Source organism: Genypterus blacodes, unplaced genomic scaffold (assembly GCF_046128005.1).
Source record: "Genypterus blacodes isolate CSIRO-AG114 ecotype Tasmania unplaced genomic scaffold, CSIRO-AGI_Gbla_v1 ptg000067l_1, whole genome shotgun sequence".
Classification (NCBI taxonomy): Eukaryota; Metazoa; Chordata; class Actinopteri; order Ophidiiformes; family Ophidiidae; genus Genypterus; species Genypterus blacodes.
In genome coordinates, this window is record NW_027466879.1 from 14,464,743 (window position 1) to 14,536,831 (window position 72,089).

The following is a 72,089-nucleotide window of genomic DNA, read 5'->3' on the forward strand; positions in this document are numbered from 1 at the left end:
GATCTTGACTAACGCAGATTTAGGTTATGATTTGAGTTTGGGGACATGGTACTGATGGAGCACATGCATGATCTCCTTCCACTTCTGATGTCTGACACGGCTCTTGGTGACCGATCAGAACTGCCACAAGGCCTTGAATCAGACAGGATAGCGACCCTTCAATTCCAACAATAAAGTCATTACCTCTTAAAAGGGGGAACATTAAAAGGTTATTGTTAGGTTCAGTTAATAATGTCAATCCAATTCAACTAATGGCACATTATCTTGGCAGCAGAGTGGAAAATGGTGCATCCCTAAATCTGAGTCAAACCAGGGGAGAGATCTACAAATGGGTTGTTGTAATGTCTCCTCTATTTGTCCCACCAACATAATTAAGTCAATACCAACATGAACATGTGTGTATTTTGACTCCAAAAATTAGATATCCACAATCTGGAAAAACGACAAAACAAACTGACTGTATCCAAGTCCCTGGGTCACAAAATCTTACCATCTGGATAAAATGCCATTTTGGAACAGAACATTTATTGTGTTGCACTGAAATCTACATGTTAAGTGTTTTTTTTTTGTAATTTTCATTTTGATGTGTTTTGTATTTGTACTGAATAAAATCATCTTTATAAATATCCAGAGGTTATAAACGCACCTACAATAATGAGGCACCTGAGACCCCGCCCACAATCCAGCCAGGAACTGTTTATCCGTGAGTTAGTGTGAAAGCGTGTATGCATACATAAACCTGTCAGGTTGTGAGAGATACCATGGAATAAACACAGCTAGTGCACAAGCTTTTGAGTGTAGGTGTGTGTGTGTATCTCTGTGTGTGTGTGCATGTGTGTGCGTGTGTGTCTACCAGTGTATGTGTTGACCCTGAGACAGCAGGAGAGCAGGAGGCAGAAGAGCGACACAGGTGTTCTAAACTCTCTGTGCAGATGACCTTTAAGGATTATTTCTCAATTGCATCCAGACGGGAAAGCCCTGGGAGACCGAACTTCTGATAATCTCATCCTCGATGATAACCTGCTCCCTCGCTTGTTCCAGGCTCTTCTAGTTCCTGAGCAGAATAGAGCCGAGTGCGACACAGTGGGAATAGCCTCCTTCAATCCACTTCTATTTGCTTGGTTGAATCAAATCTTTCTTTTCTCTCCTATGGGCAGGAAAGAAACCCGAAGGTGGTTGCAATGCAAGACAATGCATACCCATATACTCTACCGCTAAAAATATATATGGATACTGTATATACACACATATGAAACAATGGATTCAAAGTATCTATAAAAACTTAACAAGGACGAGAAAAACGGAAATCCAATAATGAGGTACATAAAAAATAATCGGGCTAATCAGGCTTTTTCCTGGGTACAGAGAAGAAAGGATATCAGTCTGATATATACATGTAAGTGTGTGTGTGTGTGTGTGTGTGTGTGTGTGTGTGTAAGGGATGGTGCCCTACTATGGGCTACGGGCACAGATAACTATGTGCTGCTGAGGTAGAGTGGACAAACCCCGCGCTGACAAAGGGGGCAGGGGACAGGGGCAGCCCAGCAGACGTGGCCTTCCCTGGTGCCGCAGGGCAGTGTCTGGAATTGCCGTTCTCAAGGTGCTCGGACTTCAGCACGGACCGCAACGTCTCGGGGGAGTGGAAGCCATTGGTTAAGCCCGTGTCCTGGTGTATCCCTATGTCCGGATTCAGCTGGTATCCTGTGCCTTCCAGCGCCCCGTTGTGATTAGCTACCAACAAGGGGCTTTGGGCCAGTTTTTCAAAAGACTCCTCCTCAGCTGGCTGGCTCGTATGGCTGAGAGGAGAATATCTGTCCTCAGACAATGAGGGTCCCCTGGTGGTGTCGGAGTCCTTCTCTCCATCACTGTCCTCCTCTTTCTCCCTCTCCGGATCTGACAGCTCGGAGTGAACGATGACCTCAGCCTCAACCTGATTACTGCACAGTGAGGTGCACAGACGATCCTCCAAGTCCTGCAAGAGATTGGCACCAAAGTCAAAAAGACTCAGTATGTTTAGGTGGAAAGCTAAATAACTATAATAAGCTACATTCAATATAAGTGTTGTGCAGAATGTGTGTGTTGGTCGTATTTCCATTCTTAGAGCATGATGAGTTAAGTTTGCAAATCCATTAGCAAGCATTGAAAATGTAAGTTGACCAGCTTGTTATAAGCAGTTAACAGACAGGTGAGGTAAGTAACTGTATCAAATTATTTATTTTACCATGCTGTTGCCATTGTGTAGCATGTTGAGAGCACCATTGATGAGTGCTGGAGAGTCGTCTAACATGGTGTCTCTGTATCTGGTGATTCTGTTGGCCCAGTTATGACTCACAGAACCGTTCCAAGCAGCCTGCATGATGAACAACACAGTGGATGGGCAACAATTAGGAAAATGCTTTTAAAAATAACAGAATATCAAAGGCCCAACTGTAAAAAGCTCAACAAATGAATGGCTCCTTGCAGGTTTGACCTTGGGTTCAGCTGCAGGGATGTCCTCTCCCTCCCCTGAATTAACACTTGCCATCAGGCTCTGCTCCTCTGGGGCCTCTGCCAGAGGCTCACTGGGCTCTTGGCTGCCTGGGGGCATCAGTGTCTCCAGTTCGTGGCTATCGCTGCACTCGGGCACAGCGGACGGAGCGGGGCAGCCTCCTCTCCTGTACTGAGCGGCCACAGCTGTGGAGTCCAGCTCCCTAGATATTTCCCTGTTTGAAGGAGAGAAAGCATGAGGGAGACGCGAGACAAACTGGTTGCCTGGGTGTGATGAAAAGATATATGCAGATAAGGGGATCAGTGTGTATATAATAGGTAAATGTACAAAATCCAAAATGTCCAAGTATGGCACTCAAAGCTCTGTTGTTATCATACCTGGCTTTGCTGTTACGGAAGCTGAAGCACATGCAGAGGAGGATGCATAAGAGCACCATACATACACCAACTATAATGCCGGTCACCGCATGGATGTCCAGTTCTGTTCAAACATAAGGCGACATGGAAGAGGAGGTGAAAAGGTAGAAATCAGGGTAAAGAACTTTCAGTTTGGAACAGACTTCAGCGTCTAAAGTAAAGATGCTGCGTGAATGTGAAAGATTGCATTGTATCGTTTTTCCTGAAATAATTCAAATTTGTTTTAACCACTCACTGGGTTAGCATGGATAATACAAATGTTTAAAATCACTTTATGCGTTTCGTTTGAAACACTCACTTTACTGATGTAAAAAGATCAGAATGAGCAGAATGCATTGATTAGTGCATTTGAAACCACTTTCAGATCACTTGTATAGTTATAAGGCTGCTTTCAGGGAGGGAGGGCAGAGTGTCACTGATATTTATTCATGAGGGTGTCTTTGGCATTCCAGGCATGGAGAGGAGAGGAAACAGATGGCAAGAAGTCTCACCCACACTACAGCCTCCTCTGCCACATTCACGCTGCACTCTTACAGCCCATGTGATCAAAATAAACCCTCTACTCCTTATTTTTTGGAGCCAAAGTTCTGAGTGTATTTTAGTATCCAAACCTCACCCCCTGGGTTAGACTAACATTCCTCGCTGAATATCGCACCAGGAAATTGAAGCAGTAACTTTACCACAACCAAAAGTGTGCTCAAATGCTTCCCTGAAATTAAGTCATGATATAACCCTGAAAAGTAAAGACGGTGAGGCACTTGGAGACGACATATTGCTTCAAATGCCACAATATGACACTGAAGGCTAAATCACAAAGCAAGACGAGGAAAAAGAGACTGCTTTTCACTGGGATTCTGTTCTATACAGAAGGATCTCGCAGGGGGTCAGTGATGAGGCCACCGCTTTGATATCCATACTTAATATCATCCTCAAATGCACCGGCACAGGATGAGTGAAATCTCCTGCACAGCTGGCTCTCTGCTACTAGACACAAATTACTTACTTTCATGAGTGTGTGTGTGTGTTTACGTGTGTGTCTGTTGGTGTTTATGAGCGCAATTATGTTACTAAAAGCGTGAAAGATATGGAGTACATAAAAAAGGTTGAAAGCCAGGAACAACATGTGTTGTTTCAGCTGCTTTCCGTGTGAAGTCATTGTTAGGAAATATACTAATTGTGGTGTTGAAACGGTTAACGGCAACACATGGTGTAACATCGAAAAATATCCTTGTTAGTACATTCTGTCACATTCTGTAACATTTTTGTTACTTGTAAAGGTCTATTTTGATCCAGACTTTGACACATTTGTTGCCGATCCATCCACAGGGGCTCAGAATGTCACACTTACTGAACACATGGATGCCTGTGATTTCACAAAGTGTCCCATTCCTCATACAGTATCTTAAGGTCTTGTACCCTTTTACCATCACGCTTCTTATCTGAGCACACTTGTGGCCTCAAGTAAAGTGATTCAAATCTTTTTCCGTCTTGCAGTTGGCGTATGTTGATCTTAAAATATCATTAGAATGATCTTTATGTGTCATGTTACATTCTCCGTCTGTCAGACTGGATATTGCCCAACCTGCCTCTCCCCTTTCGCAATGTTTTTCAAAATGTCACAGGATATTTAATCAGGGCGTCCCTCATCATGCTGTCTTCCCCACCATGCTGAAATGTCTGGACTCCAAAGGGGAGTCCCAACTCTTCTCTTCATGGTGACATAATTGATTGATTCCTATGGTTCACTTGATAATTATTAATAATTTGAAGGCATTCTTTGTTTATTGAACCTTTTCCACATGTCACTACTGTTACTAATATAGTTGCTAATACCACTGCTGATTTAGTTACTATTGTCACTTGATACTAACCATATTTCTGAGAGGGCATGTGCAAATCCTTTACATGTGAGTAAGGCCCCTGCCCAACCTCAGTTGACGCGCCCATCTTAAAAAAGTACTGGGTGCCACTGGATAATCCTTGGATTTCAATGCTGGTAATGCTTCCTGGAAAGCGAAAAAAAGAGAATATTGTCATTTGAGTGTCAGGCCTGCGTGACGACGAGTTCAGAGTAGAAGCCAGCAGACGCCCACCATCCTGAGTGAGATTTTTCCACAAGTGTTCCGGCTGGCTGAGGTTGCAGCTGTATAAGATCCTGTAGCTGATGATGATACCATTAGATTCCAGCGGGGGGCGCCAGCTCACCAGCACAGAGGAGGAGTCCAGAGCGCTCAGTTTCAACTCCTCTGGAGGTGTCGAGGGCCCTGAAGGAGAGCGAAGGTAGGGGTCAGTAATTATAGCCCAGAAATGAGCCTGCACAGCTGGGGTATGTACACCATCTTTGTGGGGGATTTGACATGTTCTGTGCCAGCCATCTGCGGCTCCATGTCCCCACCACCTGGGTACGGGAGAGGGGGGACACACAGGGCAGTGGGGGAATGAGCTGGGGCTCAGGTGATGATACACAATAGTGCAGATTGTGACAGAGTGACTGATTGATTATATGATTATATATCATTAAAAGCCGATCGCTCTTCCCTCGCCTGTCCTTTACACCACTTGGCTGACTTGCTGGCCAACACGGATGCCAGCAATTAATCCCCCCGTTCACTGTTCAGCTGTAATCACACTCACTAAACATGAGTGAGCATGAACACACACGCACGCATATACGTGCATGAGCGGTGTGTGGCAGTATCGAGGAAGTGGGAGCTGCCAAATCCTCTACTGTTAGCTGGTTTGGTGCAGAGTAGTTCTCCTTGAGCCAATTCAGCTTTAATGCTTTGTCGAGGGACACATCGTAGGCAGTGAGGGAGGAGAATGTACATAAAAGGTAAGTAAAAGCAATATGTTTGTAAAGCCCACTTGAGTTAATTTTCTCATTTAAACACAGTGGAGACTCACGGTCAGACAGGGTGGACTCCTCCACAGTGCCACTGAAGGGTCCAACTACATCCACTCCATTTGACTGCACTGCCAGCTCATAGCGGGTGAAAGGTTTCAAGGCCCCGAGCAGAATCTCCTGAGCAGAGCTGCAACACACACACACACACATAGAAATAAAAGAAATAAGCAAAACTAAGTTTCATGTAGGGTAGTTAGTTATTCTTTCTATAACAACAATGTCCTCAGCATTGTGACTATTATATTTAACTTCAACTTCATCATAAATATGAAATACTGAGAATTATTGGGGGGAGAATATAGGGGCCTCACAAAGATATCTGTTGTAAATTAGCTCTTAATTTAGTGTTTTATGATTAGAAATTCTTATAACTGGTCCAATATTGCAAAGTCCATAGTAAATGATTGACCTATTGATGTGGTTGTGGCTCCCAAACCACCAGGATAAACATGTTTCATCTGATAAAGGAGTTAACTAAAACTAACTCTGCATTGATTTGCAGAGACTCTCCCCTCTTAGGGAATAAGTGAACCCAAACCATGCAATTCCCCTCCATATCATAACCAGATCCCTTCACTGTCACTTGACTCACTGTTACACACGAAGAAAACACACACGATTGAGCAGTCTTTGTGACTGAAGCTCCAGTCATCCATGCACCAATAACCCTTAAAAGCCCCTCAAATCGTTTCCTCAATCCTGACACTTTCAAAAGCTGTTTGAATACATAGATGTCTGACTTGATGAAGATGTTCCGTCAGACTCTTTAAGCAGGGAAATGCCATTGTCAGGGCTTGTATTATTATTACAGTATATACATGAATGATTCATTTTGGCAGTGCTGACCTGGTGTGGTATGAGACCAGAGAAGCATTAGTGGTGCCCGCTGGGCTGCAGCGTACAGTGTAGTTAATGATGCGTACGTTGCTGAAACGTGGTTTCTCCCAGTGGAGCCATATGGAAGTGGAGCTGTTGGCTGTGGCTTGAATACTGCTGGGGGGCAGTGGAGGGGGGCTCCCCATGGGCAACAATGATGCTGCAAAAGATGCATTCACATTTATTTGCTTTTGTTTTAAATCACAGTAAATCCAACTGTTATTAGCCGTCAAATCAATGCGGGACAAGGGGGGAATTTAAGGAGAGGAGAGACTCTGAGGAAGTTACAATATATAAAGTTGATGCAGAGTCTCAATTAGTCTCAAGTTAATGCTGAGTGTGACTGCCTTTTTCCCTTTAGTGTGCTGTTAAGAATAATAAACACATTTGAGACACATTTAGAACCACATGGGAGATCATTTAGGTGTTTTGGACACAGCAATACATTCATGCACACATACAAAGAACCATCTTACTTCTGTTATGTGCCTTGTCTGTCCTTCCCTTCCATACGGCAGCTGCTCCATCAGTCTGCTTGTTAAATGCCCAGACCCTCACTTCATAGTGCCGGTCAGGGACTGACACACATGGGGACAGAAAGGGGAAAGTCAGGAGTATTTTAACAAATATCTCAGTTGCATGTATGCAGCAGAAACTACAGTAGTTTCCAGAAAGCCAGAAATGACAGCAATCAATGTGCTTGGCTGAATTCAGATGCGCTTTTAATGAAATGAATGAAACATTCAATCAACATATCTTTCAATTTACTTTGTAGTATTTTATCTTTTTAATGATTAGTGTCAGGAAATTTCTATTCATTATTAGCCAACTGTCAGCATGTGCTTGTGCAGGCTGCTTTTGAATTAAATATGTGCCAAGACCAGTGATGACACAGGGAATCGCAAGATTAAATAAGGTTATTGAACATATGAAAGCAGGCCATCACTTTGATTAATTTGCTTTATTTTACTGAGTCAGTGAGAAGGAAAGAAGCAAATGATGATGTAGGGAAAAAAAATCTGAGGAATCTGACAGTGATGTGGATTTCAATTAATAGTTTCTTCAAATTTAATCCAAGCTTAAATTGCCTCAGATAAATTAAATTGTCAAAATGTCTTAAAATTATTCATATATTTAATGTGTCACTAGGCTGTTTCAAGGTGAAGTTATCGAGCTTCACTCAGGTTGCACTGTGGCTCTATTATTTCCGCATAGCTACAGCTTTAAACACCACCTCACTAAGAAACTACTAGGGATATCACTTCGCCCACGTTATTTAGCCTTCAGCTGACTCACAAAACAATGGAGAGTATAACCAAATTTTTACTAAAAGTCATGACAACTAGAAAATAACTGTAGGGCACATGGTGATAAACTTGGGAAAATAGAGCGGAGAGTTCATTCACAGCAGTCCGCTGTCAATAACCTACCCAATCCAGTGAGGAGATGGTTTCTGGCCCTCTTACGGAGCCTGATGGTGTGTGTCTGCGTATGTCTCTCCCCATTGGCTGCTACCTCAGCCTCCACCTCTCGACAGGACAGCTTGTAACCAGAGACGAGCGTGTGATTCGGTGAGGGCTGCCATGTCACATTGAGTGTGTTCAGTCTGGCTCGGACTTTGAGCTCAGAGGGGGCAAAGATCACTGAGAGGGGGAGAGAGAGGACAAAATATCAGTCACAAATGCTGTAACATGACTGAATATAAGGCAACATCTAAGCCTGGCTACACTTTAATGACTTACTCTAGACTATATTGAGTTTAAGTACATTACATTACATTACGATCATTTGGCAGACGCTTTTATCCAAAGCGACTTACATTACATTACATTACCACCCTTCGCAGAGGGGGGAGCAATTGAGGGTTTGGTGCCTTGCTCAGGGGCACCTCGGCAGGGGCTCGAACCGGCAACCCTCCGGTTCCCAAGCGGAAGCACTACCCACTGAGCCACTGCCTCCCACACATACATACACAATACAATACACTCAAAGTTCTCTCAAACACAGGGACAAACACAGCTAGCCTTACACAAGATTGAGTGCAAATAATTTGTAGCTTACAAGGTAAAAAGGCTTCATGATACCAGCGATTAACATGGATGTTTTGGTGTGTAATGCAATCATAACTCTCATCTACAGGTTTTTATTGGAGCCCCATTTCTAATACTCTCTCTCAAATTCAAAACTGGCTATTTGTGCTTTGTATCCATGCCCCAATGGAATGCTCACTTTGATGTGCACTTTATTCTCTTTGCTGCTCACCCTGTGATTACAGTAATGGACAACTAACACGTTCTTGTTTTCTATCCTGCCTTCTGATTTCATGCTTTTTTCCACGTTGATTACCAACTGGAATGGACTTATACTGCAATTGGGGATTTCTCTGAAAGAAGCGCTAAAATCTGTACTATTTACTCTACTACATACTCATTCAATTCAATCCAAAATGAGACATTTTACAAAAAGGAAGACATTTTACATAGAAAATAACATTTCACAATCAAACAAAAGAAGACTACACTGTGTGAAGTGCTGAAAACAATGCCCAGGCAGCTTAATGGAGGAGAAGAGCCAGGTCCAGTGTGTTTCTTACCCATGCTGTGGTCGCTGTGGTTATAGTGGGCTAGTGTGAAGTGCTGTGCCCACTCGGATGGAACACCAAAGCCAATGCCTGTGCCAGCTGCTATCCTTAGCCGGTAGGCCTGGTTGGGCTGCAGCTCTTTCAGGGTAAACTGAGTCTCATTACCCCCCACCTCCACAGAGAACACAGTGTCCACTGTGGACACACATATAAACACACAGATCTATATATATCCGCTAAAAGAATATTTCATTAATGTGATGAACCAAATGACTCATAGAGTGGCTATACAGCATGTTCTTTTAAATGCACTTTAATGGATCCACATATAAGCTCTGCCATATGAAAGTAAAATAGGACATGTTGTTTACTGCATTCTTTCAATAACAGGCACCATTTTATGGAATTATCCAAGTATACTGTTCTGAACATGTTCTGAACACACCTCCATTCTGGACGGGAGCGATCGACCTGAAAAGTCATGTCATACTATACACAGTGAGACTAGTATGATTCTGAGTCTGTTGTGATTTCTAGGTTATTTGTGCATTGTCATGACCCCAATACGACAAATCTGTGAGTCTGTTCCACTCTTAAGACATTTGTTTTTGGAAACAAAACAAACAATGATTTTGTTTGTGTAATAGTTTGTTTCTTAACTTCTCTCAAGAAGCCAAAATATAGAGGGCCATTACTCTCAGCAAAGCACTTAAATATGGTTTAGAGGCGATAGGCTTCCCTGACAGTTAAGGCCAAATTGTCAGATTTGTCAAGCAGGAGTTACTGACCCTGATCCAGAGTGCTGTACTCAATGCGGTAGCGGGTTACAGCTCCTCGACTGTGCTGAGAGGACAATGGATGCCACATCAGCCTGATGTCTGTGGGGGAGGTGCTGGCTATAGACAGTTGAGGAGGCGCACTCGGCACTGCGCAGGGAGCAGAAGAGGACATAGTGATGCATATTCCAGGTACATCCTACAGATCTACACAGTCACTGGCAAGAAACGGTTTCCTTTCTAATAATCTAACATCAGAAATTATAAATATGGGTGCTAAATCTCTGTAATGACACAGATTGGGGAGACAGAAAAGCTAAACTAGTTTACTAGTTCTATAATATTCTTCTACTTGTACGACTACTAGTGCTAATTCTACAATATGCAACTACTCTGCATTATATCAACGTATTAAGATATTGATATGCATAAATATAACACACAGAAAAATATATATAAATTTAATTAGGGTTTCCTCACCATCTTCCAACATCTCCACAGTGATGGGCAGCGATGGGCGACTGGCACCCATTGGAGAATAAGCCACCACAAAGAATGTGTAGGCTGTATGTGGGAGGAGTTCTCTCACATGATACTCGGTGGTGTCGTTGTTCATCGCAAACTGATACTCCACATTATCTGAGCCTGGGATGGATCAAAAACAAGCATATGGTTCCCTCACAAATCTTGTATACTGTAAGTGAGGCGAAGCATACTGTGTAGTACGTGGCAGATGCAAAGACACATGTCATGGAGACGCACCTGCAGCACGCTGACAGTGCACAGAGTAGCCAATGATTTGGTCAGCGTTGTACTCAGGTTTCTCCCATGTGAGCAGGGCGGTTGTGCTGGAGAAGGGAGTGGCAAACAGGTGATGAGGAGGGCTGGGCAGGCCCTCTCTCACGATGACTGTCAACTTAGCAGTGGCGCAGGCTGTGCCCAGACCATTGTCTGCTATGCACTGGTAGTAGCCTGCGTCCTCCAGAGCCAGTTGGTTGATAAGCAGAACTCCGGGGCTTTGGGTCTTCACCCGTCTGAATGACTTGATGGGCTGGCCGTCCTTCAGCCAATGCAAAACCGGAGGAGGCTCCCCGGAGCTGTTGCACACAAATCTGGCTGTGTTTCCCCGGGAGAGGGACGCTGTCTCTGGGGGCTGCAGAATCACTGGAGGGGCTGTTGGCAGTAAGCAGAAAACTATAACAGGTGGCATTCATACATGTCTACTACTAAATTAAAGGTATAAATACACCTCTGCTCCGATACACTACGTGACTCTTACTAGGAACATGCAGCTCAGCGGCAGCAGTGACAAACTCTCTGGTCATGGGTTTGTTGGCCCGGCAGACATAGATGCCAGCATGGTGACGCCGAGTGTCCGGGATCACCAGGTTTGTTGCCCGAACAACCACATCAGTAGAAATGGGTTTTCCATCTGATTTAAGAAGAAAGAACCAAAGAACAGAGGGCTGTCAAAGAGATTAGACATGACAATGAAAAATGGACCTGAGAAAATTGGATTTAATTTCTCAGGCCTCGAGTTGCCTGAGAAACAGCACAAAGGAGAAAAGTAAAGCTGTCAGCGGCAGGTGATTTGGCCTGTAATCCCACATTCTGACCAGCGGGTGGCTCTGTGACTTTTCATTCTGCTCTTGGATTATAGTTTATACATTGCAGTCATAGGCTGTACTTGAAATAATTAATTATTCATCATATGGACAATGTGTATTGTAGTGTTTAAAAAAAAGAAAGAATGTGTGTGTGTGTGTGTTTGTGTGTGGCTGTCTCAAAGCCCCAGAGGCTTAAATAAATGTACTACTATATATCACTGCATCTCTCCTTGTTGTTGCAGGTAGCTCAGCTCATCTCATGGATGAGCAGGGAGGAGAGCTTTTACAAGAAAAATAAACACGTTATGCAAATCTGATCCTGTCATGTTGATGGTTTTTGTGAGATATGAGACAGTGACAGATGCATCGAAAAGGGAAAACAGTGTGAGAGTGAGAGAAGGAAAAGAGAGAGTAAGAGCGTTACCTTTCCGGCTCCAGGACACCAGTGGCTTAGGCTGGCCCTGTGCCACACACTCCATCACAGCAGGATGGCCGAGCACCACTGAGGCATTCTGAGGTGGTGCCACAATCAGAACTTTGTTTAGGGCTTGTGTAGAGCCTAAAAACACAAATGGCATACTTCAGTGTTATGGTCCTCGAAATATGCAGGAAACTCGAACCAGCAATTGGAATAGTGCCAGTTTGAATCTAACAAGGAAAGAGCATTGCCCTCCTTCTCTCGCCAACAACATTAAGTGGTTCCACCATATCCTCATTTAACCCCTGATAGAGCCAGCAGTGAAACCAAGGAAAGACATCCATGCTCCCATGGGTGTAACTACAGAATGAAGGATGCAGTGTGCACTACAATGGGAGCTTTACAAAGGTGAGATGAATAAAGAAGAATGGACAGCCTTTTGCTCTGCTCATCACTCTGGCTCAGTGAGCATTTGCTTAGGCTGGAAAACAGATGTTTGATATCCTTCACCTGACTGCATGAACGCTCCCATCGTTAGGCTGTCACTGGTCTTTGTTTTGCAAATATGCAAACCATGTCAGCTTCTCTGGAAGAATTTGTTCTTTAACTGTGTAACTGCAACACAGATGCAGCTTCATCATCTAAACTGTTCTCTTAGTTATGTAATTGCTCCAACACATATCTGGGTCAATGTTTACGCGGTAGTTTGTAAATTCTTCTTGGACACAGCCCTTGTAAATCACCTTGTCAAAAGCAAAATGAAACCTTTTAATATTCTTCAGCTGCTTCTGATAGGTTGACAGGGATAAAAGCATCCACATGGGCAGAATACTGGACTGTTTCCACGGCGTCCACTACTGTATTTGAGTCACAGGGAACCTCGCTTAGCTCGCTGGCTGCGTTCCATCTGCGTTCCATTTCCAAAACACCTGCAGCTGAGCTAATTCAAGTCGGCAAACTTCTGGCCCTGATTTTGCACATGAGCTGAAGTGTTAAGGTGGCTACATTTATGTGGTGCTCCAGACTAATCTCCTACTTGAAAAAACACCACGGAGCGGCCATGAAAGTCCTACTGGGAAACTTAATTGTGATTATATTTATGAATATAATAATAATAGAACACAGCCTTGACACAATTAACCTACCTTAACTTTCTCTATTTTTAATTTCCCATTAATTGCTACCTCCCCTGCTCATTGCAGCCAATGTTATTCATTCTTGTTTGGGGTGAATTCAAAGTCAGAGCCCAAAGTGCCAGAAGTGAGAGAGGGCCTGTTACTCCACTGCTGTTCGGCTCAGCTCAGGTTGTCTCTGCAGCACATGACGCCAAAGCTCTCTAGAACGGGCCTGGGACTTTGTAAACACATGAATTAATCATTGAGATTACATACAGCAATCCTCATTTACTCTCAGGGCTTTAAGTGGGTCAGTCTTCCTTTGCATACAGTCGCATTGTTGGCTGAGCCCTCATCTCATCTTGGTCTTGAATGGTTATGACAGATGTAAAGGAAGAGGGGGCGAGGCCACTAGGAGAAGCAGCAGGCACATACTGTATTTTCTCAATGTTTTTCTCTCCAGTTGAATAAATGAACTCAGCATAAGTCTGTTACAGCTGGGCTGGGGTGGGTGGTGAGGCATTCTATTCGTAAAAACTCTGAAGTACAGCCAAGTGAACTGATGCCATGCGAACTGACATTTGTTTCATTGAACGGATCGTGAAGTAATTTGAAGTGGTTTCTTCTTAAGGTTCCATGACAGCAGCGCGATCGACGGCCTTGAAACACAACTCTCTCTTACTTTAGGTGAGGAGAAAATTCTCGATGGCACTCATTTCTACACTGAATTAACAAACATATGCCTTGACTTTCTCTGTCTTGTGCGTTTTGTACACAAATGACTGCAGAGGGGTGAACATGAAAGCGGACACCTTGATGATAAGACTGTAATCCGTAGTTTAATAATATATTATAATGAACCTGGGGAAGTTGTTAATCTCTTCTCTCCGTCCTGGTGTAAACATTGAGGTGATAAATGATTCGGCTGTGGAGGAAAAATACAACTGCAACAGCGCAGACAAAGATCAGCGGGTGAAAAATTGAGGCCATGAAACTGACAAGACAATAATGCCAGCGATGCATTTAATCTCAATACACTTCAGTGTAATTAGAGTGTGCATTTGTTGCCGGGACACACGGGCTGATCCTAGTCAGGCTCATCTATAATCATCTTTCTGCTGTGAATTGACCGCAGTGAGAGGTCTGCTGCATACACACACACACACACACACACACACACACACACACACACACACACACACACACACACAAACACACACACACACACACACACACATTAGAATGTAAATGCATGACATGGAGGACGGATGAGTCACTGTGAGGATGTCTGTCAAACATCAGTAACAGCCCGTGCTTGCCACTGTTATCAGTAAAATGACTTCCTATCAATTTAGCTAAATGAAAAATACACACATCTCACAGCAGCTGATGATTGCATGAACCTGCCCCAGACCCTCCCTGTCCACTGAACGCTACAGATTACTTCAGTATTTCCGTATGTGTGCCAACTGCTCCACGAGGAACTATGATAACTGTACAACTGGGTTTTGATTCAGTATCTTAATATTTTATTGTAACTTGATGTCCATCACATGCTGCTATCCCTACTTGCATTTTTCCATTTTTATTACTCATTCCACTCATGTTCTTATCACTATGGATACGTAATAGGTTCATGCTATTATTTGTTACTGCCTGGTGTAGTGGAGGCAAATGTACATTGGAATTCGAGCGTGCTACTTTGACTTCAGAGGGGGAAAGGTTTCCTTCACAGCCTTTATTGAGAACAAACAGCCTGGGGACCAAACAGAGGCCAGAGAGGAGAAACCCAGGCGTTCTCTTGGGCAACAGGGGGACTGTAGGAAAGCTCACTGTTTACCATATATTTACAGTGGTGCTACAGTGCATAAACAGTGCTAGCGCTCCATTGAAGTAGCTCTAAATTTTCAGCACTGTAAAATACAATTCAATACTATTTCAGACACAATTAAAAACACGTTTCCACCCAATAAAAAGAATGATTGGAATAACAAGCTCAAGAGACACTTGACTTTTGGCTTTTCAGACATTTTCCCTGTTAAGTCATCTTACTACTTTCCCCGATCTCTCCTCTCGAGACACAAAAGGTGCAAGTACAATCGATGAATGGAAAAAATGCTGAGAGGTATAACAGGGTCGGAAGCAAACCATGAACGCACGCAGAGACCAGGACCAGGAAAGAGATTATTGCCAGAGGAGAGTGTATTGGAATCATCAATGTGGAGTTGCCATGCTCATATTGAAACAGTGAATTGGATCATTGAATAATTTACAACTCTTCACCCGAGTTGGGGAAAATAAGACTTGGTTTGGGTGAGAAACGCAGAGTGCCATGCAGCTAAAAGAAACAAAGGTCACCTTTTATATTCCTCTGCAGAATAGGCATCTATCTACACTGTTTACTGTTATGCACAAACATACATCCCCTTTGCACTATTTTACATATATTTTTACTTGTAAATCTCATGATGTAGTACATTTTTGCACTTCTGGTTTCATTGGCTTGTACCTGTACTCTGCACAATGACAATAACGTTGAATCTAATCTAATCTCATCTGTCTGTCTGTATGTACGTTTCAGTAAATAGAACCTGAAGGACATACCAATTGCACAATGACCATTACACCCTTGCAGATGAAGTAGTTATCAATTAAAAAAAACACTAAATGTACAAGGATAAAGTGATGTAATAACTATAAAAATATAAAAAGGAGATTATAATAAAATTGATCAAACAAAATAAATGATCAAACTGAAATGAGAGTCTGGAGTTTCTGCTCTCTTTTTTTCCTCACTTGTTTTCTGCCACTGAAAATAAAAGTAAGAATAGTCTTTGTCAAGGAAATAAAATAAATTGGTTCACAGTCTGGCCTCAAAACAATTTGAAATCTATTTTGGTCATGTAAGCATGAAGAGCAGTGGACTTCAGTCGTCATGACTTTGCAGAAATGTTTTGAACAGAATGTGAGAGCAACAAAGGTGTGGAAGTGACTTGCATATAAAATGAGAAAATTAATGTTTCAACCAAAGTGTGAAGAAATTAACAGACACATGCTAAGAATGTGGCACATCAGAAGCAGCACTGCAACTACAAGATTCACACATTGAATAATGCAAAGAAGAGAGGAGCTAAAACCATTTCATTCTACTCTGATAATCTAGTCTACTGAACAAAATACGGTAAAATTCACGTGTAGTCATTGTCTAAATCGGATTTAGTCTAAATCTGTAAAGCAAAGTGGTTTTGTTACAGAAAATGTTGCCATAAAATAGAGCTTTTCCAATCTCTGACATCTCCCTGCACAGCTCGGCTGCCAATTCAAACTCTACAAAGTGCTTAACAGACCTTACCCGAGGTGACACTGAGGCTGGCTTCATTACTGATATCTTTTCTGGCAGAGTTGGACACGACACAGCGATAGTCACCCTCATCCTCCTTGGTAACCTCCAGAATCTGGAGCACCCCATTTGGAAGCGAAATGAACCTGCTGCACGTGGGGGAGAGACAGAGAGGGACATGGACAGAGAGGACAAAGAAAGAAAGAGGAGGGTAAAAAATTATTGAATGGCTTAGTGCTGTCTGGCATGAAACATCTCGCCGATCAGCTCTGCAGGAGTGCGGCTGGAGTCCTCACACACACTGTTCTGTTTTTCATTCCGGGGGGAGATTACTGTCTACAACCGACACTGCAAGGAATTAAATTGACGAGCCAGGGAACTACAAACTGGCAAAATAAAACAGACTCACAGGAACACAAAGGGGAAAGTTGATTTCTTGACAAATGGGACTTCCAAGGCTTTACACAATCACAGAGTCCCCAAAGGCAGCAAAATTGATTTATATAACAGCGGTGAAAACCAACATTACAAAGTGCTTTATGGTCGAATAAAAACACACACAATTGTAATGTTAAATCACACGGGGAAATGTTACATTCCCTGTTTTTAGCCCACACCTCTTCACTTCTTTCTGTCATTCTGGAGGTCATTCTGCACACTCTTATTACTCCTGGTCTGCACGCCCCCCCTCCCCTCCCCCCAGGGCCCTGGCATTCAAATGCCATCCCACAACCTCTTTCTGGCAACATCATAGCCTATTAATCTCACAAAAATATAATTAGTGGGGTGAGGGAAAAGAAAGGGTGAAGAGGAGGTGAGAAAAAGAGAGAAAAAGGAGACAGAAGAGGAGAATGGAGATGGCAGCAGATAGGAACCACAAAGGAGCAAAGATAGAAAGGGATCCATAGAAGCAGAAGAAAAAGCTGTGATATAAAAGATACTAAAATCGAGCCGCAGAAGAGGTTATAAAAGACATGAAGCAAGAGAGGCAGGCTGGGTGGGCAACAGAAAGGAGAGGAAAGGGTGCATTAGAATGAGAGCAGACAGAGGGAGGAGAGCGTGTGATGTACCGGAACATCCGTAGGTTCATCTTAGCACACAGCCATTAACCGTCTGACAGTTTGTCCGGTCCAGTCAAGTCAAATTTGTTGGTATGGCCCAGTATCACATGCAATGTCTCAAAGGGTTTTACAGGCAGATGGATCCTGACCCAGCCAGCAAAAACTCCCCAAAACCTTAATGAAAAGGGAGAAGCCTTGGGAGAGGTAATTCAAAGAGGGATATTTGAACGGCCAGGTGTGCAATAGGAGGCACAAGTGGGAAAAAGTACAATAATACAGCAAAAGAGAGCAACACAGCCAACAGGCCGGAGGGATGGTTAGTGGGAGTGCAGGTGGGATAGTCGAGAGGGACAGAATAGTAACAGAAAGAGAGAATCGGCTCTCTTGTGCCTCATCCTCTGACCTCCACACGTTCTCGGCCTCTATTTGAAGTAAAATGAAAAAAGGTGCGTTTGTAGTCAGGATTTAAAATAAGACCCTCTGAGCATTGAGTTGCGTGTGGGTCTGACAGGGCTCCGGCATCCATTAACACTGGCCACGGCGCAATGAGGCCCCCTGTCAATTACCAGCGGGCCAGGGTCGGCAAAGCCATGGTGAATGTCAATATCTATACATGGCCCCTTAATGAGAATATGAGGGATTATTGTGTGTATGTGTGAGAAGCCGAGCTGCTGTATTTGCAGATATGTACAGCAGAGCACTTTTTTCTCTTGCTGTAAGGGCATAAAAGTTTTTCGACATGCAGAGGCATGAATAGATCCTTTTTAACTCAAGGTAATAAATAAGTGACTCCATTCACTCACAGCGTCTCTCCATATAAACTGTCACTGACGCAGAGTTCTCTATCTATTACACAACATCAAGAATTGCCAGTGATTAATATTCCCGCTGTAGCTCTCATTATCTACGATGCTTGTCTAACTCTAGTCCTTGGCTGATGCTACAGTCTCTATAGAAGCCTGCAAAGTCATACATACTGAAGAATCTTCTAAGGACTGATATGAAAGAAATGGTAGCATTAGAAAGCAAAGCTTGGCCGAATAGACCATGACAGCATATAAACCAGGGTCACCTTTTGTCTGTGGGGACTGGCACTCGGTCCTTTTCCCAGGTGATCACAGGCGTGGGCACTCCCTCGATCTGGCACTCAAAGCGAGCAGTTCCCCCGGTGGTTACTGTCTGAGGAACCGGCTCCTGGTGGAAGTGAGACAGGCCTGGGGGGGGGATACGGGTAGATACAGATCAGAGGGGCGTATGTCACAAAGCAGGAATACAAGGACAAGGTGAAGTTTCCGAATCCATAATCATCCATCCAAATCTTTGCTGAGCACATTAAACTAAATGAGCTGCAACAGGAATGTAAACGCCTGATAACTGTACCTCCGACTTTGGATTTGACCCCGAATAACCAGATAAGAAATGACGTGGCACTATTTTATAAAACTCTATCCTTGCTCAGGCTCAGATCTCATTTCTGGATTTGTCAGGCTTGCTTGCATTATTACAACCTTTGCTGGTCTCCTAATTTCCACTGCCTGGATTCTTACCAAATACAGGATCATTTCCTGCAGACACTAATGAGCACAAGGAGGCAGCACAGAGCACCGTGTGAGTGCCTGTGACCTCTGATCCCAAAAAGGCTTTTGGACAAGAGAACAAAACAAGCTGCCCCGTCTGCAGCCCTGACTGAGAGAAGCGAGGAGGAGGGGATTGGATCAAAGGAGAATGCAAAGGCCGAGGTTAAAATAGCAGCAAAATAAGAACGAGTGAAGGTAACAGCAAAACAGCGATGTCGAAATCCCTTTGAGATTTAGTCCTGCTGCTAAATTACACAAAGGGTAATAGCACATAAACATTAGCCTCATAATCCTTTCGCTTTCATGTGGAGGAAAGTACACTGAAAGCTGTTAAAGCCTCTGATTTCAGACGCATTTTAGCATGAAAAGATTAATTGATAATTCCTCCTTTTATGGATTTGGTAACCTTGTGTAAACATGTACAGTACACGGTGCAGAGCTCACTGTGGAACTGACCCGGAGCAGATGTCGCAGTCAGAAAGATTATACAAGAGTGAAACAATACAAAAAATCTCTCAACCTGTACCGCGTTTCCCTACATTACTATCAGACGTAAAGCAGTCACGACGGCTCCACGGAGAGTTTGTGTGCTCTACTGATGTATTCGGACGCCTCGCCCAGTCTTTCCCTCTGTTGCATCACATCTAGCGAGGAAGCCGTGGAAAGTGATGAAATGACGGCGGTCAAGAAAGTACTGGTCAGCTGCTTAACTTTAGCGCTTGAGTATACCCAGTGCCCCCCGACCGATCAATGGAGGGGTGGATGTTGGTTCGTGTCCCCACATTTGCTGTCTCCTGACGTTCTGCCAGGTCTATCATCCTGTCTCTCTACACCTGCATGCTGATCCTGATGTTTATCACAGCGGATGCTCATTTTAGAGGACTGAAAAGATGGTGCGCACCTCTGAACAGTATTGACTAAAAAAGATTTGCATGCGTAATAAAACACAACATAGTGATGCCTCCTTCAACACAACCAATAAAAGTGGAACACGTTGAAGGAGCATGGATGCTCTTTCTCCCTAGCGACATGTTCATTCACTTTGTTGTATTAATTATGCCCCTAATATCCACATTTTGATGAAGGTTTGATATGGGATTACTGAACCCATCAGCTTTATACGGCCTTGTAATGGCAACAAACGAATCCTCTGTCTTTTCCTGCAGAGCAAAAAATAACAAAGTTTCTGCCGTGACTGATGATTGCAAAGTACTGCAGGCAGAGTTGATGATTAACCCCTGCCACTTCCAGCTATTACACAGCATGAAACCCTCACACGAATACACCACCTGCGATCCAGCCAAAACTGTGTGACGGGGTGCCAGACTCGTTGTGTTAATGTACAGAATGTGTACTTGAATGTGTGCTTAAATATACTTGAGTACCTGATTGTGATGCACCTTTATGTGTGTGTGTGTGTGTGTGTCTGTCTGGAGGGCTGTATACAGTCTGCTTGTGATTACATTAAAAGGATCGCTCTCTCTCTCTGTGTGTGCATGTGTGTGTATGTGTGTGTGTGTGTGTGCCGGTGTGGCCGCCTGTGAGTGGTGAGTAACAGCTGATCAGCGAGAGTGCACATTTGCAGACGGTTTTGGAGGAGCCCATGCTGTGACGGAACAATGGCGACTGACTAAGGCTTCCACCTCCGCTCAGCCAAATTGTAATCACATTAGTCTTTTCCCAAGACGTGAGTGTCATCTCTAGGTCTGCCATGACATTCCGACGCTGATCTGTCTGGCACCGGGCGAATCATATTGGCATTTTGCAGAGTTGATACTGTTCTAACCCGGCATGTGATGACACACTGGGCAAAACACTCCCAAGTAAAAGGTTACACAGCAAGCCACAGGGTCAAATATGCATGCATTTGTTTCCTAGCAACAAGGTCTTTCTACTTGACAAAAGAAATATTGGAAGCAGATCCTTTCGGCACTGATGTACATTAGTGGTTGCCTATGTGATTTTGTGCAACCCCTCGACGGTAAACAGAAAAATTTGTCTTTGCTCTCATTTGTCTACCTTTGTGAATACTCTCCGCTCTCTTTCTCTCTCCTGCCCTTGACTTTACCCCAAATCTTTCCAGTCTTTGTCTCGCCCTCTATCTGCACCCCATTCTTTGGCCCCACAAGCTATCAGTTTGCAGCATTTCACTCCTTCCCCTGGCGCAAGCAGACAATTCCACCCATGACCTCTTTGGTACTCAGCTTGCAGACGGCAGAACACGGTGAAAACCCTTCGAGCATGTGCTCCGACCTGCTTACTGATATTGTATATGTGATAAGATTCAGTTTCATGTACACTGTCATGGTTTAGTTTGCAAAATACATTTTTTGTTAGCTCCGGCATGCATGCATGAGTGTAACCTGCCAAAGAGCAAGGCTACAATTCACTCATTTTCAATAGCTTAAAAGATTTAGTGGCTGAACTTTTTTCATAATGGTAGTACTCTGATGAGTGCGCCCATCATCTCGGAAAGTGTTCATAATTAGGAACAAGCACATAAGGTCATAAATCTTATGAAAGACCAGATTCAATTCATCAAAACTGCTCATTTCCTTTAGCTCTTCAATACATCTGACAATCAACTGAGCTGCAATAAAAACACAGAAATTAAATGAAAATACTTATTTTACGTTTACGATTTCTGCTCATACGGAGGTGAGAGCACATTTGAATTGGGAGCTAACGGAATGGAATGGAATGGTTTTCAAAGCTGGCAGGAATTTGGAAATACTGACATTTGGCTGGCGCAGTCTCATAATGACAAAGGTTAATGGGTCTAATTAATGTCAAAAGCTGCTTTTTTTGGACCAACATCATCAATTAAAGTGTTCGCGACCAGCCCAAGGAAGGAAATGTAATGAGAGCCGTGTATGCCGCCTCTGGCTTTTTGCCGAGAGAAAACTGAGTGAAGCTGAACTAAGTTTTCATTAATTTTAGGTTTTATACATTGGAGAGAGAGAGCATGTTTCTGTGGCTGCTCCTCTCCCTTTATAATACGCATGCTTGGAGACGCGTGGCCACAAGCATCATATACTGCGAGCAGGTGGCCTTCATAATGTGTTTTCACAGATGTGATCTTTGCTATGTTCCCTCTACAGCCTCATTTCTGCCAGATAACACACAGTAGGAAATCAGAATGTCGTTCAATGTCAATGTTGAATCAGTTCCTTTGTCAACTCCCTGGCTCTGTCTGTACACAATGTACATCTATCTAATAGCCTCTCAACATAGTGCATGCACGCACGCACGCACGCAGGCACACACACACACACACACACACACACACACACACACACACACACACACACACACACACACAGAGGACATTCTTAATTTGAGGTGACGGTGAAAGGAGATGTCTCAAACACTGGCCCTGCCTTTCATCACCTCAATTTCCCTTCAGCCTTCTCCTCCTTAGTTCTTCCACCGCCACCAACCCCTCCTCCCCTTCACTCCTTATTGTCCCTGTGTCCCTCAAAAAAGCTGTCCTCATAAATAGGCATGTGACAGCTGACAAAGACAGGCCATCCACTAAGGATCCTGTCTCCTTTTACACAAAGCTAATGACTGAATAAAGACTGCCACTTAAGCATTTGAGAGAAAGAGGCCTCCTTGGAGAGGCGATTAAAAAGCTACAGCTTTTCCTCTCTTCTTCACAGTTGTATCTTCCTCTCTATACTCTCCTGCTCTCTTTCTCTCTCGCTCTTTTCTTCTCTGAATATGTAATAATGTTTCATAGTCTTAGCTCTCCTGCGCAGAAAAATTGCGCAGTTGAAGGCACCGAAGATCAAAGCTGATCTCCATCAGGCCAGAAAAATCACCTTTATAGGACTCAAACTCTGGATGTTAAACATGCACCCATCCCTATTACCACAGACTGCTGAATGCACCTTCACTTTTGCCCCTCTTTCCCTCTCAGAACCACTTGTTGGACACCTACTTGCTTGGAACACGTTCACAGTCCGGCTGGTCAGAGCTCCTGCCGCGCTGGTGGTCACACAGCTGTAGCCTCCCTCCGCGCCCCGGGGTGGCTGTGCGTCGGCGGAGGCGTGCAGCAGGAGGAGGGACCCGTTGGGCAAGTATTGCAGGAGATCGCCTCCATCCAAAGGCAGAGGCTGGCCATCCCGCAGCCAGGTCACATTGAACGGCGTGTCGCTGGCCCCCAGGTTGCAGTCCAGCAAGAGGGGCGAACCTGGCTCCATCACCACATGGCTGGGGCCGGCGCCACAGCTCAGCTCCACGGAAACAGGCTTTTCTGCATGGGACAAAGCAGGAAGACATGATGAAGCTTTATTTACATTAATATGCCGTCTACCTGCACTTGTTTATTTTCTTACTGTGCCCTGTAATTGTGGACACGGGCTGGTTTTGTTTATCAAGGTTTAACAAATCTGTCCCTTGTGACTTCTTTACCATTGTAATGAAAAATCTTAATGTGCTGAGAATATGCAGGGCCTCTGAAGACTGCAACCCTCTGCAGACACAGCATCACTATCTACCACTCTGGGGACCACCATTACACCTCAGGTAAAAATTAATTATTCTCCTTCTTTCCCTCTTTGTTGCTGAGGTTTCAGCTTTTTCTGGCCTTTGCATCATTTGTGTGTATACAGTAAACACTACACTGACTCAAATAGAGTGGTGCTTGCAACAGAGACGGTTAGGAGGATGCATTCCAGAGACAGAGAGGAGAGAGCAAGAGGGGGAGAGGGAGAGAGATAGAGAGAGAGAGAGAGAGAGAGAGAGAGAGAGAGAGGGGCCAAGAACAGCTCTGGGAAGTAAAATGGGTGCAGCTGCGTGGAGGGGCTTGTATGTCAGCAGCATTACATTAATGTCAGGTGGAGGCCAGTCAGGGGCCTGGTGTGGTTGTGGGTATGTGTGTGTGTGTGTGTGGGAAGCTAATGTGTTGGTGTGAGTAGATAAGCAGTGGTGTCTGTTTAAGTCTATTGTGTAGTCAGGAAGGCCACGGTTCCTCAGACATGTGAGAGAGACAGAGAGAAAAAGGTGGAATACGTGAAGAAAAGCTTGGAGATGCTTTTGCAGTTTTGTTGCCAACTGGTTTAATGTGCACTATGTATTGAGCCAAGCATGGTGTTTGTCATCTGGAAATCTTTTTTCTGGAGATGTCTTTCTTCATCATTACAAACTACTGGAAAACTACTGGGAAGCGAGGCGTGATGAGTGTGAGCATCTTCCACGCTTACATGCAGGCGATGCTTTTGTGTTTTATTGCTTCTTTAAGAGAGACCGGAGCTGGGAGAAGTAGAAAAGACTGCTGAGCAATCCTTATAAAAGATATAATTCCACAGAGGAGCAAACAATCAAATGGCGTCCGTTCAGCGTGTTGGCAGGGGAGAGCTTCAGTCTGCACAGCACAGAGTACAGTAATCCCGTTGTGGGATGAATAAAGGATTAAATTGAAAGAATAAATTTTATTCTATCTAGAACTGAAGCGATCATGTCGATCAACCATCACACATACATGGAAGTCAATTGGATTCAGGCAGGTGTAGCAGTTAATGAGAAACTAATTTCTACCAAATTTCCAACAAGAGTCCCTTAAATATGCTGAACTAATTATAAGGTGAACAAACATGACCTCGTGATGTAGCATTTTGCACTTCTATTCTTCACCGGGAGCATTTCAGAGCTTCAGGGACAAACAAAATGAACACTGAGAGAAAATTACTCACTCATTTCACACACACACACACACACACACACACACACACACACACACACACACACACACACACACACCCACACACAAACACACACACACACACACACACACAAACCACATCCCCATACACCTCACATTTCCATTATTCGTTTCAGTTTAACATATGAAATTCATTTGCTTTTTTTTTAATGACTCACCTGCAGCATTGGCACAAATGATTTAGCGTGGGGGACTATTTCATTGCAGTGCTGATTGTCGGAGCTGTTTTATAGCTGACAAATACCACTAATTGGCTTTTAGCCTAATAAGTTTCACCTTTGTAGCATTGTTGGGATTAATTGGATTACGTTCATTCAAAATCTCTCTGTCCGGAAGTCATAAAGTGAATTCTGTGTGCCCATGTAAGACATCAACCTTCTCACACTCTCAAATTGAGTCATGTAGAGGCACCGTTTCCTGCATACATAGACACACACACACATACACACACAAACACACACATACACACACACTCAGTTGGGTTTGTTTCAGCCGTTCTTCCTCTGGTGTTGGATTAATTAAATTAATGGCAGATGGATTTTTTTTCCTTGATGAAATGAGGCTTAACCCCCTCAGCATCACTTCCTGATGAAGAGGATGGGTAATGCTGAGAAAGGCTGCACAACATACTGGTACGCACACACACACACACACACACACACCTGCCATGGAGAAACACATCACTTGTATACATATAGCCCACACCCACGGCAACACACACACACAAACAAATCCAAGCATTCACACACAAAGACAAACATATGGGTAACAACACTGACATGTGAACAAAATCTTGCCCAAACACACACACACACACACACACACACACACACACACGTGCACTAAGACACAGGCAGAAATCACCTCCGGCTCCTCTCTTCCTCTTTTCCCATTTATACTAATTAAATCTCATTAAGTCATTAAAACGTTAGCAGCTATTTCCCAGTTCACTGCCAAAGGTTTCACTTGGTGAGAGCAGGGGATCAATCCGCGCTGAATATGGAAACCATTACAGCTCGCACAACTGGAGTGGAGGTGTGACGGTAAACAAGAAAAGCGGGAAAACACTTAGCGGCTATTATTGAGGTCTGTCGATGAATGCTATGTTTTACTCATGACAATAATATTGTAGGATAAGATTTGATTAAATACTGTAGAAGGAGGTATCGACACTGGAATCATCACAGGAATTTCTGAACCAAAGAAGAAAGAATAACACAACCTACTATAAAGAGAGAGAGTGGAGCGAGCAAGCGAGCAGAAGAGCGAGACGGACAAACACATGTACATGCCCTAGATACTGCGCCTAGTCACGTACAGTATACACACACACACACACACACACACACACAAGCAATCGCAAACATAAAACCCCTCATATAGCGCGCACACACACACGCGGGCGCGAGTAACTGTTCACGTCTCATGAGGACACAATGCCGTGACGAGGGTGGGGTTGTGGGGGATCTGTGAAGTGGCCATTTTGCCGTTTTACAGTACAAGTGGGAGCTGCTGGAGAGGGACAGGGTGCACTCTAGGACACAGCAGCCGCTATGAGGTTTCACTGAGCTGTAGTGAATGGATTGCGATGGCACCGCGCCAAGAAGTTCATAGCTTACTCAAAGCGGAGAGAGCGCCACGGCTCACAAAAGCCCGGGAGAGAGAGAGAGAGAGAGACGGGGACGACGGCGACACCGACAAGACAGACAAGACGGACAATGGAAACGCAGTGGAGAAATGAATGTGTTGCCAATCAGGCGTAATTACACCCCAGTGTTAGGAGTGAATAATATCGGTTGTTTTGATCACTTCAGAATGCAATGGCTGCATTCTGGTCATTCATGTTTGTTCTGCCGTGTGTATCAGATGGACAAACAAAGAAAACTACTACCTTTCACAATGATACGGCCAAAAAACAGCGAAAGAAATGAAAGATAGCGGAAGAAAGAGACATATAGAGGAGAAAGACCAATACAAAGCATGAGCATCTGAAGTGTGTGTATGTGTGTGTGTGTGTGGGGGTGGGGCGTTTAGTCAGAGATCTAAAAAAGGAGAAAGTCGAGGGAACATGGGGATGTTCAGAAGGCAGCGCACTAGAGACCATGAACACTTATTCTGCCACGCCATTTCTGTTAATGGCTCACCTATTCACATGAAGCTGGAGGACACAAGGAGGCAGAGGAACAGGAGGAGGAGGAGGAGGAGGAAGGTGACCCAGCAAAGAGAATATTTCACCCTGACCCGGCTAACTTGTCAGCAGAGACTGGACACCCCGTGGCCCTGGGGCCACAGCTCAGGTTTCTACAGGATCTTATGTGAAGCTATACAATACCTCAGGCCTTTCAGGAGCTAGATTTACCCACTAAGGTTGAAGTAAACAGTGGGAAATATTGCTGACATTTACCACAAAGTGCTTTGTATTCTGATACTGAACTACACAGGGATAATCACAAAATCAATAGTATGAAAAACATTCATATTCATACCATAAGCCCTCCTATAAGAGTCGCTCCAGATGTCGTCTTTGTCTTGGTCTGTATCACTGCTAGTTTCTCCAAATGATTTTTACGATGTTGAATGTACCTTGAGTACCTGTAGTACCTGGAAGAACGTTGTTTTTTTTACAGCCAGTCAAGTGCATGAAAATACGCTTTGCCAGAGCGAAACATGTTTTTGGGGGAAAAAAAGCTTAAAAGAGAGAAGACGGCAATGTGTTTGACAGACAAAGAGAGGCAAACAGAGGAGAGAGTGACTGAGAGAGGGAGAGAGAGAGTACGAGAGAGAGAGAGACTGAAATAGAAGAGTGAGCACTGCAGATAAGATTAGGACAGCCTTTAGACTCAAATGAAAGAGCAGCGGAATATGATTACAGACACTTTTGTGAAGAGGGACCACTAAAGCATTCAAAAGCAGTGATAACCAGATTGCCTTGTTCATCTGCCAAATTTGCACGGCGGCAGTGGATAACTGCTGCATGTCGCGCGTGGACGATGTTAGCAATGCTGTGTGTGTGTGTGTGTGTGTGTGTGTGTGTGTGTGTGTGGACCGTATTTGTCACGGAAAAGAGGTCTCGACGATCACTGTGTTTTACTACTCTGCTGCCCCACATCGAGGCTCGGTGGATGTGGACAGATGGTCTGATTGATAGCATGGAGCAGTCTACGTGCACAACAGGAGTACAGTGTGCGTGTGCGTGTGCGTGTGTTAGAGTTGGATTCATATCACAATTTTGACTGCAGAAACCAAGGTTTGCATTGGATCAATACCAAAGAAGGGCTGTCGCGATAAATTGACTATATTCAACTAATCGATTAAAAAAAGTTATTGTTTTAAAATCATGAAGGTCTGCAAAGTGGCAGCCTAAATTCTGCAGTCAATCACAGCAAACATTAGTTGGGATTGGGACTTTGTAGTTTGAATTTCTTCTTGTCTCGATTAATCGAAATAAAATAATCGAAAGTGACCGCCCCAGTTCCAGGCTATTATATTATTATTATTATTACCATATCACTCTTTGGCTCATCATCTAGTATTGAGATATCTGTCAATGCACTCATTAAATCAGCAACAATATCATATAGATATAAAATTAGTGAAACGTGGATAGATCCATTGAAGTCTCAATGTAGCAACAAAGTCTGACGTTAACTTGGCCCGATAGTGCAGCACTGATAATCGCTTAATATTCAATTTATATCCATGTTTGTCTCTTCTGTTCGCTGTTTACTGTTAGTCCATGGGCAAAGGGACATGAGTGAACTAACATGTAGCCTAAATAGAAACTCAAACAGAAAATGTGAACCATTAAATTACACTGGTATCAAAATTGCTTTACACGTTGTATCTCTATTATTTATTATATTCATTTTTAAATTTATTTCTGAAGCACCTTTAAGTATTTAGTGCTCCATAAATAAAACGTAAGTTATGTCTTATTACTGTGTCCTCCTAACTGTCCTATTAACCTTGGCTCTCATTTCAGTTAGATCGTTGTTGGTGTCATTCAATTACTTGCGATGATATCTACAAGGTAAAATAAGTGACTAAATCGATATTCCTGAGCCGCGGTAGCTCTTAAGGTGGTAAATCGTGCAAGGAGTCAGGAACAGCATGCAGGTGGAAATGTCGCGCAATGACAAAGGCTCCAAGACGCCCCACTTTTCTCTACATGTTGTATGATAACAGCTTTTCTGCTTCATCTGCGCCTTGGTTTGCCACGTAACATACGCCATAATACCAATGTTCAGCAAATTGCGAATCTATTCTTTGCTCTTAATGCGAATGAAAGCTGTGTGTTTACAAGGTTTTTATGCCGCTGCAGGAAAAGGCTCAACAGTTTTGCCGAGTCCAAACTGAGGCGATGAGTCACTCCACAACAGCTGCCGTGTCAGGTGTTAACCGTTCCAGCTGTGTTTCCTCCCCTGACGATACACCCGTCACACACACCAACACACATAGACACAAACACACAGTTAGAAAGCATATAAGATTTGGCTGCTCGACATTTGACAGTCGATATTTGCGCAAAACAGGTGGAATGTTAAATGTTAAACGTGGACTTTCACAGGATATAGAAGAACAGCATTATTGTGTGTACATGTCTGTTAAGTCTTCCATTGTGTAACAAATTCCTGACAATTAGTGACACATTTCCCACTTTTGGATTCACCAGTTGTTGAAACTTCCCACATCATGGAAAACCTGCAATGAGCTGCAGTTGTCACGCTGTATATGCTTAACCTACAACCATCAAGACTGCACACTGATCTACTTCTCGCAGCTGTCAGAACAAACAGCAATAAAGAGGGGCAGAGATGATGAAAAGGGACGCCTGGGTTCCAGTGAATACAGTATATGTATGTGTAAGAGTGAGAAAAAGAAGTGGAAGAGAACGTGAGGGATAAAGAATGAGAGGGAGGCATTCCAATCCTGTCCCCTGTGCCTCCTGCTCTATGTACTGTACAGTGCTCATTCATCCCAGCTTGGGTTCCCTCCAATCACAGAGCGCCGTTCCTGCATGCGGGGCCTCCAAGCAGCATGGGGCCTCCACATGGTCACATCAATAGCCGGGCTCACTTACAGGAGACAATGTTAGCAACAAAACTAACACGGGAGCAACATGAGACGCTCCAATGAGAATCAGCCGCCAGAGATTTGTGGGTATGAAATTTGTGAATGAGACAGCATACTGACATCATGTTCACAGCCTCTAGCGACATACAAAGGAAGCAGGACTTAATATGCAGTATAAAGGCACAGCGGCATGGCATACTATGGACAGCGGAGTACCCTGACACAAATTCCCCGGCGCCCAGTAAGTTGGAATAAAAAAGCATTCCAACTTCCTGGGCGACCGTGTATGAGCGAACAAAGTGGAAGGTAATATTTGAAAAGCGAACAAAACATTTTCTTGACATCTTTTGTGAAGTGAGACATGTGTATGTGTGTGCTTCATGGTACATTTACAGGTCACAGAGATTCAGGCCATAACCATCAAGGCCATGATGATGAATGAGACTGCGCTTTGACACTAGACACACAGGATACACTGCTTTGAGGAAGGCCGCGCTGCACTGACTGGGCTTCTCATGACGCATATCATGCTCACACTAAGGTTGTTCATACAGTAATTTTCCATCTCATGTTGGAGACGCCTGGTGCAGCACAGTGCAGCACACAGTGACTACATGGGCAAACCATTGAAGATTCACAAACGTGTTGAGGGTTGTTGTATTTTTAGAATCTCTTGCAAATTTTGTAGTCAAGGAATAAACTGCCAGCTTAATATTTACATGTGAATGTAAAAGAAGACACACTGCAGTGTAGTGGACAGTTTGCATTACAGTGAAATTTGTGTACCCTCAAACTGTGGAACATGGACCACCAGTGGTACATGAAGTAACACCTACAGATGTGTCATCATAATCAATTGTTCTACAAAGTGGCAACCTAAATACTGCAGTCAATCACAGCCAACATTAGCTGGAATTGGGACTTTGTAGTTTTTTATCTGAAGTAACACCTTCAGATGAATCAAAACTATTGAAGAGACAACACCTTTTTATACGATCATCGCTTGAATTGGCCAGCTCGTCCTGTGTGTGCACCGTGTACTTCCGTTACGAGTCAGTGAGGTTTTCCTTCATACTGGAAACTTCCACAGCTTTCACAGACCTCATGATCACCTGAGGCATGATGTCGACATCGAGTTGGTGCCATTATGTGGCACAGAGAGGTTTGGGTTTTCTCACAGAGGTGGTACTTAATTCAAAACGTTTCAGAGGCACCACTGTAGTACATGTTTAAACATCTGGCAACCACCACTTGACTAGTAAGCACCTGCATTTTCCAAACTGCTTTGCCACCTGCAGCACTTAGCAAACCCTCAAACTACAACTTGGGACTGACATAATATTTCTGGTTACCATCAGTTAAGATTTCTTTTTAAGGCTAGAGACCAGCTGACTTCACAGTCCATTACAGTTCAGCTCCTCTAACTACCATGTGATCCAGCAGACATCAGGGATGAATAGTAGGAATGTCAACCGAGTGAGCTCCTGTGCTTGTCAAACAAATACACACAGACACACTCACACACTATCCCCACACCATATTGACACAATAATGCCAAAATAATTGTCAACAACTAATTGGATATTATGACACATTAGCAACATACGACCGCCTCATAAAAATGTCTCAGTCTAAATATGTTAGGGGTAATAAACAGTGCTATTGTGAGGAGCTGATTGATTGTACCACACGGATATTGGATAACTCTGGCACATAAAATATTAATGTGTCAGTGATCAGTCTTTAAATGTTTATATGTAGTTGATATTCAAAACTGCCAAGAGTGTTAAGGGATCTGAGGCTGAGACAAGAGTTCATGTAGGGCTTTGTGATTTCTGTAATGTGGAAAACGCTGATGGAATAACGGAATCGACTATTTGAAATGGAATTAACCAAAGCACTGTCAACTTTGTGTAAAAGTCAACTATGTCATGTGGCTGCATCACTGCACGGTGCCTTCAAACAAAACCATGGAAACAAGCATGTCGAAGTGGCAAATAACATGCAGCATTAATTAACTACTTAAAATGGGGGCGCACATTTATAGTCACACACTGCGCACAGTAAAGAGTGTGTTTATTCAAGCTCCCGGGATCAAGGACATAAGGATTTCGAAGCAGAGTGAATTGCAAATTTAAGCTGTGTATTCAACTGAGTAGCAACTGAGTGCAAAATCAATACTCGCCTATACAGTATATGAAATAATGTCGAACAAAATCCCAGCAAAGCATTACAGTTACAGTAAAGTCTGTAAATTGTTTGTGTCCATTTATGTATTTGGTTAAGGTAAATGATCTCATGAGAGTAGTGCTGAGGGGGTTAATTTGTAGACTGTAGTAATGATTTAAAATGATTGGGTAACCAAGCCTGTGCGTAAAATATACTGATAAACTGTATATAGTAAATATTCATACAGAGTAATTGATAAAGTACAGCACTAGATTTTGTGTTACATTAAGGGCAAATTGCATCTTACCTACTTCAATATTTCCTCCTTTGTTGAGGAAGCTATTCATAAAACACACCGTCACATAAAAACTGAATTAGTCTCAAAAAGATATCGAAGCAATTCAGTTGATTAATCACTTTATCTACGTCAGGTTTCGATTCGATCTTGCACATTGTAGTGGAGCCTGACTCTGACAGCGTTCGCCTCTGTGGCCAGAGCAGAGAGAATTTGGGTTGGGGTTGGGTTGACCTGATGTGCCCGTTATGCTTTCACACCAGAGGAAGCCGTGTGAAGCATGGCTCTTAAATATGTAGCAGCTGGAGCTATTGATGTTACGCCAGTGTTAATTCACCGGAGAGAATCTTGATGAATGAGATTAAATTGTTGTGGGGCATATTTTGTGTGCCGCTGTATAGTTACCTTGATTTATTTCACAAATATCACCAGTTTTGCCTAATTTGATGAATCTCAAGGCGTCCTTCCTTTTTAAAACCAATACTGTGCTTAAGATAACTGTTTTCGCAGCGTGAATAGCCTCACAGGTCACCATAAAAATGAATATATTCACTGCACACTGATACCCAGCTGAAACTCAGCCAATGGCATCTTTAAATAATATGCAGCCTAATTTAGCATGGGCTCTAGGGAGGGGATCAACATGTACTCACAAATTGCTGCCAGGATTGCACACACACACACGAGGATGTATCAAGGGTGTTTGTACCTCACTGCACTCTTATTGTATGTATATGCTTAATTTACAACTAATGTGTGATGAGCCACTCTTTACAGGCGCTGCTACCTGATACACTCTGGTTTTGAGTCTCAAGAGAGCTACGCATGCACACGGAAGACTGTATGTTCACACAGATTATGAATGAGAAAGTTTCAGCCCAGATTCAAACTATTTCAAACAAAACTTCCATCAATGGATATATACAGTACTTCTGACTTTCCTGTTCTGGGCCTGGAGACTCTCCCAGTATATATTGAGCGATGAGTCCATCCTGGATATGTTGCAGTCTGTCACAGAGTGAGTTTACAAAAACACTCAGATATCTAAAGACAATTTGTAGATTAAATTCATATAATCTGTTTGTCGTTTAACTGCGGGTTGAAACTAATACAGACATGGTACAAATGCAATGAACAGATCCCAGCTGATCAGTGTTGGCTCTTTAGCCACTGCTATATGGGAGGTTGCACAGCTGGACGTCTGGTGTAGACGCAACCTGATGCTGAACAAATGCAAAAAATGGAGATCTTCCACCACTTCTGCGCCTCTAGAATCAGGAACCAGACAGGAAAACCCTCCCTGACCTCTCACCCTGGCCAAATCACACTTAAACCCTCCCTACAGATCACTATGAGCCAAAGCAAGCAGACACAGGACCACTTTCTTCCCATATCTAAGCACAGCCGTTGATTGTTAATAATGTGATATCCGTGTTCTCATTGTGCTGCTTGGAATTAAATTCCTAACATCACTTTTTGTACCATATCTTCAATGAAATAAGCAGGTGATACAATCCCTATACACCAACAAACAGGTTTGCTGAATGCTCTATTTTTCAGGATTCTCCACTATTCTATTACATTGCACTGGTATTGTACTGCAAACAAAGGTAAGGACAACCTCAACTTGAAGGCAACATGATATAAATATAGTGATGTTTGCAGAAGGAATGACAGTATTTTCCGCAAAAACTCTGCTGTGTCTGAACGAATATGTAGAGATTATGCAGCATAGAACCCAAAGCCTGGGTAATTTTGTTATGAAGAATGTGAAGTTTGATGGCTGATGGCAATATGCAAAACTCCATAGTGTTGTACATAGTGCAGTCAAGTTTACATGTGCTTATTGAGACTGTATGCAAAAATTGCAAACTTGTGACTTCCGCCCTTTGACCCTGTTTTGACTTTGCATCTCAATGATGTTTAAATTGAAGGGAAGAGAATGGACTTTGCACAGCAGCAGCCTGTGCTGGGTGTAGAATAAATGGCTGACTCCGAAAAAAAAGTTTTCCCTCCCACCATGACAGCCAATGCTTCCCATGGTCACAACACCGGGAGGATTCCCACAGGCTAATGTTCCGGATTATTAAGTTGAAGACAAGACACTGCTGATGTGACCTTGGTTGACCTAAATAAATAGTAAAGAAACAACAATGTCTCACAGTCCAGATGGTTGTTATGTGGATACCAATCTAAAGCTGAAAACACACAGAAGTTGTTTTCAAAGCTTCATGGAAACAACACAGAGCCTCGTGACGGTGACGGAATGAGGCAAAGTTTTATGGGACTGTGATGAACAGGCCCCTTGTTGCTATCACTTTTATGAATAGAGTCTATACAAGTATTAAAGTCACGAGTTGAGTGCTTTAAGAGAAAGTGAAGATGTGATATTATTAGATGTGGTATCTGCTGTGTTTAAACATTTCATTTTTGATGCTGAAAGGCTCACAACATTACAATAATCCAATTCATTGGTTCATAAAATCATGCAGGCGCACAGATATTTTTATCACGTCCATTAATAACTGTGCAGTACGGTGTGTCCTCGCTCATTCATTAGGGTGTGATGCCCTGAGTGAAACTGACATATTTCCATTTGATCTTCAGAATGGACAAAACAAGTTCTTTGTTTGTGGATGTAGCAACGGCCCTTGGCCTCAGATTCGCCCCACCGGCACCTTTCATCCCTGTCCCAGTATCACCCACCCGCCCCCACTCACCAGCTTCAGTTCCCACAAAGACCCCACAGCCATCACCACTCACAACATTCCTGTTCCACTTTCTGAAAACGGACAAAATGCACACACACAAACATAAACAAGCACAAGCGCTACCGAGTCACCTTAAATGACTGGGTTTGTTTAATGGCCCAACGAAGGAATAATAACTTCATAATTCACTACTTAAAAATAACACTTGACTCAGTGGTCATTAAGCATATTAGTGCAAATCTGGCCTTTATTCAGAGCACGGTTTACCACTTTTCAGCCTGAAAAGTAAAACAATTTCCTTGTTTGATTTGCTAGTTTATAGATGCATGTCTTCTCCAAGTCAGTCAATAAATTATTCATATATCCTGATATTCAAGAGGAGTAACTCCTTATTTAGCCTCAGCTGAGATCTCCCATAAAATATGTTTTATCACTCAATATATAAATTGCATCCTGGGACATTCAACTACTGTCAGATATAAGTCACTGACGTTTCATTCTTGATTGCCTGCATTTCAAAGCCCTTTAACGCACAACTGACAAAGACTTATCATGCCCCTTGAATGATATCATCTCCGATATGGCCTCAGAGGAAGATGGTCTCACTCTGGATGTATGGAGGCACTTCAGTGTTCCTGCCTCTTCCATCCACCCACATCTTATTTTTCACCTTCATGACCTGTGCACAGTGGTGCTTTCTATCACAAGATCATTGGACCAGCAATCAGAAACTGAAAATACATGTTCTCCTCAGAGGGCAGGGAAGGAGAAGCACATTTGAGCCTGTGTGCAGCATTCACCGTTAGTCAAGCTCCCTCCAGATGGGCGTACATGTGGCTCCTTTCCAAAGTGCATGTGAAGCCACCAATGCAAAAAAATACTATTAAATAGCAATATATGTATGTGCAAAGTAAAAAGGCAAAAATATAAACTAACAACATCTTTAAAACTAACGAACAGTAAATGTCAGCTCAATTTCACAGCAATCACGAGTGAAGCTATTGACATGGAGTAACACTCAGCTGCAAGTTCCAAACTCTACCCTATCTATTACACATACACTCTTCCTTCCTACATGTCTGCTCTGCTCGTGTTTAATAACCACATCTTGCCGATGAAGCCGTGAAGCGCAATGTGTCAATCTTTACACGGTTATGATTATTATTGCGAAATTGTCACTCAACGGCTGAAATGTAAAATCAACACAGCAGCTCTTATCAGTTCACTGCAGGTCTGATGAGTCCATCAGCTGAGATGCATGAATGAAAAAGCTTTTATTTTACTCCCTAAAGCTCTGCACAGCGGTGGTGTGGCTGATAGATTGATTACAGTGTTGTTGGGATTTTTTTTTGTTGCCTCAATACATCATTGTTGCCTGTAATGTCCTAACGCCGGGCTGGAATGTCCTCAGATGACATTCCCTGGGACAAATCTTATGAGGATCTGGATGGCGGTGCGTGACTCCGTGATCAGCACCGCTTTTATGTCTGAAAGTGTGTCTTTCCCCGGCCCCGGAGAGCATTAAAGCGTAACCCTAGCCTGATATTGGCTCTTTGTCATGTAAATCCTCTGGCCGGGCTCTCACCCACTCACCGCCGCCTGTGTGGGCAGACTGTAGTTTCCTCTCCAGTCTGACCGCTTTCCCTCTCATGAGCAACCGCATTGTGTGTGAAATCGAACCACTACAAGTCTCGTTCCTCCGCACCAGCAACTTGTGCAAGATCATGTGTGTGTGTGCGTGTGTGTGTGTAGAGGAAAACGTTCTTTTGGTGACGTTTAGCTGTTACGCTTTGCGCAAAATCGTGACCTCAACTCGTTATCTCAACTTTCTGAGCCACAGGCTGAACCAGGCGTTCCATGCGCACAACAGTCACATGTTATCAGCGTAATTACGAGGAGAAAGTTATTAAATCATCGCAATTAATCACTGACTTTACAACATCGCCTTTTCATAAAGTATCACCATTTCATTCCCCTTATTGTAAGCTCCTTCCCCCCCGCCAGGTTGAATCCTAAACTTCAGCGGTCGGTTCAAAGCCCGCTGGCCGCCCTGAGAGGCTGCTCCTCTGGGCAATGCGCTGCAACTTCCCGACCCCAAATGCCCGCAGAGAGATGGAAGAACGAACCCGCACATCCTAACCTTCGCCGAACCCGAGAGGCCACATGAGGTGAACGCAGAGGGATACCGCACCAACCGTGCAAGGTGCAAAATCTCTCTCTCTCTCCTGTCTGTGCTCGCTGCTACACACTGGGACTAAGTGCACTTTGTGGGGTAACAACAGTGGCCCACTGCCTTACAAATGCTGTTCAGTGAAAAGCATGCGGATGATTAAAGTGAGCGTTTACCTTGCTTGGATGAATCACAAAACAGCGAAAGAAGACAGAGCAGCCAAATTGTACTCTCCACCGCCATGTACAGCCTTTGATTTCCACCAAGTGGGGTTGCAGCGTGTCTATACAGCAGCTATACCGTTATAGCGACATGCATATACTGGAATCTGCTATTGTCTCCGCCGGCTCGTAAGGAGACGGCGTGAGTGTGGGTTCGGTCTCTTTGGTTGTAAAGTCCCCAGGCTTTTCTTACAATAAGCTCGCATTTAGTCGGGGCAGAGCCGTCGTGTCTCTCGGCGCTTCAACGCCATGTTGCGAACGAATGTTAAGTGTGTGTTGGCTGCTGGTCCACACACACACATAGACACGCATGGGCGCACGCATGCGTGTGCACACGCGGGCGCTCGCACGTTTGCCAGACAGTGGCTGGCTGGCTGGCTGCTCGTCGCCGGTGGAGTCCTGAGAAGCCGTCGGTGATCCGAGCACAGCCCTTCTGCCTTTTTTTTGTCCAACTCCACGCTGTCCACAAACACTCGCAAGATCCATGCAAAACACGTTTGCCACACCAAAATCGCCCCACGCCCCCCTAAAAAAATAAATAATTTAACTGCAGACAATAAAATGCTGCCTAGAGTGATGAATTCGCAATAAACTGCGCGTGAATATCTCGCATGTAGTCGCGTAAGAGCACAAATGAGGAGTGGAGAGACTAGGCGAGACTATCTGAAATGACTGCTAATGGGTTGCCCCAACTGAACCCACTGACCGGTGATGTATACGATCACAGGCACACATGCAGACTAATACAAATAGAAACTCCATCAGCTAATTACGCAAACTCTACACACATGAAGTGACCGCGCGCATCTGGATGTGCGTGCGATCATGCACATCCAGTGGTTATATCACTATTGTGTGTGTGTGTGTGTGTGTGCGTGCGCGCGCGTGTGTTTAGGTGTGTGTGTGTGTGTGTGTGTGTGCACCTTTGTGTATGCTAAGAACAGGAGGTGGGCGTGGGGGCGGTGGTGGTGGAGGGCGTTGATGGTGTGCATCCCAAACAAGCAGCTCTCCTCCCCTGCACTCAGTGCTGAGGGACCCACACTGACTTGTGCATGCAAACACACAGTGCAGGATCCAGCTGGAGCCCAGCCTTCCCACAGCAGACAAAGACAGCCTCGTGCAGCATTCTCAGCATCACTCCTCACACACCAGCAGCATCCACGTGTTCACTGGGATTCTCAGACAAAGATGGTGCGATCCATGTGTTGTAAATGTACATTAGAAGCTGTTACTTGTTACACAATCAGATACAGATTGTTCTTTTTTGGATGATCCTTTTTGTGATTATTACTCATGCATTTTCTTACACATTGCCTGCTGGCATGGGAATACAGCGCCGTTGATTACTGTGAAAGTCATCTTGCAACATTTGTATTCCAATGATTTGTGGCAGAGACACTTTTTTTTTTAATGCATGCAGGCGTACAGCGTGTGGGTACAGAATGTTTTACATAGTGTGTGTGCAGCATGGAGGTGTGAGATCATAAAAGACTGTAATGAAGGAGTTCCCTTTGGTAATAATATCCCGTCCAACCAATTATCTGTTCTCAGCATATTCATTTAATGCTGATATCAGATTGGTATGAGCTGATGAAATGAAATCGGATACATATTTCCCAGGTGTCTGATTAAAGCCAGTGTCTGGGCCATCAGATTACGTGATTCGATCGGAAAACAAATAGCATTGCCGTGTCCTCTGTGATTGTGGTCAAGCTGTAATATCCCTGCTTCTCATTTTCCCTCCCCAGCTGCTGTAACATAATGAACACAGAGTACTATAGCTGCAGTGCTCACCAGTCAATTTGCAATGTTGTGGGTTGCACACACAGTATCAAAGAAATAGCCAAGATCTATTTTTAATAAATCGTCGATGTGTAAATATTGAGATATCTGAGATTTCCTTCCTTCATATTGTGTGTGTGCACAGTATGAAGGAGGGAAATCTCAGAGAAGCTGGCTAGAATGAGATATTATACTATACTGAGGTGAGGTGACGAACAAGGTAAATATTCAAATCATATGATATTATCAATTTGAATAAACAAGAAAACATCTTGAAAGTCTTATTTACTCTTACTATTGTTATTACACTGCAAAGCTTCACTCAGATGCTGAGACTTTGTCAGGAAATAATGCTTACCGCCACTCCAGCATGCCGCTCATCATCCAATGTGTAAATCTTCCATATCTATGATAGGTGGTACTCTGTGGTGGATGCCGACCTCATTCAGGCTCACATTTGACAAATAGCCTGACAAGTAAGATGCTTAATGGGAAAGAAGAGAGCAGTATCAACAGTTCTTCCTATCCAGGGTATTTTACTTTGGGAAAAATCCAGTTATGAGTTTTAATCACACTTGTTTGGACCTCCACAGGTGTGACAGCAGAGAGTGTCCTTTTCTTTCGCGTTCATCTGAGCTCCAATATTATTCTGTAAAGCTCCTTATTCTCATCTAGCTTCTGTATTTTCCTGGCATTCCCCTGGATTAGATCATCTCTAGCCTGAAGGAGTTGCATAAATCCTGTCTTCCTGCAAACTGAAAAAAGTTCCTGCGCCGATGCCCTCAGGGTCTCAGTATTCTGGCTCGTACTTATCTGAATCCGAGGTGTGCCCATCTGAGCTGTGATGTTCACATTCCTCTCCCCCAGAGCTTCATTTTCCTTCATTTCCACTACGATTTGACAGAGATGCTGCTTGTAGGAGGCTTGGTTCTCAGACAGAAGTTTAGAGTTGACTTCCTTTTCTTATAACCTCTCTTTTCTCTGCAATATATCGTCCACAACTTTTAGTATATTGAGTATGAATGGCGGAGGAAAATTGTTTTGTATGCCCTGCTTTGCTCATCTTACATCCTCAAGCTCTCATCATTATCATCATCATCGTCAAGGTCAGCAAGCTCCCTTTGCCACACCAGACCGTTGCTTCAAATCGGTGAGGAAATACTAAAGATGAATTACTGTATGTGTGAAACAGTGCCCCCAGCTGGAAGGGCTGGGCAGTGACAATATCATCCAGAACAGAAGAATGGATTATTCAAATCTAAATTACAAAAAGAACTAGGTAGGTCAGAATAGTAAATTGTATTTGTAAAAACAAAGCTCAAAACGATTACAACACTAACAACAATTTGGAAGGTAATGTGTAATTTCTACTCCAAGGCTGTTTCCTGTTACTACGAATGAACACTTATTGTTGATTGACAAAAAATAATTATTCGTCTTTATTTTCAAGCTTGAGCTTTAAACCGCTGTGAACTGTTTAGTGAACAAACAGTACGCACAGGTCCATGGTCCATGTTTGGATATGTAAATGAGGATGGTGCATGGCTGCCTTTGCCACAATGTTATTCCACCTCCTTCCACTGGAGGGGTGCCCTCCACATGCTTGGACTGGAGAGAAGCATCGCCATAGAAACTCAGACAACAGTGGCACATGGGCTTAAAGGGTGACTGGGCGAATGGTTTCCTTTGGGGGGGGACAATGATACCAGGGCACACTGGCACCGGGCCGCAGCTGAGAGCACCAAGTGGACATATTGAGTGACTATCAGACTCACATTTCTGAGACATTTAACTCAATTAAAACACCCGGGGATGGAGATTGATTAGCTAATATTCATATATTCGATGAGAAAGAAAGAAGTGGAATAACATTTAAGATGAATGTGTGACAATAGATGCAGAATCTCAGAGAAAAAGTCTTTGCAAGTTAAAACAAAATGCTCCTTAAATATGATTGACCGTTTTTCCGTGCCTTTGACGATCAAGAAAAATTGATTCCTCTCCTCCCACTTCTCCCTGCCGCTCACTCATGGCCTTACGTGATCCTGCTCTACAGTACATCCACATCGCCGTCTGAGATGATGACAAAGCAAACAACGAAGAGAAGCCAGAAGAGACTCATTGTTGTGCACCAGTGCCATGTTGGCGAAGCTCATGGAGGAAAGCCCATTCTAATCTATGCAGAGCGAAGCACCGATGTGTAGCTGGAGTGGGAGGGAGTGGGTGGTCTGTGGCCTCTATTGAATTAGAGTAGGAAGACTAGAAGCGCTTTTCATTCTAATTAACTTTAAAAGTAGATTCTGAATCAGGTACTAATCGAAGGTTGTGGAGGCCTTAGAAAAAAAACAATGTCAACCGTCTTCTCAGGGATGATTTCTGTTACTGCTTCTTGTTTGTCGAGAGGAAAGACAACATGAGAGACGAGGACTAAGAGATCGACAGAGAAAGAGAGGCAAGAACGACAGACCACTTGAAGCGAGCTCTTCTGTATTGTCCGGATGGCTTATGAACAGTCAAAAGCTTGTCTAGACTGCAACTACCACTGTTAAATATTAATGGCAGAAAGAGGGGTGGGGGGAGAGACAGGGAGAGAGAGGCAGAGAGACAGAGAGAGAGAGAGAAAGAGAGAGAGACAGAGTGGCAGAAGTGAGAGGAGGAGATAAGAAGTGAAAGGAGTGCAAATCAAGACCACTCGTGATGGGAAAGCAGGAGCGAAATCTCAATTATTCTTCAGGACTTTCACATTTCCAGCAGAGAACGACTGACGGCAAGTATTATCTTCATGATGAAATAGACATAATCTTTGTACGTTTTGTGCAGGCACGGCATTGAAAATAAGCTCAGAATAAGATGGACTGACCCTCTAGCAGCCCGTGTTGATCCTGCGTGAGGGGATTTGAAAGCATCCAAATCTCAGGCTCAATGAGCTCTGACCATATCTAGACACATGCGAGCCAGGTATTGTAAGACATTGTGTCGTTGTTGACTAAACAAAGATGTTGCATTGGTATTCCTCATTCTTATTCCCCAAGCTAAGTGTCCTTTGTCCTTAGACCTAGAAGCAGTAGACGAACAGGCAACCAGAGGAAGAAACAAAGTACCAGAAAGCTGAAACAAACTCGTAAGTGTAATATGTAGTGTTTGGCTGTTGCTGAAAACCAATTGTTTTTTAGCAAAGAGAAGTGGAAATGTTAACAAACTGGACGCTGGTATTGATTAGCAGCCAAGGGTGTGTGCACCCAAGCAGGTTAATTCCAAAGCTTACGGAGTGGAAAAGTGGCGTTATGCGCAGTGTAATGACTGTGTAGCACAGTTAGGTCAGAGATCAGACCACAGTCTACAAACAACAAAGGAGGTTTCTGTCACCAAACCATCCTCCTGTGTAAGGACGGCTAATAAACACAGTACAATATAAGAATGTGAACACACAGTGGTTAGTGTGTAGCTTAAACTCTGCTCCCGCCTTTGATAGACAGGCACACCTTTATCCACAGCAGAATCCCTGTTTTCCCCTGGTGAGAACCCTTCTTAGTCTGAACCAAATCCGATGAAATCCTTTAGAGTTATCAATGTGACAGAACAACAAACAAAGAAAGGCGAGTGATTACAATAATGCAGGTATGACAAGCTGTTTTGACAACTGAAGCCGAAAGAACCTCCAAAGAAAACATCTACTATTTTCATTTCCAACTTGGATCCCAGATTTGTACTTGCAGTCGGCAAACACAAATGTCTGTCTGTCTGCCTGTCTGTGTGTGTGTGTGTGTGTGTGTGTGTGTGTGTGTGTGTATGTGTGTGTGTGTGTGTGTGTGTGTGTGTGTGTGTGTGTGTGTGTGTGTTTGACTTGTGCTGACGGCTGTAGTGGGGAAAAGGGAGAAATGTGGAGCTGCACTTCACAAAGGCTTCACCCAAGCCTTTCAGTGGAGTTCCCTGCAGGCGAAAGTCTTCACACAAGGATGGTGAAAGAGTTGAATGTGAGGCCCCATGCACACATTCAATCATTTTTGGATGCCTGTATGCAATACAGTGCAGAGGGACGTGACGGTTTTTAATCGGAGTAACAGAACTACCAGTGTTAGCCCCATAACACTTCAGTCCCATACGTTCAAACAGGGTGATAGCTGGAAATCCCTATTGCATTACATCATTCTGCCACCTATAGTGTTTTGAATGGGAGCTGTATGCAAATATGTACAGATGTAAATAGAGATTTCACTGTTTCTGTTTTTGTTCTCTGCATCATTTCCAAAATGACCTAAACTTGGGTGAAATGTAAAGGGATGGCCCTGGGAAGAAGACACAGATTACTATGGATGTTTGAATGATGTATGAATACCTAGAGAAGCCTAAAGCCCACGCCACAGACTTTTCATCTCTTATTTACAATATGCAACCACCCTCATAGACTAAAGACTAAGCCACCTCAGCAGCTTCTTTAATGGGTTTTAATTCTGAGTGAACAGACAACAGATTAGATTAGATTAGATTAGATTAGATTCAACTTTATTGTCAAGAGCAAGTACGGGTACAAGCTGATGAAATGCTGTTTTCACACCATTCAGTAAGTCAAAATCCTCCACAATTATTACAAGTTGAGCGTAATAATGGCACACTTCATAATTATACACCAGCACATATACATTTGGTTGTCTATATACGCTAAATTTAGAACAGTCGTTTGTCGAATTTCAGGTCTAAAGGGTGTGTGGCCGGACAGCTTCTGGGTACCATCGCAGCATCGGCCGCTGCCATGATAGGCGCCGCCGTTCCGTCTTCGCAGTGACAAGGGCAGTCGCGGGGGTAGACACACAAAGGGGGGGCTTGTTGTTAACGTTGCTTCTCAAACGCTATTGTCATTCACACAGTTTCACCCTAAGTGTGTGCTTTATCACCATTTAAAGCCCTTTAGTCATTATTATAACTTCAGGTACAGCTGGAATGTTCTTTTTGTTCCTCTCAACACATTGTTAGCACTTTGCAGTAATTGTGCAGCTGTTGTGTGTCTTTATGTCTGTTGTGAAAGGTAGAGAGAAGACTATCTTGTGTTGTGCTATCTCCCCAGTGAAACTTTATAGGTAATCATGGTCTACACAGTATTAAGGAGACTACATGCGCAATCATAACACACTATTTTATTTCTGAAGCAATTTCAGCACATTTCTTGCAAGCATGTTAAGGTGTTTTCAAAATGACCCAGTTCTGTCATCAGAGAGAAATGCTGTCCATGCTCCAGTTGAGATGAGGGGGACGATGCAGATATGAAGAAATTCGGTGGAGAAACATGTTTGCCACATTTACTGCAGACCGCTGTTTCTCTTTCATTTTCTTCCTCCCTCTGATGTGTTTATCTTTAATATGTACTTGATGCACTGGAGCACAGATGGTGTGTCCCTGTGTGCCTGTCACAGATGCAGGCTTTGATCAGTTTATTTTCATTATTCTTTCATATATTAAATGTTCCATTAAAAAGTTACAAGGTCAATAATAGTTGATCCACTGACAACGTTCATTTTGTGGGCTTTTGTACATGTCATCTTTTTTATATTGTCTCATTTCTAAGCTAAACTCTATGCGGGGTCGTGGGAGGAAGGAGCCCAATGCAGGATGGTTGTCTATTATTCTTTTATTCTGTTGTTGTTTATTTCAAAATGAAAATGACTAATTCTTCCTTCCTAGCAGTACATCAGTTTGATCATAAAAAACAAAGGAAATACATTTGGGATGACATGATATGAAGACATGATATTGACAGTTTAATCAACTTTGAATTCAGGATATTAAAGAATTTGAATAATCTATTAATATTAGTATTTTTGTTGTCAATGTTTGCTAAGATATTGTCATCGACCACCAGATGTATGTATGTATGTATGTGTGTGCGTGTGTGTGTGTGTGTGTGTGTGTGTGTGTCTGTTGGTGTGTGTGTGTGCGTGTGCATGCCGATGGATGGATGAGCAAGACTGATGCCTGCAAATTCAAATTCACACATTGTGCACTTGGATGTCTGATGATTATACTTATGCCAGTCTGCTTGCACTTATCAACATAAAATGAAGAAAGTGTTTGCAGCTGTGTCTGTCTGTCTGTCTGTCTGTCTGTCTGTCTGGGAGTACTCCATTGTGACACAGTGATACAACCGCTGACCGCTCTGGGAAATTCTTTGCCTTTCGCCTAATGACCAATGACATAGGCTGCAGCCCTGCATGACACTGAAGAAGATAAGCAGGTACAGAGAATGGCTGGATACTGTGATTACTGATGCTGGAACAAGATGAAAGAGCCTGTCTGGGTCATGATGTGAATCCTGATGGTTAAGTTGAGTGCACTGGGTTGGATTGGGTTAGTCCAGCAATTCAGGTTTGTTTAACAAACCAGTCCTGAGATCTGGGGATTGGCCGCTGTACTACTGCAACAGATCAATCAATACATGTCACTGTCTTTCATTATTTTATACAATTTGCAAATCATTCTCACATTCCTGAAAATGATCATATTTAATTGTCTGCTGTTTCCTACATTCTCACTTGCCTATGTCCTGATGATCAACATATATTAAACCGGTTCTCTGTTGAATAGTCTCACCCCTCAAAACATTTAGGCATTAGTTAATTTTATGATTCATTACATGCAAACTAGTTGTCATAATCTGTCAAGCATATCTCCTTTACATTTCTATTACACTTTTTTGTAAATGTGTCCTGAATTGATGAATTGCTCTCAGATGAAGCTTGACTTTCACTGATGAAGGGAAATGTGTGAAGTGTTCAACCAATTATCAATCAGTGCCCTAAAATAGCTCAGAGGAGCATCTGATGAACCTACAATTGGCAGACATACAGAACACAACACAGTGTTACTATTTCTGAAAATGGAAGAAAAACAAGGAAATACACAGGGTCAACAGTCAGGAAGAAGAAGAGAAGAAAGGCTGCATGGTGGAAGGGTAGGGAGGCCAAACAGAGGAAGTGGAAGAAGAGGCCAAGGACATTGACACACTCCCTGTGAAATAAGGGCCACAGCTGTGGACCAGGTTCTCCATCATGACCTTACAATGGCCTAGGCTGGTCGAAGGATGCAGCCAAATGTTAGGAGTAAAACCATGTCCCCATCATTCAGACGTAAACAGAACAAGCCTGTAACCCAACAATGAGCACTGTACTGTTATACTCTATACTTACTGCAATGCTTCACATGCTGCAGTATTCCTATACATACACCTACTGTAGCACACACAGTGTTAAAAGTGCAGCTTTGTGTATTTTCAATCATTATCATAAACACTATAGCCATAGTTTACACCAGAAAGAGAAAGTGTTTGGCTTTCGTGTCTGAAACCGATGACACAAGGACTTCTGATGGCGCTGACACATTCATTGACATAAATATTTATGCGTGAGAGATAAACTAAGGATTATGAGCAAGTTACAGAAGTTTGCAGGTAATCCATTGTGTGTAGTGCTGTTTGTTGGAATTTGGCTCAAAGTCTTGAGCCAAAATAGCCAAAATAAAAGCCAAAATAAAAATATATACTTTTACTCCGCTACTATTGTCAGAACTATGAGAATATTAGGGCCGCTGTTGGGGGGAAAACACTTAAAAGAGATATAAGAATACATTTGTAACATTTGATTGCATTAGTTTGTGTGTTGAGAACATGCTGACCTGTCAAGTTTTTCTATCTTTCTAAGTAAAGTTCAACACATTTAATTGAAGTTAATGGTAAATTTGGTAACTGCATATCCTGTACTTTGTCTTGAAAACAGCCAGGGGACCCAAATTACCTTAACTTTAACCTTATTTTTTTTACTTTTAACGTCTTTGAGGTACTTAATAATCCACCACCGCTCTTGTGGCTCCATCCAGCGTCCAAACGAGGATCACAAAGATTTTCAGATCCATTTTCAGGTCGGACTTCCATGATTGTTTCAATACAACATGGCAAAGGAGCAACGGTGTCGTGTGTATCCGGATCCGTGTGTGGTTTCGCCGTCATTCCAGTTCAGCACCGTGAGCCGCGTCTCGCAGCCGGTTTGGTTTCAGCACCACGGACAGAGAGCTCAACAGCGATTGGCCCTAATACGCAACAAGAATTAAAGCCGTCTGCCTATTGGTCCGAATTAAAGCGGCAGCAGATACGAGCACGGTGATTGGTTAAATGAGGATTTAACGCTTTAGCCGCACTGCACATAGGAAGGTATTATAATATCTAATAGTTGACTCGCATATATCATCCGATCGTCGGTCACAGCTCATTGAAACACTACAGTCTAAACCTCCATCGGTGCTTCACGGTGCTGCGTAACCCGCGGATCTCGGCTGCTCTCTGGGGGAGGTAAGCAGATTATGGCCCCTGTGGATTCCGCACTTCCTGGCCGTGTTCCGACAGGTCTGAATATCAAACACGTAAACAGTTAAAACACAGTTTCTGCTTCGCTGTCTTGAGATGATTGCTTAGTTGCAAACATGAAAGAATTTGTGCTGTTAACACGTAGTGACGGTTTCCCTAAAACCACAAGGATTCAGTACTTAAAATCTTAGCCACCACTGATCCCGGAGGGCAAACTAAACTGTCAATCAAATCCCCCTACAGATCGTCTCGTAGGCGGCGTGGCTAAGCCCCTCTGTGCAACGCTTTGTTACGGTTGTTGTCTATATATGAAAGCTTTACAAGCAACAAAGCAACAAAGAAAATACATCCTTAACGTGCAGGTTCTTATCCTCTCAGGCTCAAGGAATTGAAGCAGGACTAAACGAAGGCAGATCGACCCTCAGCCCACATGTCTGGTCAGTGAACATAACGGTGGTGACCTGGTGTGTAAAGGAGGTTTCCCGATGACACATTTAACTGTTTTGATATGATCTTATTGCAGAGGCAAACTTCCCCCCGCTACCCGCCTTCCTCCCTCTGAAGCCCTGTTTCTACCAGGACTTTGACGAGATTCCCGAGCTGCACCGGGGCTTGTGCAAGAAAATGTACCACCTGTGGATGCGTGAGTGGCCACCAGACACATTAGACTAGTTTATCAGAGCCATTTCCACTCCTGTAGCTATTGAGTCGTTAAAATTGGCTGTGTGACAGAACAAAGGGTTTAATTTCGGTCCAAAAAGTTAATTTTTCCCCCTTTGAGCGGGATCATTTCAGGTTCTTTTGAAATGCAAATCCTTATAGAGCAATCATGCTTTGGTCAGTGTATTAAGATAACAAGATACAAATGTGGATCCAGAGTAGAAACCTCTCATTAAGTCACACCTCATCATCACACCAAGCTGACTGCTATTAACTATACAAAAAGTGATTGTGACAATATGAATCACCAGTTATTATACCGAATAAAGCAAGTAAAATGAGCTTTTTTAAAGATTAAAAATGACTCTGAAAAGTGTCTCCAAAATCATTAATGGTAAGGTGTCACCGCTTCACATGTCATCTGAGCTAACTGCATATATTTATATATCAGTGGAAAGAAGGATTCTTGAAACCTTAATATTTTAAATGCATTTTTCTTATTTAGGAAGACCAGCTTGGTTGAACTAAGCCTATTGTATGAAATAACTTGAATTCCCATATGTGGGTTTATGTCTTTTATATCAATCTTTTAAGCACAGTTTCTACAATGTCATCCAAAACCTGTACACTTAGAAAGGAGGCTGTCCTCCAGTCATGACTTTCCATCCTGCTGAAAATCTTTACACAAGCAAGAAAAGATTTCCTTTAAATGACAAAATATCAGCTGCTGACCCGGTGGACACACTTACATGTGTACAATTACATCAAATGACACAGTCACACAGAAAGCTGAGCATAGTTGTCTGTGTTTTATGTTAAAAATGTGCTAACAAATCTTAAGAAATGTGTTGTGTTTCTTTTTTGGACAAAATCAGACTCTAACTTTAGAATGTTTGTGATTGTAGCTTGTATCTTCCCTTTCTGCAGGTGTAATTGTCAGTAATGATAAACAGAGGAAGGTATTTCAAAGTGTTTTTTGAATGTAAATCATGATTTTTCACCTCTGTCCTTTCATTTCCAAGTGTCCTATGCATGCATTTTGCCTGCTTTGCATGTTTTTTTATTCATGTATTTGAAAGAAAGAAAAATTCTCCCAGTATTTTGTTGCCTTGTTTCAAGCGTGGAAACAAATTGACCAAGAGTGGATTTTGTCTAATGTGTCTTTGAGAAAAGGAAACAGCTTTCCTCTGTTGTTCCAGCTGTGTTTTGCTTCCCTTGTAAAGCTCTGTACTTTTCCTCTGTAGACCAAAATGAGAAATGATTGGTCTCTTTTGCTAGTTTAGAGAAGAAATATGGAACGCAGAGCTCCAATTAGAGCCAAGATCAACTTAAGTAGGGAGCTCTGTAGCCTCGTAACTTAACAGAGAATAAATGGGTGAAAAAAACACGAGCAGAAGGCCATTCAGGGAACATGCACCATATTGTGAGTCAAGTATTGCAATTACATATCTAAAGGAGTGCTACAGCTGTCTGCCTACATATCCACTTCATCTCTTTCCCCCCCTGAATGTTTTCAGCACGATTTGAATGTGCATGTGTCTGTATACGTGCCAAACAGATGCATGTATGTGTGCTTAACATGCAGTGTGTCCTCTGTGGTGCAGTTAACGGTGCCACACTGGTGGTGAACCTGGTTGGCTGCTTTGTCTGGATGTTCGGTGGTGGTGGAGTGACCAATTTCGGACTGTCCATCATCTGGCTCATCATGTTCACACCCTGCTCTTATGTGTGTTGGTTCAGGCCCATTTACAAGGCCTTCAAGTGAGTCCCATCTAAAGTGATTCTGTTCTTTATTTGGTGTGAGGGATTTTGTATATAAGGTGGTGAGAGAGAGTCTGATTGTTCTGTTGTTGTTGTTGTTGTTTTCCCTCAGGAATGACAGCTCCTTCAACTTCATGCTGTTCTTTTTTGTATTCATGGCTCAAGTTGGCATCAGCATCATTCAAAGTATCGGCATCCCTGGATGGGGAGTTTGGTAAGAGGAAGGAGAAAAAGTCATTCAAATTTGTGTGAAGGTTTTGAAATAGGGTTTATTTAACTTTTTATGTTATAATTCTCAAGTCAGAATATACACATTTTATATGATTAAGATTCCTTTGCATGTGCAACTAGGTTTCATTCAAATTACTTAGTTAGTCATTGAGAGCATTGGGAGACATTACCCTCTGTAGCTACACTAGTCATATTAAGGAAAATGCTTTGATAAGTACATTGATATTGTACTGTGTTATCAAAACATATGGTAAAATAAGTCCTTGAGAGAATAAGTACATTTTAAAGAGGATCCCGCTATGATAAAGAGATTAAAGTGTTGGCAAACACAAGAAGAGGGAATACTGTCTGCTGCGAGCAACGCTTCAGTATGATTAATTGTGTTTAATCTTACAAACCATGACAATCATCTTTTGTTTTAGTAAAGCTACAGATTCCACTTCCGAATGAACCATTTGAAGTATAAGCAGGCACCGGAGGCTGCACACCAAAGACAAAATTCACTGCTTTCATTAACATGACTGTGATGGACCATCAGAAATGCTCTCATATAACTTTAATGGCAGCTCTGTTATTAGACTTTAAGAGGCTGTTAAACACATCCTCAAAATGTCACCTGATTCAGGCTGATGATCAGAAATTAATATTATGACAGCTGCCGTAAAGTTTATAAATGTCACTCTGTGCAGTTGGCCGTCTTTATGTATGAGCGATAAAAGTCTTAAACTTTAATCCACAGTACTTAAGGTGCACAAAACCGTCGGTAATTAACATCCAGATGTTCAGTTCCTCATCAGAACTTTCAGTGACAGATTGGAATGGTTGGTGTGTTCAATGTGATCACAAATAGAATCACTAAGTGTTATAGTGATAGTTATCATTTCTGTTTTTCAGTGGTTGGTTGGCGACCATCTCCTTCTTCAGCTATAACGTTCTGATCGCTCTCGTCATGCTGGTTCCCACAATCATGTTTACAGCCGTGGCCTCACTGTCCTTTATTGCCCTCACCAAGGTAAGTGTGCCTGCAGCACAGCTCCGTCTTTCTACAGATGGTGGTGTGGAGAGAAGGGGAAGAGTTGTATTTCACCTAAAAATAGCAAAAATCGTTTTGGCCCAATTTCTGACTAATCTCATCTGAAACACTACAGATGATCCATTCTGATGGAGTCCTTACTAATAACCGTTATAGTAGAGTAAATGTAAGCCTTGCATCTTGTCTTCTTTGTCTAAAAGTAAACTCCTTTGTAAAGAAGTAAGAACAAATCAAGTAGAACGTAATCTACAAAGACATGAAATTATGCCAAGATGTCGCCTTTTTGATTGCGAAATACGTCAGCATGACTAATGATGGGATATTAGGAGCAAGAGCACTTGTAACCACTCAGTCATGGTTGACGGCTGGCAGATGTTGACTCGTGGTATTCTCATGCCTGTAGATCCACAATTTATACCGAGGAACTGGCGGCAGCATGTCGAAAGCCCAGGAGGAATGGACCACAGGAGCCTGGAAGAACCCTCATGTCCAGGCAGCGGCCCAGGAGGCTGCCATGGGTGCAGCTGCTGGAGCCATGCAGGATCAGTACTCCAGTCCACAATATAATCAAAACCAGATGTAAGCTCTTCAGGAAAGAGGTTTCAAAAAGAGGGGTTGGGAAAGAAAATCCAACAATTATGCCAAAGTATGAGAAAAGGGAATGAGGAAGATTTCACTATCTCCCACAGAAAATTTAATTAAATAATAAATGTAATAAACAAAAGAATCAAAACATTAAGTGGAGAGCTGGTTTAAGCCTTCCTATATTAAAGGATGTGATTTTCATTAGGAGTGTTTTCTATCATTTCACATTTTGTTCCAGTGAGGATCTAGTTTTCACAGTGTAGTGGCTCCATCAACGTGAGAGCTGTAATGTGTGGGGTGAAAATACATTAAAAAATAATATATAGTAGCTGTAACTACTAATAACTGTACGCAGGTATGACGTGCTGGAATTTAGTATAAAAGTATAGTATGTGATTCATGTAATGTACTGTAAATGTATTGTTATCTATTACAATTCACTGTAACACAAACAAATATGTAGTAATTGCTTATGATGCTTCTGTGTTTGCATGGTATTTTGTATTCTTACTGTAAATGAATTGATTTCTCATTGTACAGTAGGATACTTTCATCACATCACATCTATGCAACATGAGCGGTTGCACTTTGAAAAGGAAATATGTCTTTTACACACAACTGTGATACCATCTATGGCTGGATTTCCTTTTGAAATGTTTAATTGCAGTGAAAATATTATATTTAGTTCAGGGAAAGATACAAAAATATGATCATAATCACCCTAATACCAACAAAAAAGCGTGGACATATGAAGTGGAATATCTGACCCAGCAGTTGCTTAGATATTATATAAGTTTTGTACTTTGTCAATTTACTTTTTTTGTTTAAACTTAGGTCAAATTGAGAGCATTCAGCAGACCTCGTGCTATGTGGCCATTTGACCACAGGGAGGCGCTAATGCTTTTAGTATGAAATAAAAAGTTCCAACCTCTACAAACTCCCCTTGTTCATGTTTCAGAGATCATTGTCTGCTGTAATTGGCAGCCCCGTCCGTTCCCTGTCTCTCTCCTTTGTCCTGTCTGTTTCCTGTCTTTCTGTGTAACACCCCCTCACACACGCGCACACACACAGAGCGACAAATATGCATATTGTCTTATTTTCTGTGTAACATTTACTCGCCTTCCAGAAGTAATCTCCATATTAATACATGATAAATATGCCAGGCTGTCCTCCACTATGGAGCACAAGGCATCTCTGCTGATGTGGCTGAGGGTTAAATGCCTTGCTCAAAGGCATCTCAAGGACAGATGGTGGCAGAGTATTCCTCTTTCACTCTTCCCATCCCATAACTCTTCGCAGTTTCCGGCTGACTTTTTTCTGACCTTTTGCTTAACGCTACATCCATTTTATTCTCTCCTTGTAAAAATAAAGCAACATAACCTTTGCTGATATTTCTTGTAGAGCTCTTCAGAAAGTTTGATGGGTGGATCGATGTGACAGATGTTCACTTTACTTTAGACAAATATAATTCTGAAAATTCTACAGTCTGGAGATTTGTTAATTTCTTCTGACAAATTTCCCTTTTTATTGACTGTGGATTGCAGCCATGCATCCCATAATAGTTATCACTGTTTATACTGTGCTCTCAACACTGAGAACACTTTCATTTGTATTTCCCCTGCCGACATTAAATTAAGCTCTTGCTGATAGTTTAAGGATGTGCTCATCAAATAAAGTCTTCAGCCAAACTGTTTAGTTTAATATTCATAGTTTATAACTGTTCATTACATTATTATTCTGCTGGAGGTGGCTATGCATAGCAACTATTCATTGCTTGTTCGAGTGCTTAGTTTGTTACATTTGGCCCATTATGTAACATTTGGGGGCGGCAGTAGCTCAGTCTGCTGGGCCGGACAGCAGGGAACCGGAGGGTCGCCGGTTCAAGTCCCCCGTGTGGACCAAGTAAGCAGACTGGTAGCTAGTGAGTTGCCAGTTTGCCTCCAGAGCACTGCCGAGGTGCACATGAGCAAGGCACCGAACCCCCAACTGCTCCACGGGCGCCGAAAAATGGCTGCCCTGCACCCCCTCTGTAGTGCATGTGTTTGTGTGTGTGATATGTAGGGGCTGCAAGACAAATTTCAATTGTGTGTGATTGCTGTCAGTTGCATGCAAAATTACTTAAATAAAAACTATCTTAAATCTTAAATCTTAATTATATTTAGGCCGCGTACTCAATCACAACATTTATTTACAATTATTTACAATACAGTACACACAGAAAATAACCCTGCATTTACACACCGTTACATCACTGTGATGAAATACGAGACAAGGCCTCCAGGTGGCAGTATTGTCCCTCAAAAACTGTCCACCCATTCCACTAACGTTCCACTAGGGGCGCTGTGTGACGTTTGTTTTTCCCCCCTGTGATAAACCAATAAAGCCTTTACGAAGAGCACAAAAAAAAATCTAAGATAGTTAGGGTGAATATTTAACTCTTTCACATTCACCAAAACACATTTCCCTTTGAAGTCCTCTAAGCAGGTGCCCATCACAGATTAGATTCAAACTGCCCATTTAAAAGGATTTATCCGTGAATGTTCATTCCCCTGCTCTCTGCCTTTCTGTGCGCTGAGAGTGATAGAATTACTTGTGTGGAGTTGAAGATGAAATTAAACAGTGTTATAAATACCCAGAGGAGCCCACAGCATCCACCAACAAGCGCTATTATTGCCATACACATGGAAATCTCTTCTTGGTTGACAAGTAGTGACAGCAACGCCTTGTACCTTCAGGTAAACAGGACGAGTCTCGGCTAAAGGAAAGCAAACCTTTGATTCATAAATGGTGAGACTCTAGAGATACAGTGATTCCATATTCACCTCTGCTCACCTCTGTGAAAATATTCAACTGCCTATTGACGTGAAAGGAAACATATTTATCCCCGTAAGAACATATCATGGGACAAAATGTGGGAGCAGAGCAGGAGGAACAGCTGCTTTACAGTGATCTGAAAGGCATTTGAAGGTTGTATGTTTTTCCAGTCTATTTTTCTCCACAAGCGGAGTGTTTAATGCGTCTTTCCAAAAAGGTGAAATATAATAATGGCATATTCTGTTCATATTTTAAGCTTCATCAGTGGCTATCTCCTATTGTGTGTGCTTTATAAGTGAGAGCTCCTCCTTCCCTGATGGACCAGCAACATTATTTTGCTTGCATTTCACAAATACCGCACTTGGGAGTCTTACAGGCAAGGACAAATGACATATTAAGCATTAGGTCACCTATGAGATAAGGTGATTTGCTTTCGGATATTGAATACATTAGTTTTGGGAATTATGTTATACAAGAGGAGAGATGCTCTTGAGATATAGCAGAGAATGTCTTATGACCTCATATTTTGATTATAGTAAGAAGTATCACACTGTTTTAAAATTGGTTTTTGAGAGGAAAACGAGATTTGAATGGGAATTTTGCTTTGCTGTTGCCCTGCTGCTCAAACCAGAGGAAGAAAACTACATTCACTTAATCGTTGAGGCAATTATAACTGTCCTGCTACATTTACAGGCAAGAAGAGTTCTCTGAAACAGCGGACAAGCTCTCTTCTTCTTCGCTCATGGGAACAGAGGGGCTGGAGGAGAGAAGGAGGAGGTGAAGTCCATGAAAAAGACTTTGACTTTGAACAGAGGGCCTTTATGTTTTACTTCTCAGGAGAGATGAAGATAAAGTGCCCTTTCATGCTGTTAAACACACACACATTACTGTCTGGACAAAGGTGTACAGACATGAGTCATGCATGGACACAAGCACACATTTATGCATGTATCACACCTACACACACACAGAAAGAGTGAGAAAGAGAGAGCTGGGTGTGTGTGTGTCTGTGGTCACAGACCGAAGCATCCTGTAGGTAAATTGTGCCAAAGTAGAGAAGAAGCAACGTGTGCTAAGCATTTTTTTCTCACTGGTGGCAATTCACAAGATATTGAATATATTGATATATTGATAATTATCCAGTATGCCAACAACTATAAGCCTATATGCCACTTTGCTCTTTTGACAGGGGAGACTTGGCTAACTACTTCAATTGGACGGAAATTAATGTAAGACTAACTCAGTTTCTGCAGTCTGTCTCTGTAGATGTGTTTGTTTACAAAGGATGGGAAATGATGACGCTCATAACTGCAAGATCGTCCATCTGTGCGTTTCTATTAGTGCCATCGACCGCAAACCTTTTACAAGAAGTCACATAACGGGGACCAACATCAAAAACAAAAATGAGCTCACGGTTTTATTTAAAGGTAAATGCGCATGACAGAATGATCTCACACTCATCCTGCTAGTTTCTTTTTCTATTTTCCAACTTTATTTTTCTGAATATCGCACAAAGCTGACAAGTATTTTACTGTTTGAAAATATTTTGACACCACAAACACACACACACACACACACACACACACACACACACACACACACACACACACACACACACACACACACACACACACAGACACACACACCACTAACTAAAGTGGTTAAATGTCAGGCCTTCACATTGCTGTAACATTGAAATGGTTGCATTCACAAATTAACTGAAGTGTTAATTGCCCTGAACAACAGAATTAAAGTGACGACGTTGTGCTAAAAATGATAACGAGGAACTCCAGCTGAACTTATATGTTGACACACACAAATAAGAATGCTAATTTAGCAGCTCCCAAAATTTACTGGAGTCAAGTGGAAAAACTTTCCATCGAAGATCATATTGCAAGTGAATGATGAAAGGAATCAGAGCATCCAGCCAGCTACTAAGGAGGGGTCACCCAGCTGTCTGGAGAGGGACCATGTTAGTCGGCTCTAGTGAGGGAGCGCCGCTGCCACCGGCCTGTGAAATCACCGATCTGATGATGGGAGCCGCGCCCCTGACAGCACAGGAAACGGCGACAGTGGGAGCCAGAGAATGAGTCTGCTGAAATATGACTCTGTCAGAGGGGAGAGAGGATGAGCACAGCGGCGCGGGGCAGTCGCTCCTCGTGGCCAACTTCATCATTGACGCTCCCTATGGAGCCGGTGGGGGTGGGCTGGGCGAGGGGGAGGGGGGTTGATGGAGATCCGATTAATGCTGGGAGCCTATCTACCCTCCACAAGATCGACTCGTTTGTTCCAATTGCCTGGGACTATAAACACGAATATCCCTACTTCAATTCCTGCTTTTCAAGGAAGGAAGGAAAGCCCTAATGAGAATTTATTGCCCGTTGTTGTAACCATGCGGACTTGGCCATTTGCATACTCCTTAAAATTGATGAGAGAGGAAAGTGAGGGAACCGAGTTGTAAGAGGGATTAGTTCTTCACAGCAGACACCAAAATTCATCCAGATGTTTCAGTGATGAGGCAGGAGGTATTTAAGCTGCCAGGCGGTGCACTCGAGTGTGTCTTGTGTCTATGATACAAGCTGCTTCTTTGTCTCGTGTAACGCCCACCGCCTTCGATGCAGAGTGTTAACACACCAAGTGAGATGTTTGTTAACGCAGAAAAAAATATGGTGAAGTCAGCTCTGCATAAAGTGTGCACAGAATGAGCTATTATCAAAACAAATGAGCCAGCAACTGCAGCTGCATGTAAATCAGAACACTGTTTCCCCCCTCACTATTCAAATGTCTTCAGCCATTCTCCATCTCCCAGCTAGTGGTTTCTCATCTGTCCCCTTTCTTCCTTTACAAAGCCAGCCTTTCCTCTTACCTTTCCCATGCAGCAATGTGTTTATCCCTATGGAAATGAAGATTTCCTCACATCTTTATTCATTTAATTAGGCTGCAAAGCAGAGCTAGAGCCTGAAGATGAATTACCTGTGGCCTTGATATTGTGCCACAGAATCTCTGCACAGTAGGCTCTGCAGAAATTAGACCTCAAGTCTGGAAGTGGGTTTGTTGGCAGAGTCGACTCACAGACTTGTTCCTATTCTCTTTTCCCAACTAAATTCAATTATCCTCACATAAACCCAACGGAGTGAAGAATCAAAGTCTCAAGTCATGTCTCTGAGCCCTGTCTCCTTGTAAGCCAGCTGGTCAAATTAGGGAGGAGTACTTTGAGTCTTTGTCAGCAGTTAATCTTTTTATTGGTCTGGGGGAAAGTTAAATTCATCTACGTGAGATTTTTCAAACTTTTGGGCCAAGAAAAATAGGTAATGTAAGCACACGAGTCGAAAAGCTGGCTTAAGTGCTTGTGATGATGTACATACATCTTCCAAATATGAGACATCGTTGGAGATAATCCAGACTATTAAAATTCAATAGTGAAGAGACAAATCAAGATATAGCCTAAAGAGAGGTGGGCACGTGATGTGTGGCTCACAGTGATGTCATCATATGAAGCTGGCACATGTTTATGTAGTTTCTACAAATCAGGGGTTTGGTGAAGGATACTATATATTATGTGCTGAGGAAGTGATAATGCCCAGAGGTATCCTGATACACAAGATTATACAACATAAAGCAAAGAATGCTGTTTTTTAATCACAATCTTTCATCATTATTCCCATTATGAGGACATCTTGGACCATTACCATGACCACTTATGAAATCAACAAGAGAGCCTGTGTGCAAATCACCCTCTACTTTCAAAGTTTGCTTCTTAACCCTCTTAAACCCTGATTAAGTTGGTTCAAAGCCAGTGAGGGTTAAGTTGCATTAATACATCTTAGTTGGCAGATGAAGTACAAAATGTGGTGACAGTGATGATGTTGACTGATGTGTTAATTGATCCAAGAGTAACACAGTTAAGCCAAAAAAGTAGCCCAATAGTCAGTTTAAAGATAACCATATAGCTCTTAGTTCAACGTATTTGTTACACTTTTAAGCATGAAGCTGCGACTGATCCTTTGTGTAACACACTACGTGTTATTCCTGTCGGAACAGAAACAAAATACATTTGTTTGAGTCTTAAATGTCTGTGTTGCATCACCCTTACTCTCTGACGTCTTACTCCACTAGTGACAGGCATACTTCTAAACAGATATTACAAATGACACAAATGAAAACATTCAAATCAGTTTATCAATGTCTTTGTCTTACTCAATGTCCACCAAAAACAAAGACAGCTTTCAATACCAAAATCACCTTTGATATAGACTCTTATTCTGAAAAACTCACAGGAAACTACCCACTGTCTTCCTGGCCTGCAATTGGTCAGAGTTGCAATGAACGCCGGCTTCACTATAGTTAGCCCTTGTGTCATTAGCCCTCGCTTATCTTCACACAAACAAAGCTTTTTAAGCCATCACACATTGGGAGAGCTTCTTCAGGTACTTTATCCTCTCTGATGCTCATGGTACCAAAAGAGTAGTTTGACATGTTGGCCTCTATTTCACTTTTGTTTAGTGTGATACCCTTAAAATATTTTATAAAATGTACAATATAACCCCCAACTGCAGAGTGCTTTCTACCTGGTACAATTTCATATCTGTTTGTTGCAAGACATTCTCCTAAATCTTTTTGCGCTCTCACTGATTGAGGTTTGCAGGATGTTGGTTCACTCTGAAGAGGCTGTTTCTGAACTGTTACACTAACATACATGCTGCAGGTTCTGCTGTTTGCTCGTAACGGCTTCATACTACTGTTACTACTTGTGATTTATCTCTCAATCCCTCAGTCTCCTCCTGGTCTTGTTTCTCATTACCATACCTGCATCTATATATTGTATATCTGCATTGTGAGTCTGATTTGTTCTGGCCTGTATGGCATTTGGGGATTTTGATGAGCTCCACTCGTAACATCGAGCTTCTTGGATTTACTTGCAAACCCCCCTCTGCCACAGAACCATATCTGATAAATATAATTGCATTTTCATTTGTCACCAGAATAGCTACTAAATCATTTATATGTATCTGACTGGAGTATATCACCATCACCGCAGATTCTCCTGGTGGGAATGTGCTGTTTCACTCTCTCTCTCTCTCTCTCTCTCTCTCTCTCTCTCTCTCTCTCACACAAACACACACACACACACACACACACACACACACACACACACACACACACACACACACACACACACACACACACACACACACACACACACACACAACCACCCATATGCTCAGAGGAAAGTACACACACCAACTACTCCACATACACACACTCTGGGTATGGAGTGATTAACAGCCTGAACAAACAGCCCAAAGAGACAGAGCCATCACAAGGGTCAAGGTTGTGTTAGGACAGAACGAGAGTGACGAGAGTTAGAACTTTGTCATAACAAATAACAGAATGGACACGCCAAGAGGAATGTCCATGTTATGCCTGGACAACTTTGCGACAGGACATAATCAAATATGAGCGATTACTAATAAGCAGTAGTCATAATTTACAATAGATACACAACCTTTATTTGAATTTAATCTAAGAATGTTCTGTATGTTCAATGTTCAAATATCAAACTGTCACAGAGACAAACAGCTGGACTCAGCAAGACAGATCAAACATCCTCACTCTTCTATCTGCCTTCCGCCTGACTGATTGAGCGTGTCTGTTAGGAAGTTGTTCTCTGTTCTCTTCCCTTTCATTCTATACTGCTTTGTTCTTTTTTTTTTGCTCGATGAATCCTCACATTTCTGTTTACTCAAGTATGTTTTTTCTTCAAATCTAATTATGTAATTATGCAATTATTCTTTGCACTCTGGGTTTTTTTCTGTTAAAAGTGAGAGAACATTATCTTGACTTTTAGTAATAAGTGTGCAATGAAGCCTGTAATTACTTGACAAGTAAATCATGTTCATTACTCTATATTTCCACTTCCACAAGACACACATGCATTAAATTATTCACTGTTTCTATTGCGTAAAGAGGGACATATGCAGCCATATTGATGATTTGCAAGCAGAAAAGACCACAGCACAGATTAGAGTTTGACCAAATCAGATTGTTACCTCTAAATGTGCAGGAACTCTACTGCAACATTGTGTGATTTTATTCTTTTACTGGCCCAATGGCACCACAATACAGTCCAATTTATGTATAGATGCTGCTACAATTACTGTCTTTACACTATACATATATTGTGGTTTAATTGTATTGCATTTGAAAGCCTGTTCATCTCATAAACAGCCTATGTTATTTGTGTTTTTGTAAAAGGTCAGATTTGCATCCTTGCCTGAATAATGCATGACAAAAATCACATAGCAGGGCAAATGCCTTAATGCATTAAACATTCCACACCACTATTTGCATAACACTATTTTCCGAGGACTGTGATTTAAGCCACTCCAGCTATCAAACAGCATTTGCTTTTAATCTATTTACACACATTCTATATACCTGTATGTGTGTGCTCCTATGCAACAAAAGTGGATGCACTGCACTGCACCACAAAACATTCATATTCACATGTCAACCCAATAGATGTGTAAATGTTTTATTATATGTGACATTTGACAAAAGTGCAAGAAAAATACAAATTTCATCAAAGTCGCATCAAAGATAAAACGGTCACCTACTCTTCACTCCTCTGCACCTTAGTATAATCTGTTGTTACAGTTTTCTCAATCAGCACACTGTGTTATCTTGAGCTACCACAGTCAGACAATTTGCAGATCAAATAGAATCACTGACTATTTACAACATGAAAGGCCTGTGTGCTGTTGTAATTACATTCTAAAGACCAGGCCAGTTATGTGCTTATGGTTTTGTTGCAAAATGAGAATCTTTGAAAAAAAAAAAGTATGGTGAAATTACGAAACTGTAAATGAAGGAAACCATTTTTAGTAGCTTTGTTGTTGATTAATACAAACAGGCTGAACTCTATCTTTGAAAAAAAGTTGAATTTCATCATTGCACCAAAGTTCAGGTATGTCTTATAGAACCTAAGAGTTTAGGTTTGTGTTGCACCAAAGCAGTATAAAGGCTTATTGAACCATGACAATAAATTCCAAAAGAAACCATTCATTTAACAAGAATACTCAAGTTCAAGCAAATTGAGAGAGGTAGGTAGAGGTGGCTCTCTGGCACTCTGCATCACTATCATAAGGCTGTTGTGATAATAATTCCGATTATCAGGAAAAAAAGAAAAAATATATATATTTCACAAATTACAGTAACAATTCAAATAAGACAATCAAATACAATCCATTACAAACAAATATTCTTCATCATTAAAGTCATGCATCAGTGGAATATTGGTAATGTGCATTCTTCAAAGGTATAGATGACCTATGTGCCATCTGACCAGTGTTGGTAGTTGAAGAAGGGACACACAGGCAGCGTAAAGGTATAGATTACACACTTCTAGGAAGCTTCTCTTTCTGCCAGTTGAGCTTCCAGTTGCTGTTTTATTGAAATAAGAAAGGAGGGACAGGGACACAGTATAAAAATGTCGGGATTTAAAGCAGTAAATTTCCTACTACGGTAAGACGCTTTATGTTAACTGACTATTCGATGGAAAAATACAATACAATTGCATTTGCAGGTTTTCAATTGCTGGCAAACATAACATTAAATAACATACGTTCAGGAGTCCGAAGACACTGGAGTCCTCTCTGTCTGTCCCCAAGACAGCATGGATGAATGAACTTGAACAGACACCTCCAACCCTCCTCCCACCTTTTATATATTTATTTATTTTTGGTGGGGACCTCAGCTGAAACCTGCCTTACTGATTTCAGTATATGGTGCATAATCTGTATTCAATGATGGGGCTTAGCATGTGTCGTGGAATTGCATTATGAGAGATGAAGCATTAAGAGAGAATGAATGGTCCTATTCTGAATAGTAGGTTAGTTATTGGCATGTCAATGTGCAATATGCCAAATCAGCATACACATGAGAAAGTAAAGGACAACATCAGCAATGAAACAACACCCAAATGATTCCATTCACATTTCAATGGAACAGCATTCCGGGTCACACCAGCTCGGCAACCTTCCTGTGCCAAATCAAGACCTGTAAAAAAACGGGCAATTAATGACATTCCTTTTAGATAAAGTGTGAAACCAAAGACTCCAAAATGAGATATGACAGAAATGTTTTGCTTGAAACATTTGATTCCTAGTAGATTGAAAGATTCAGCACTCAGGTGACCTACACTCTACTGCTCTACCTCCCCATGCATCACCACTGTTAACACTGAGTGAAAATGTTAAAATGTTTTCAATTTTCAATTAATTGTTGAGGGTTTTGCCTGTAAAAGCTCCCTAGACACCCGCTCTATCAAAATATGGCAGGAAACAATCTGAACTAAAGCTTTGACAATCAGTCATAAATGCTACCTGTACAAAATCCTGGGAGGCGGCATTAGAATGAATCCAATAACTATTTCATACACGTACAGTTGTGACACCAAAAACATAAATTATAAGGCAAAGATATCAGCTGTAGTGCATCATCAGCTATATGGATAAACAAAATAAGTAATCACAGATAGTGTGGCCGTGGTTTGTCAGCAATGTTATGCAGCAGTACAAGATCAGCATTCTTGCGTTAATTCAGGTAAAGCTGGCATGATAATAGAGAGAAGTGGTGTTTTAGTCCATGACGAATATCTATCCTCAAAGGTGAAGACATGGGTTTATAGGATGTAATGACATATTTGAATACTCAGCGATGAACACCGGAGTTTTATTTGAACTGTTCTGTTTTATTGTTATCTAGTATTGCATCTGTTTACCTGCCCGGGGACTGCAGATAGAAAATACTTATGAGCAAACTCCGCAGCAAAGCATTTATTTTCCGCTGAGATTCGTGTTTTTTGTACGTGGTCCCTGACAACCTTCAAAGCTAATAATGAACTAAATCATCAAACTGTACCGCATAAATTAAAAAAATATGTAATGGGATCTGATTATCTATTCCTGTTAAAAACATAATGTAACCATTACATCTAATTAATTATTAACTCTGGAAATGCAAACTAACTTTTAAGTGAATTGTTCACTTTAATAGTGAAATGACGGGTGATTGGCCACAGTCATCTGAACGTAATGATGCTTTTCTCCTGTAAATCCACTCTGTGTAAAGTCTTCGCAAGATGATATGATAGTGATTCTAAGAGCAATGATACAGTTCCTAATATAGCTATTGAAATGTTCAACACCCCTACTGCTCCCTTTGAGGCGAAATACAGTATGAAGGTTTCAAAGGCCATTAATCTTAACTCCAGAATGAGAACATAATTCATTAAATCATCAAACATTACAGCCAGGAACCCATTAAGTCCACCAAGTAATTCAAAACACTGTGAGGCTTCTCATAAAATTGTATTTAGTATCATGTGGTCTTGTATAACTCTTAGAAAATGATATGAACCGTGATCTATGATTTGCACTATATTTCTTGTTCTAGAACACGTACATTGTGCACTTAGATATCAGTGGTTGCTGCGAATTAAAAAAGCACATCTTCCTCAAAAGCCACAGTATCCGAAATCTGCCCAAATTGGAATCAGACAAACAACTTGGAGGTTTTGAGAACAGAACAAATGAGCTGAACACTCTCACAGCAAATTATTCATCATTCATCAAATATTGGAATAAAACTCGACATCTTGTGTTTCTCACTCACTGTGTTATCTTGCAGTTGCTTGCTTTAACAAAACGTCCCGTGTAGTGAATGTTACATCTGACCACGTTGTTGGTGAAGTCTGATTCCTGCACCAAGAACTTGGGGTTCACTTGGAGCTAAAAGATAAACAACAAAGGACACATTAGAATTGACTTTCTTCATGAGATCTCAACAACAAAGTCCCACACAGCATTCAAAACACGTCAATTCAGACCATAAAAAACTTCTGTAAAATCTTCAAATACTCTCTTATAACTCTCAGCTCAGTTCGTTTTAGGTGCCTAGACCCACTACCTTCCATGACCTCGTACCATCTGCAAACTGGCCACGTTCATACACATCTGGTATCTCACTTCAATCTTACCTTCAGTATGTAGTTTCCAGGTTGGATATCTGTGATATCGATCCACTGGCAGTCAATATCAGCATTGTAGGTATCATAGCAGCCTGGGCTCAGACCCTGAAAAAATAGAGGAGAGGCTAATAATGAATACTGATCTACGCCCAGGACGATTGCAACATCATAGAGGCATTACTATTTTTTCTTGTATATTTTATAGTTGCATCGACTTTTTCTCAGTCATATGCTGCCATGTATGAGTGGTCAAATGAGAAAATTAAATACTATAAAAAGTGGTTGCGCTATATTATTATGCCCTGCTATATTCACTCTGAACTTTTACCACTTTACTTTGTACAGCATTCCCTAATGACTCATCATCATATTGCCAGCAATCATTTTTAACGTTACCTCAGTATGAATGGGAGCAGGGCCAGTCTCAACCCTTTTTTGAGAACACAACTTCACTAATCCCACCACCTAATCGTTTATCCACCTTTTCCAAATCAATGTCCAAACATTGGCATTTCCTGAGTGTGCCCACTCAGGGGCTACTCCTGACAGGAGGGGGTATTTTTTCCCAAGGAGAATAGAGGAGGAGAGATACTCATTTTACTCCTGTGAGAAGCCTCTTTGTTGTGTGTGCTCACTCAGTCTTGTGGGTACCCAGTGTGCTCCTAGTGACCACTACATCCAGTAATTCCTCTGGGCCAGACAATGCTAGAATTTCAAACACTTTATCTAGGAACAGTATAGAATTTCCCCTGATAGTCTCGTTGGTTGTATTACCTGAGTGTGAGAAGTGCATGCGTATCGCTTCAGGTGGCCAAAGTCACAGGTGGTGTCCTCCAGGCAGAAGCTAGCCTTGTGTCCCTCTGCCACCTTACGGCCCGTGCTGGCCTCCAGCAAATCGTAATGGCTGAACTCATCCATGCTGTGGTAGTGCCTGTTGTTGAGACGAGCAAAATGTGTCATACAAAAGTGAGGCACACAACTTTGTTTATATTGTAATCTAAAAGTCTTACAAACTCTCACAAGACACGCAGGACTTTGTTTATTTGTTGAGTGTTCAGCTCATTAACCTCACGTGTTAACATTTGTTATTGATGTTGCATCTTCACTAAGCACATCATGAAATATCAAAGGACAATGGATACTAATTAATGGCAACAATAAAGCATTGATGAAGCAAGACATTAACAACCTAATGATGTATGAATGTTGTTAATTAGCCTATATCAGTCTGCAAGATCAGAGGTGTATATGTAAGCAAGTGTGTGCGTGTGTGTTGATGTATAGGTACATGTTTGTTTGTGTGTGAGGGTGGAAATGTGTGTGTACTGACTCTGATGTGTGTTTGTGGCGGGGTGCATGTTTGTACAATCCATAAATGGAGCACTCTGGGAAAAACATGTCTTTGTAGCGCCTCCTATTGATGGAACATTTTTACAGACTGAAGATTCAGTAGTGTAAGTGCAGTAAAATGAACAAACACCTTAGATCTGTTGAGGAAAAAACATCTGTGGATCTGTAGCTACCTGAATGACTAGCTTTTTCAATTGATTATTTTTTGACAGAGATGTATAATTATTCTTTCCCAAAGACAAACCCAGCATATGCAAAGATGACTTGCATTTTTTTGCTATTGTCAGTAAACCATGTAAGCCACATATTCAATCAGTTGGAGATATAAAAATGTAGATGTTTATTTTAATTTGCAAGTGCAATTTCCCCCTAGTTTTACGAAGATGAACACATTTTACAACATCATTACTTATTCAAAAAATTGACTGTTTAAATACTCTTTGCAATCAGTTTTCTGTATTTTGTAATAAAACAAGAGGAAAAACAGAATCCTATTATGATTTATTGTGCAAGCAAATCATTTGCTTTAATAAATTAGTGTTTGACAATACCATTTAATTTGCATTAAACGCATATAGTCTATTACCATGAATAGATTTTTACGTAAATTAAACTTGAAGAGAGACAATAAATCTGACATATTCTCTGACTTTCCTTACCAATTACCGAAATAATAAATAGGGAAAACTAATTTGAAAAAGTCAGACCAATTTTCAGTTTTATCTTTACAGGGAAATGAAAAATGGGATGCAGAGCATAGATGCAGATCAAGTATGTGTCGGCCCGTGAAAAAACAGCAGGCTCAGAAAGGCTGCGACTGGATACTGGTTGTCTTAGACCCAGGTCCACTGCAGGGTGTCCGTTAAGATGCCAGTATATTCCTCAGTCTTCTTTATTCCCTACTACACAATAACACACGCTCATGCATCCATTATCATCTGCTTGGTACATGCAAAAATGGGGTGAGTGGTTGTTTGGATGCATGCACACAATGTGCCGGTCATAAGCTTAGTCCAGCACTGGAAATAGTTATTAATAGGAGCCTGTAAAGGGAGGGGGGTACATCTATAGAGAGAGAGAGAGCTTATCTGACCAGGAGAAGGATACGTCCACTCAAAGCAATGGCCTTTTTTTACAGCCTGTGCGTGTGCCCTATATCAGATACAGCTCGATGCAACTGCCTGTGTTGTCTTATGTTATCTGTATGTAGATGCTATCCACTTTGCTGTTGTCTATTTTCAGTCTATTTAGAAAGTGTTTTTCAAATTATGGTAACAATAAAATGTCTGTGAAGGTTCTCAGTCATCCAAGTCATGGTAACCAAGGATCCTTGGATAACAATAAAAGTAATGATGCAATGCTTCACTGTAAAGAGATATTCTAAAATTGCTTATTCAAGAATATTTCAGCGGGGCAGATTCATGTCTGTCAGCTTATGTCAGCATGCTGTAATCGGTCTACATTCCAACAAAAGCAAGGCCGACAGCAAGATGACGTCATTAAATGTTACAGGAATGACTTATGTTCATGTTACTTGTGCAAAAGTCACATATGGTACAGTTCTCTGCATTGCCTACTTAAGTTGTGCTTACTTTGGCCTTTGTAGCACAGGTGAGGTCAGCACTGGATCTATTACAGTCAGACAAACTCTATAGAGTATAAATATTACTCTTTTGCTGTACTGCACGAGCCATGTTTCAACATAGCAACAACTGTTACTGGAACAGTCGTCACAGACTGAAGGATGACTTGGATGGAAAAGGGGAAACTTTCCACAGATGGAGCAAGTGACCATTCATGAACTCATTCCTTCCATAGGAGAAGCATCCAATTAGGCTCTCAGGTAGGTGCTTATTATTATCTGCAGCTGAACACTATCTTTACAGAAACTATGGACATAAATCACCTGCCTGTCTCTGTCAAGCCACAAATATATGTAATGGTGTCTGTTTGCAGGTTTAGTGTATGTCGGCACACACGCTGGGTGTACGAGTGTGTGCGCTGATGTGTGCTCTCTCAAAACAGGGAATCTGGAGGGCCTAAAAAGTCAGGCACAGTCTTTATTTTTGTTCCCACAACAGGAATTCATTTAGATGGCAGTCTTGAGATGATTATCTGCTCTCTGTGTGTGTGTGTGTGTGTGTAGGTGTGTGTGTTTGTGTGTGTGTGTGTGTGTGTGTGTGTGTGTGTGTGTGTGTGTGTGTGTGTGTGTGTGTGTGTGTGTTTGTGTATCTATGCTTGGAAGGGTCTCTTGCTTCATCGGAATCCTGGATCACCTCACTGGCTATGTCAACTTTAGGGAATGTTTTGCTGGAGAGACACGTAGAGGCTTTAACAAGAATACCTTGTAATTGTAATACACAAAACATTCCAGTCCTTCTTCATACACATGACTCATTTTCCACTTGTGCTGCGACACACACAGGCCTTTCAGCATTTGAGATCACAGTTGGGGATGCAAAAAGCAGTAAACTGCAGTAGGTTCTATGAGAATTTTAGTAGTGACTAGAATTCTGAACAGAATGAAAAAAGAGGGGCGGAGAAAAGTCTCTAAAAGAGATTAATTTGAAACCAAGCACTCTGTCCTACTAAACTAACTAATCCTTACCATCATAGTAAAGCACTGGTGTGATCTGGTGTCACAGATTGACAGGAAAAATGGATTGATTGGTCATTCTAATCACACAGCCGCCCTGTATTCAATCTTCTGGGAACCACTGTGTAGATGCAGCCTGACGTCAGACAGCGACACGGCCAATCTCCTAATGGTCAGTCAACATTCCTCTAAGATGAGGATAGTAAAGCAAGTCTGGCACTTGCATTAGTGTGAAACTGAGACATAAACCAGCCTACATGGAATATAGCATCATAAAACAATGACCTAAAAATCACCTCATCAACAGCCCACCAGAGACATTAAATCTGGGCCACTGGTGTGTTGTTAAACCAGCTGAAATCTGTCTGCTGAAGACTCAACTCAAAATGTTTACTGATTTGAAAAAATGTTCTGTTCTATATCACGCATCACCCAGTAATGGGCTGTGTGGGTCGACCCCACTGGTGTTAGGACTCAACCTGCATAGATCTTGTTATGGTGAGCTCTTTCTTGTACATTTTGTCATTTTACTCAAAAATCTGCAACAATTCATCCTTAAAATCTTTATATTGTGTGCTGAATGACGCTAATTTAAATTGAGGTGTTTCGTGTTGTGAGAATGCTGTTTGGAGGCACATCCCGCACAGTGATTCCCTTAAGTTGGGTGCTGTTATAAGCAGTTACACAAAGCTACTTCAACAGGCTCTTGCTAATGAGGCTGCAGACGACTGATCTGAGCATGCAGAATTAAAAGGCTTTCACAGTGTAAAACCATGTCAGTGAGCGTCCTTCAAAAGATGTGTATTTACTACAAGAACAGTCTTTTACAGCATGATAACAACACACACTAGCCCACAGGAGTTGTATTCATCTGACAATAAAAACACTGTAGTAATGAGGAACAGAATTTTGCTCATCAGCACCTGGTTCACGTTGTAACCACTAAAACATGACTAGCTGCTTGTTTGGGTGAAATCTGTTGTGTATTAAGTACTTACTGATGGCAGCTGTGCCACTCCCAGGTATGACGTGGCCTGTTAGGCATGAAGTCAGCAGTCCCCTTGTTCTTCACCCTCTGTGGAAAACGTAGCAGGACCCTGACATCATAATCTGTGGTTTCAGAGGTGTAGGCGGAGCTGAATGGCGGAAACAAAAACTGTGAGGGGAACTGTACAAGTGGCAGCAGAGAACGCCTCTCTGTTTATCATAAATAGGGCAAGCAAAGCAAAAGAGCAGGACCAGACAACATTGAAGCAGGAGATTATCTAATAAATAATTCATTTTACAATTCTACAGTTTAAACACATTTCCAAAGACACAGTTTCAATGCTTTTGTAAAGAACAGAGCCATGTATACATTCTGTTGCACCGTGCACTTTCTTTTGCAAAAACGAGAGGCACAACCTCTACCTCGCAAAAGCACAGAAGATCTAAGCCATTCGTCTTGTGGCTGCTGTTGACATTGGAGTGTATGGCAAATTACAACAGGCCATCTGTCGGTGATCGCTGCAAACTCAGACAGGATATGAAAGGGCTTTGAGGGATGGCTGTGCTTGTGATGGGAAGAGGGCAAACAGAGCAGCCATGGGGACAACACACTTCCATCATTTCAATAGTGTCCTTAGTGCAGAGGCAGTCTAAGAGCCCAGACCGAGGGACGCTATCCGACAGCACAGGAAAATAAAACATACAACAGCCCCAAAGGTGACCTGTTTGTGTTTAGCCCATCAAGATCTGGGAGGCATGAACACACCTCATTGAGCTGATCGTGCTTGTGTGGCGCAAGGAGAGACTGGAAATATGACCTGGATTTTGAGTCCTGTTGTAAAATGTTATGTTACTTAATAATATATACTTTTCTATATATAATGTATACTATGCATCTATTTTCTACACCTGCTTGTTCTATTTGCACAAGGCAAAGGGGCAGAGTACAGCCTGGACATGTCACATACACAGACCGATACACACCTACACTACAGATACTTTTACAGGTACAGTGATTTTCCATCTCGCATAAGCACCGTGTCTTTGAACTATGTTAATCAATCATCCCTGTGCCATCTTTTTGTTACTCTATGTTGATATTCAGAATATTTGCGACCAACATCAAACTAAAACACACAGGTGAAAGGAAAATGCTGCTCCTCTGACATTAGAACAAAACCACTAAGCTTACCTTGACAGACATTTTTCTTCAGCGGCGCAGCGGAGCGAGTACATGTGGGCTCTCTGGATATAGGTGGAAGCCTGAACATAATTGGGATCAGGAACCAGATCTGGCAAACCTGAAAAGACATACAGCGCATACTGCTCAATACATATTGTTCAGCCACTTTAAAGAAATGACTCAAGTTAATCATCAGCAATTCATGACGGATCAGTCTCTGTAAATTCCAGCTTTTTCCAAAACTGCCAGTGAAAGCTTTGCTCAAATGAAACACGTGATCTCTTTCACATATTTCTCATCAACTTTTAATGACCTTGTATTCATGGCAGTGCTGATGGAGGAAATGATGGGCTGCAGTTCAAGACTGGGACAGACCCCAGAATGCCACTGGCCACGAATTCCTTTGAATTCCAGATTATGATCTTTGAGAACTGGGGTTATGTTTTCCAAATGAGACAGGGTGATGTGAGGGTTATGTTTGGATGTACTGTGTGCTACCCTCCAGACACATATAACAACACATACATTACCATGAATTTCTGTAGTTAATTAATTTGGCCTCCTACCAAATATACCTTATTCTTTCTCATTCTTCAGGAAAGCATTAATGCAAGTTATCTTCTGCCGAGCTAATGCGATGTGATCTTCCATGGCTGAAATCCTAATACGAGCTTGTCACTTCAGCTTAACCTTTCGCACAGTAAACGTAAGATGACTCGGCATATCCGTTAGGGATAAGGCTAAACTTAGAATCGTCTGAGCGACAGATCAGAGGCGAGCTTGTTGCAATTCACTTTTTATATTGCAGATTCTGCGGTGCAACGGACAGAGATGAAGCGAAAGGACAAATTCCCAAGTACATAAAGTAACACAGCAAGAAATAGAGGGAGAGCAAGTGTGTGTGTGTGTGCCAGGACAAAACAACAATGATCTCACCCGCTGCTTTTTTCAAAGTGGGCCATTGACCAAGACTGTAAGGGAAAAAAAGGAGAAAAAAACATGCCTGACATGTCAAAGTGAATGTTGATCCTTTTCTTAGTAAAGGGCAAGCCAGCAAGGGTCTCTGGTGTTGCTTGTCACCCTTCTGAGTTGAGAGCACAAAGGCCAGACATGCTTTAATTTGACTCTCAGCAACTGAAAGTGACGCCATTCGTCTTGAGGCATTAATAAGTAAACGGCACACACACTGAGTCTGTTAAAGATGCA

General features: G+C 42.2%; 3 protein-coding genes across 5 annotated transcripts in view; 1 reads left to right on the forward strand and 2 right to left on the reverse strand.

Moving 5' to 3' along the window:
• Nucleotides 1-383: 383 nt before the first annotated feature.
• igdcc4 (immunoglobulin superfamily, DCC subclass, member 4) lies at nt 384-37,823 on the reverse strand. Of its 3 annotated transcripts, none has more exons than XM_076155739.1 (20): nt 37,480-37,823; nt 23,104-23,418; nt 18,656-18,797; nt 16,535-16,668; nt 12,074-12,208; nt 11,322-11,474; nt 10,805-11,215; nt 10,523-10,687; nt 10,055-10,192; nt 9,279-9,461; nt 8,116-8,328; nt 7,162-7,263; nt 6,656-6,845; nt 5,809-5,936; nt 4,998-5,168; nt 4,776-4,910; nt 2,866-2,968; nt 2,471-2,702; nt 2,222-2,350; nt 384-1,972 (listed from the first exon to the last, which is right to left on the reverse strand). In XM_076155739.1, the coding sequence occupies exons 1-20, from the start codon at nt 37,544-37,546 to the stop codon at nt 1,460-1,462; spliced, it is 3,759 nt and encodes a 1,252-aa protein (XP_076011854.1). In that variant the 5' UTR covers nt 37,547-37,823; the 3' UTR covers nt 384-1,459. The 3 variants fall into 3 exon arrangements, with proteins under 3 accessions (XP_076011854.1, XP_076011855.1, XP_076011853.1); XM_076155740.1 differs by having other exon boundaries at nt 2,522-2,702; nt 16,535-16,671; XM_076155738.1 differs by having other exon boundaries at nt 16,535-16,671; nt 37,480-37,822.
• Nucleotides 37,824-48,169: 10,346 nt separating this feature from the next.
• LOC143004876 (secretory carrier-associated membrane protein 5-like) lies at nt 48,170-51,921 on the forward strand (the record flags this gene model as incomplete). The annotated part of the gene is made up of 5 exons (XM_076156045.1): nt 48,170-48,296; nt 49,918-50,074; nt 50,187-50,288; nt 51,200-51,317; nt 51,742-51,921. Coding segments are annotated over 5 exons (684 nt in total), but the record flags the coding sequence as incomplete, so codon positions are not given.
• Nucleotides 51,922-60,778: 8,857 nt separating this feature from the next.
• loxl1 (lysyl oxidase-like 1) overlaps nt 60,779-72,089 on the reverse strand; it is a 16,967-nt gene continuing 5,656 nt past the window's right edge. The window contains exons 2-7 of the mRNA XM_076156332.1: nt 70,893-71,001; nt 69,712-69,849; nt 65,542-65,698; nt 64,777-64,872; nt 64,413-64,528; nt 60,779-62,795 (exon numbers count right to left, since the gene is read on the reverse strand). Of these exons, the coding sequence (XP_076012447.1) occupies nt 62,789-62,795; nt 64,413-64,528; nt 64,777-64,872; nt 65,542-65,698; nt 69,712-69,849; nt 70,893-71,001 (623 nt within the window). The 3' untranslated portion in view covers nt 60,779-62,788. The remainder of the gene's footprint in view (nt 62,796-64,412; nt 64,529-64,776; nt 64,873-65,541; nt 65,699-69,711; nt 69,850-70,892; nt 71,002-72,089) is intronic.

Excerpts from the sequence above, each read along its gene's own strand:
- igdcc4 (XM_076155738.1), bottom strand. The coding sequence starts at position 37,546 with ATGGCGGTGGAGAGTACAATTTGGCTGCTCTGTCTTCTTTCGCTGTTT. Across the intron at positions 5,169-5,808 it reads GGAGTCCACCCTGTCTGACC|GGCCCTCGACACCTCCAGAG; the intron begins GTGAGTCTCCAC and ends GCTCTCCTTCAG. Across the intron at positions 2,351-2,470 it reads TCCCTGCAGCTGAACCCAAG|GCTGCTTGGAACGGTTCTGT; the intron begins GTCAAACCTGCA and ends TTCATCATGCAG.